This window comes from Humulus lupulus, chromosome 3 (assembly GCF_963169125.1).
Source record: "Humulus lupulus chromosome 3, drHumLupu1.1, whole genome shotgun sequence".
NCBI lineage: Eukaryota > Viridiplantae > Streptophyta > Magnoliopsida > Rosales > Cannabaceae > Humulus > Humulus lupulus.
The window spans coordinates 259908470-259980558 of NC_084795.1; the positions used below are offsets into that span (position 1 = coordinate 259908470).

General features: G+C 34.6%; 5 protein-coding genes across 9 annotated transcripts; 2 read left to right on the forward strand and 3 right to left on the reverse strand.

Moving 5' to 3' along the window:
- Positions 1–21429: 21429 nt before the first annotated feature.
- LOC133825609 (uncharacterized) lies at positions 21430–22458 on the forward strand. The gene is made up of 3 exons (XM_062258525.1): positions 21430–21597; positions 21824–21958; positions 22435–22458. Exons 1-3 carry the CDS (start codon positions 21430–21432, stop codon positions 22456–22458), a joined length of 327 nt encoding a protein of 108 aa, XP_062114509.1.
- Positions 22459–22546: 88 nt separating this feature from the next.
- LOC133825610 (uncharacterized) lies at positions 22547–23563 on the reverse strand. The gene is made up of 2 exons (XM_062258526.1): positions 22898–23563; positions 22547–22702 (listed from the first exon to the last, which is right to left on the reverse strand). The coding sequence occupies exons 1-2, from the start codon at positions 23561–23563 to the stop codon at positions 22547–22549; spliced, it is 822 nt and encodes a 273-aa protein (XP_062114510.1).
- A 3301-nt stretch (positions 23564–26864) lies between these two features.
- LOC133825611 (uncharacterized) lies at positions 26865–28571 on the reverse strand. The gene is made up of 2 exons (XM_062258527.1): positions 28244–28571; positions 26865–28129 (listed from the first exon to the last, which is right to left on the reverse strand). Exons 1-2 carry the CDS (start codon positions 28569–28571, stop codon positions 26865–26867), a joined length of 1593 nt encoding a protein of 530 aa, XP_062114511.1.
- Positions 28572–43500: 14929 nt separating this feature from the next.
- Positions 43501–46036, forward strand: LOC133823842 (protein trichome birefringence-like 9). The gene is made up of 4 exons (XM_062256693.1): positions 43501–43922; positions 44458–44847; positions 44944–45102; positions 45602–46036. The coding sequence occupies exons 1-4, from the start codon at positions 43516–43518 to the stop codon at positions 45927–45929; spliced, it is 1284 nt and encodes a 427-aa protein (XP_062112677.1). The 5' UTR covers positions 43501–43515; the 3' UTR covers positions 45930–46036.
- LOC133823841 (uncharacterized) lies at positions 45360–64785 on the reverse strand. 5 transcript variants are annotated; one of them, XM_062256688.1, is made up of 19 exons: positions 64626–64785; positions 63678–64164; positions 62806–62897; positions 52972–53136; positions 52499–52892; positions 51889–52007; positions 51730–51802; positions 51431–51651; positions 51293–51337; positions 50960–51056; positions 50008–50199; positions 48453–48556; positions 48275–48362; positions 47959–48102; positions 47116–47244; positions 46836–47006; positions 46228–46287; positions 45961–46133; positions 45360–45858 (listed from the first exon to the last, which is right to left on the reverse strand). In XM_062256688.1, exons 1-18 carry the CDS (start codon positions 64664–64666, stop codon positions 46020–46022), a joined length of 2736 nt encoding a protein of 911 aa, XP_062112672.1. In that variant the 5' UTR covers positions 64667–64785; the 3' UTR covers positions 45360–45858; positions 45961–46019. The 5 variants fall into 5 exon arrangements, with proteins under 5 accessions (XP_062112672.1, XP_062112673.1, XP_062112674.1 ...); XM_062256689.1 differs by having other exon boundaries at positions 47116–47241; positions 64626–64782; XM_062256690.1 differs by lacking the exon at positions 64626–64785 and adding an exon at positions 64450–64615.
- Between the last annotated feature and the right edge of the window lie 7304 nt (positions 64786–72089).

Consider the following 72089-nt stretch of genomic DNA (forward strand, 5'->3'; position numbering starts at 1 on the left):
CCTTCCCAATCTCATTTCCTATGCTCTCAACAACAAGAGCCTTCCCTACCACTAGAACATAGGTAGAGATTTCATGTACTGGGTCGACTCTAACGCCCTGAGCTATTCTGGGATTCAATCCCTGGATAAATCGTTCTTTCCGAGCCACATTCGTGGGTATCATATCAAAAGAATACTTGGCCAACCCATCGAATCTGTTAACATACTATGTTATTGCTACATTTCCTTGAACTAGGCTCATAAAATCATTTGTCTTAGTAGTCTTAACTGAATCACAGTAATATCTTTCATTAAACAACTGCCTAAATCCTTTCCAGTTCATCGCAGCTGTATCTCGTGTCTGGGATACCACTTCCCACCACGTCTGGGCATCCTCCCGCAACACATATGTAGCACAGATCACCCTATCGTGACCTACCACCCCATACTGTGAAGGATGGAACTGATCATGCCCATCCATTACTCAGCTCTGAATAGATCTAGGCCTCCCTCAAAAACTAGAGGATAATATTCCTGGAATCTTCCACACAGAAATTCCCACCTATCCCAACTCTAGGTTGAGCCAATACTGGTGCCACTCATGGAATAGTAAAGGAAAAGGTGTTCCCTGACAGAACTTGTTGTTGTTTCAAACACCTGATCTCTTCCTCTTGCCTCTGCAATCTTAATTACATATCTGTAAACACTTGCTGCCAATTATGAGGGACAGGTGAAGGATTCAAGCCCTGGTTGTAATTCTCTGCCTCGGTATAACCACCACCGGGTCTCATTAACTGCCTTGGGTACATAACCTTTGATTAGTCTGCAGTCAATAACTTGATCCATTAAGCATGCTAAGTATATTCAAAATCCTTCCCCCACAGGAACAATCACACAACACCACATTCATATGCCACTGCGGTACCAAAATACATGTCCACAACATTCACACATCAATTCATAACCCCTACTCTTCCAACATACATACCATGCCCTCAACTCTAGCATGCAAATAACATGTTCATGTATTCAATGAACAGGTAATCATATAATCATATCAACAGTCAAGGGCTAAGCCCTAATAGATTCTCATGCTCCCTAATACAGTATGCAGGTAAAGCATTTACATTCTGTTTAAGTTGTTAAGCACATAACCACATAAATAGTTACCATACCCTAAGTGAAGCTTGTCTCTAGTGACGAGTATACATGCTCAACTTGTCCACATGAAATCTTAACCTTGGCTCCTTTGATACCAAGTTGTAACGCCCTACTAACCAGGGACCATTACACTGTGTATTTTAAATAGTGCTAAACTCATCAAGCGAGTCATTTGGCCATAATCGTGTAACTAAATGTGATTAACGATTTAGGGTTAAAATTTTTGGTCAAGGATACAAACGTTTTACTAAAATGTTTACTGTATACATTGGGATCCCAAAATACATTTAAGAGGTTAATTACAATAAAACATTTACAACCAGCCGACCTAAGCAGAAAAATAGGGTTTAACCATAGTTCCTCTTTAAACCCTTGGCCATGGTGGTCGAGCAGCCGCATATGTACACATCGTCCCCTAAGCTCTCCAACTCAAGGATGGTCCAGCTTTCTTTTACCTTTACCTGCACCACATAGCACTTGTGAGCCAAGGCTTAGCAATAAAACTCAAACATGCTCATAAGTAGACAATAACATATAACCAAATCATAATAAGCATGCCTAGCATCAATAACCATATTCATGCATGCAGACAAGTACAAATAAATGATTATGGGGTCTTGCACCCTGAGTAGATGATTGTTAAGTCAATCTGGGGTCTTGCGTTCTGAATATATGACTATTAAGTCTCTTTGGGGTTCTGCTCCCTGAATAAATGACTATTAAGTCTCTCTAAGGTCATGTGCCCCAAGCCATGTGACGTTTCAGACACCTGAGCCTTTTAACCCAGGCTTTGAGTACTAGCCTTAGACTAGCCAAGCGCTTTAGTTTTCTTCGACCAATAGGTCGGTCAAGCATTTAATGCTCTTGTTTATTAGATCTAATCGTTTTGGCCCGCGTTCAATATGTTATTTCCGCTCTTGACTCATAAGTCAATTCCATACGACTAGCGCTCAATACTATTGCCGATCATGACTGATAATTCAAAGCTTCACGATCAATACTAACCACCATTGTCGTTTCTTACTAATAAGTTAGTGATACTCATATGTAAGCAATGTTGCCAGACATTTACAATGCAACCAGTGTCCATATATAGAGCACTCAACATGCCTCATCAACAATCACCAACATAATTATGATCGTGCACATTTACAGAGACTCAAGCTCTGATCAATTCCATATTCAAATTTCATGACATGCCATAATCACATGTATCACATGCCTCACATGCATCACATACTGGGTGTAGTTTTCTTACCTTTGGTCCAAGCACAGGTTACCAATAAACAACCCTCAAGTACGATTCTGTTTCCAAGCTCCTAACGATCACCTTGTCACAACCATAAAATAGAATCCCATAAAAAAACGAGTAAATAAAGAATTCCGGACCAAGTCCTAGTCTCCGGGACATCAAATCCTACCAAACCGGGTAGTAGGATCGATCCTGAGCCCTTAGAGTTAAGTTCCCACGACTAAAAACCCAATCTAGCCAAAACTGCACAGGCGGGTTGCGACTTGCCTTGAGGGTCGCGGCGTGCCTCCCTGACAGGGAGCCCTCTGCCTGGGCTTCAGGGTGCGGGTCACGACTTGGGCCTCTAGAGTCGCGACGTGCCCCTGTTAGGAACGAGTTTCCTAATATGCAACGGAATTGTGTGATGGGTTGGCCCAGTGTACAACAAAAATTTTGTAACATATTTAAACTACTTTTAAATATGCGGATCTATTAATATACATACATTAATCATAAATAATAAAATAATAAAGAACATACCTCTTGATGCCTATCAAGTGTCATTGCTATATTTTCGTAAAATAAACGATCTTCTTATCCAAGCTGCTCCCAGGTACTCACACCAAGATCTTCCACAGCGTTCTCTACACCTCAAGAAGTGTGTGGGCACTTAGAGAATAAAGGATGATATATTTTCTGATTCAACTTGATATACTCAACACATGAGATGAAGAGAATAGGTCTGAGATTGGTTCTGTATCTTTTCAGGGAGAGATAGAAAGTATCGTTCTTTTCTTAGAGCGAATAATTGAGTATTGAGTATATTGTTATATTCTGATAAGTCTAACTTACATAGAAATTATTTAAATTTAAAAAATAAGTATGTAAATAATTACAATTTATCTTTTAATTAATTATATTATATTATTAATGAAAATATCAAAACTATCTTTTTGAAATTTTCATTAATTAATTAATTAAATAAATAAAAGTAAAAAATTCATTCCCTGATTTCTATAGCTGCACGCCACACACAGTCCAGGGACTGTGTGTGTCGTGCAACATCTTATAATATAGGGGAATGTGATTTTTCCACAATTATTTATTCAAACTACCTTATCAGATAAAATCCAACAACTTGATAATTAATTCAAATTTGAATCTATTATCTTTTTAACTAATTATCACATATAATTAATTATCTGAATAAATATTAATCTTTTTAAATTCAAATCCAATTTGAACTTGTCAAATTATTATCTCCCACTCAAATAAAGATATTTAATTAATTCTACTAACTAATTAAAACCAATTTTAATTAAATATTAATTTCGAAAATTTAATATTTATTTTATTATAATTTTGAAAATTATAATAAATTAATTATTTATAATTTCGAAAATTATACAATAATTAATTATTAATTAATGTTAATAATTACAACTAATTTGTAATTAATTAATTTATCACTATTATCACATAATTGCATATTTAGCCCGAAGAACAAAATTCTTCTTAAATATGTCTTTTTACCATTTTACCATTTATATCAACTATTGCCTTGAATAGTGTTGATAGAGCCGCTGTGAGGACCTATGGACCTATAACTCCAAGCTCCAATAAATTTGTGTTTATTAATTAAACTCTTTAATTAAATAATCTTAATTTATTAATCTCATGATTATTCCACTATAAATATTAGACTGCACTCTTGTAATTATAGACATTTCATTTACTGAGTACTTTATAACAATAAAGCGTCCATTGATATAATCATTACATACAAATTAACCATCTAATAATGGTTCATAATTAACTGGGAATAAAATTACCATTTTACCCTTTTAATTATATATTGTTTCCTTAAGTACCATTGACTTTACTAGTGAAGGTTAATTCATAACCAAATTATGAATTTGAGCTCAATAACCTTTCAGTCCCAAAAGTCAACCCTTAAGAGAACTATTATTCAATCTCTTACGAGAAGGTATAGATTCCTTATCTGTATACTATGTCCCCAGCCATTTACATTAATGAGTTCCTTAAACAAAAGTTTTTAGCCTGATCATTCTGGCAAACCCTAATGAGTGAATCAAAGAACTCATATAACATAAACAGGAGTTCATAGTAACTTCAGGATTAAGATCTATTTATATATGATCATCAGTTGGTATATTTAATTAATACTTCGAAACGGTATTTAACCAAGCATTAATAACCATATCTGGTCCACTTCTATATATTCTCTAATATATAAAGCACATCCACTAAAGTGTCCTACTACACTAGTAATCCGGATCTAGATCACATGTATTCATAATACTAGTGGACCGTACTTGCAGTAATTAATCTAAAGATTTCATAACTTTATTTTACTGCGAACTATTCAAGTTCATTTATCTCAATCACAATCCTCCCGTACCAATACATGGTTGAGATTACATATATGAACTTGGGAATTTTTCTGATATTTATTTAATATTATCACAAAATTATGGTCTTTAAAATATATGCATAACAAATTCAATTTATTTATTTATTTCTTAAGACAATGTCTACTACATATGCTTTCAGGGCACAATTCCCAACAGCCCCCCAGGCATAACCCTCCTTGTTCTGGGTTCACTCAGGTCGCGACCCAACCTCGAACTCAGCCGTTCTCTACATTTTCTCCCATTTAAAATCGTCCAAAAACCTATCCAAACATATCCAAATCTCAAAAAAAAAAAGTTCTCAAACATCCTAATGGCCCAAAACCATCAAAACCCAAATATCAAACCATCCAAAAACTCATCAAAACATAAAATCTAATCAAAGCTTAAAAACTCGAAAACTTAAAACTTAAACCTTGGATTACCTTTGATTGAGTCGTTTCCCAACTAAATCCTCCGGCTAAAGAGCTTCTAATCTTCCCTAGAATCGCTATGCCTCGATCCTTGCCTGAATCTGAGTCTTAAGACTCTAGTTTCCTTCGAAAAAATGAACGGTGTCGAAAAGGGAACGGGAGAGAGAGAGAGAATGCTTTGAACGTTCTTTTTATTTCTGACAGGTTACTTCAAGCTTAAGTAACCTCAAGCAAATCCTAATGCTGGGGTCCCAAAAACTCTCCCGGGGTAAAATAGTCAAAATTTCCAGAATTCCCTCCTGATCTCACTAACTCCCAATATATCATCAAATAATCATTCCCATTATCCAATATCCCGGTAATGTGTTAAATACCCAATATACCCCTTGACTCACTCTGAGTCAAGTATGGGTCCCGTTATGACTTTCCCACTAGCTTGCTCCCTAGGATCGTCTTGTGTCAAGTAACCCAAACATAACCATATAATAATGAAATACCACACACATACCACATATATGCCAAATATACCCATAAAGGGCCAAATTACAAAAATTACCCAATTAATCATATATAAGCTCACATGCATATTTAATACACCAAAACATGCATATCAAGTCGTATTATAATATAACTCACATAATCACATAATAATACACATAAATATCACATAATCATATAATTCCATAATTTTCCAGCCTAGCCCCCTAACCAAGGCCCTAAGCCTTATTAGGAAATTTGGGACGTTACACGAATGGTAGAAGCTTTGACAACAGGACTAAACGTATCAAAGAAATCAACCCCAGCCATCTGCTGAAACCCCTTAGCCACCAAACGATCTTTGAACTTGTCTAAGATGCCATAAACTTTAAACTTAGTTTTAAAAATCCATTTGTTCTGAACAATAGGCATGCCCTCAACATATGGCACCAATGAGCATGTACCGTTGCGTTGAAGATCCAGAAACTCTTGCTCCATAGCATGTCGCCACCGAGGATCCAAAAGAGTCTGATTAACAATGTTAGGTTCAATAAAATAAACAAGTTCATGTGCTACTAAAGACTTATGCTTGAAAATACCATCTTTGGCACGAGTGACCATAGGATGAGTGGACAGAGGAGCAAGACAAGAACCAGTAACTTCAGGAATAACATGTGGGATAGACTCGGGTTCAGGAACAAAAGAAGAAGAAGAAGTAGCAGAGCTAGCAGGGACATGAGGACTAGAGCACACTGGTGGTACAGAAACAGAAGGAGACTGCATAGAGGACAACAAGGGGGAGGAAAAGGCAGAGGATACAAGATGAGAAGGAGAAGACGCCACACAAGGAAGAGGATAAGTCGACACATTACGAAAAGAAGGCAAAGACAAGTCAGTAGAACAAGTAAACGACAAAAACATGGAAGAATAGGGAAAAATGGACTCATCAAAAGACACACTCTTAGCAATAAAGATGCGACCAGTGGAACTCAAACACCGATACCCTTTGTGAGAAGGACTATGCCCAAGAAAGACACAAAAAGAGGTTTTAAAACCAAACTTATGTCTGTTGTAGGGACGTAATAAGGGGAAACAAGCACACCCAAATACTGTCAGGAACTTATAATCAGGAACTTGACAAAACAAAGACTCAAAAGGAGACATATGAGGACTAGATTGAGTAGGCAACCTATTAATGATAAAAACAGCAGAAACACATGCATCCCACCAATACTTAAGCAGAAGTTGATCTTGAGCAAGGAGAGTAAGACACATTTCGTTAATATGTCAATGTTTACGCTCAGGAAGACCTTGTTGCTGATGCGTATAAGGGTAGGGATGACGAAACACAATCCCAAGCTTTTAAAACAAGGATTTGAGTGGTCGATACTCACCACCCCAGTTTGGTCTCAAGTTCAACATATGTATTGAACTCAACAAATGTACAAAACACCTCAGATTTAGTACGTAAAGGAAAAATCCATGTTTACTTAGTAAAATCATCAACAAAATGTACATAAAAACGAAAACCATCACAAGATAAAAGGGGAGTAGGTCCCCATACATCCGAGTGAACCAACTCAAACGACTTTGTAGTCTTCAAAGTAGAAGAAGGAAAGTGAGATTGATGAAGCTTGTTGAATTGACAAGCATGGCAAAAATGAATATCAGTGGGAGAAGAAGCAACTATTATTGACGTAAGCACTTTATTAAGTACAAAAAGAGATGGATGACCAAGGCATTTGTGCCATAGGTCTACAATCGGGAGATGTTTATTACAAACTCCATTAGTGTGTCTACCAGTTGAGGACACATATACACTGGAAAAGACAAACTAGACTTAGACTGAACACTAGTAGACTGGATAGCTGGAACAACAAGTTGATAGAGACCTCCTCTAATGGTGCCCTGAGCTATACTTCTGATTAGTGGTGAAAATGCATATTTATTGATTTTAATGGTTAAAATAAATTAAGTTTAATTAATATTTTCATGGAATTAATATCATTTATTTTATAAATGAAAATATTTGATTATGATTTAATTTATTGTTATTTTGTAGGAATTAAATTTGCATTTTGGCATAAAGAAAAAGAAAGAAGAAATAAATAAATAAAGTTGAAGAAAGGAGGAAAAGTTGGAATATTTGTAACTTGAAGCCTAGAAATTCGGCCCAAAGCAACCCCAGACCTGCTAATTCTCCCTTCCCCCAGCGCGCCACCTGGCGCAACCTCTGTTCAACACGCGTCCAGCCACCCCATCTTGACCCGCGAGCGACCCGAGCCCCAACCCGCTGATCCGCGCCCCGACCCGCCTGCTGCTTGCCCTTTCCTCATCTGTTGAGCGTCCACATGGCGCATTTCTATTGGCCATGACTGGGTCAAACCTTCTGCCTGTCACCAGCCACCTTTAGCCCAATTTTTTGTGCACTTTGGGCCTTGGACCTTCCACTTTGAGCTTTAAAGCTCACATTTTGTGGTGTTTTAAAAAAGGGACAAAATGACCATTCACTAAAATAATTAGGTTAATATTAATAATAAGATTTGATTTTCCAAAATCATATTTTATTATTAATATTTCAGATTTATTTTGTAAACCCCATTTGTAATTTAATTTCTTTTTAATCATTTTCTTCTTCTTCTATAAATACAGACTCTTCTTTCACATTTAGTATTTAATAATTAGGTAGCAAAACTCTACCAAATTTTAGTCTCATTTCTCATATTTTCTCTCTAGAATTTTATGAGAATGTCTAGCATAATAGGTTCATCTTCTTAGGAAGGTTAGGATGATCCTATATGCACTATGACTTTATTTGGTATTTTTGATTCACCATGTGCTTAAAGCTTATATATTTGAGTGATTTATTTTCTTTCATCTTGTTATCTTTATTTATGTTTACTAATATTATATAGATTTTGTCAAGCACTTTCTATGTATTATCAAATTAGTGAAAATAATATAGATAATATCTTTATCATTTTCTCCATCTCATTCATATACATTTACTTTTGCTAAATCTATATAGAATTAGTCATGCTCTTTCTATGTATTTTATATATAGTAAAAGTAATATTTGTATTAGATTTTATGTCTGATCTTTTATTGCATTATTGCCAATGGTATAATGTCATTTTTAGATTTCTCATAAGATTTATCTCATCATTCCTTGGTAAAGAATACTAATTACTTGAATGCATTTTTGTGAAATGTATTTATGCTTCAATGTTAAATCTTCCAAATGAATAGTTGGGATGTGAACTATTCATTTGTGTAATTTTTTTGAATCCAAGATCCAAATAAATAAGAATGCATATTGGTGACTCTTTATCCTTCCTACTTATTACCTATTGTTACATCACACTTTAGTATATCTTTATTTCTAATATTTAAATCTCAAAAACAACAAAAATATTACTTTTTCTATTATCCTTATATTATTTATCTCTAAATTTTATTTATTTGCCTCCTTGTGGAATCGATCGCTCGATCTATACTGCAACCCCTGCTTAGTGTATGCACGTTTTGGGCGTTAAACAAATTTTGGAACCGTTGCCGGGGAGGTAATAGTAAAAAAAAAGTTTTCCAATTAATTTTATCATTTTCTTTTTGTGTATATTTCTCTAGGATTTTTTTTAGATTTATCTTATATTTACTCTTAAAAAAAGTAAAAAAAAAATCACTATCATTATATTTTTTATTGTTTCTTTTTAGTCAGTTTTTCATTTTTTTGTCATTGTTGTGCTAAAATAAAAAAAGAAAAAAATTGTTATCTTTTCTTTTCTAGGATTTGTTAGTTTTATTCTTAGTTTATTTCGTTATTATTTTTCTTTTGTTAGTTTTCTTTTGCTCTCTTTTTATTTTTTTTATTGTTGTAAATTTTTTTTTAAAAAAAGCTTGTTGTGTGTGTATTTTTTTTCTCTTGTTAATGTATTTTTGGTAGCTTTTTTTTTTTTTTTTTGTCTCTCTATTTTCTTTTATTGTAGTAGTAAAAAAAACAAAAACAAAAAAAAACTTTAAAAGAAAATTGGTTGCTTATCTTTTGTTAGGTTAGTTTTAATTTAGTTCTTTTGGTATTCCCCATCTAGATTAATTTTTTTTTACTATTGTTAGATTTTTCTCTTTATTTATTTATTATTATTTTTTGTTGTTATTAATTTTTTTAATTTTTTAAATCTTAAAAAAAAACATAAAATAATAATAATAACAACAACAACAACAAAGCTTGTTTTGTCAACATAAGCAATTTTTGCTTAAAGACCAATTTGAGTAAAGTTTCATTCATGCTTACTTAGTAACCTTGAAGAGTTCTAGTAAGTGTTGGTTGTAAGATGACAATTTTTGTGAATTGTGACCCCTCCACAATTATCTATGAACCTCGGGGAGTTCTAGATAAAGTGTGGGTCTTAAGTGAGACCGTTCTAAAAACCTCAAATCGACCTGGAAATAAGTAAAACAAAAAAAAAATCACAAAAGCAAAATAATAAAAATAAATAAATGAAAAAGAGAAGAAACATTGCGAGCTGTATTTTCCGCTGTATTATCCTTAAGTTGGAAACAATCATAATTCTAGTGTGTATTTTCCAATGTATTATCCTTCAGTTGGAAACAATCATAATTCTAATGCTACTGGGGGTAATATCCATTTTAGAGGTGCATGCAAACTTAGTGTAAGTGAGTACCGAGAACTTGAGGTCTTAAAAACTAAGTTTGATGGAGAAAGTTACGAGGTTCCCGAGGTAGATTATGATGGACGTTATTGTGACTTTTCAAGAGTCGACCATAGGAATCATAATTCTAGTTGGACCAATCCCGTAGATTTAGTTGGAAGCCTGAGTACAACTACCATGCACCGCCTCACATGAATTTTGAGCACAATTTTTCTAACTTCCCCCATGAACCTCAATATAATGTTTGGACTAATAGGAATTCCTTAGAGGATACTTTACACACATTTATAGAGGAGCAAAGAGAGTTCAATAAACAATTTGTGGAAGATTTTAGGGAAACTAGTACTTAACTTTCAGAATTGACCAACTCTATTAATGCACATACTCTAAGTCAATTACCATCTCAGCCTGAGACCATAGTGCCATCATTTACTCCCATTCCTAAACCTTATGAGGATGATGCTATTACCATTTGGAGTGAAACTATTTCCCATACAGAAATTCTTCCAACCACTCCAAACAAAAATGATAGCTATCATACGGATGTGATAGACTTAATCGTTGAGGAAATCATAAACATATTTGCAATGAAACATTCACCCAATTTCCTCCAAGATTTTGAAACCAAACATTTTCTTTATCCTGAAAATGTTACTAACACTTTGATTTTTGAGACGCAGGATTAAAGAAAATTCATTTTGATACATGATAGTACGCAAACATGCAGTTGGTAGACTTACCTGAGAGCGATGCTTTTGTCTACTAAAGATTGATCAGGTTTTATCTTTCTTTTTAGTGTGCTTTATTTTAATTTTTGTCTTTATTTTATGTTGCGAATTTTACTTTTTGGGGTTTTGTTGTTTTTTTTTGTTGGTTATCATATTCCCTTTTGCTCCCACAATAGGCTTAACGTTAGACATTGAGGACAATGTCTCATTTAAAGTTGGAGGTAGTGAGCATATTCATGCGTTGAAAATATATTTTGATTATCATTTTGAAATTATGAGTTAAATTTTTGCAAAATTCATGACAACAAAATTTTTGTGAGATATTTTTTGCTATTTTTACTATTAGGAAGTAATTTTTTAGAGTAATTTCATGCACAACCAACCATGTGAAAAAAAAAAAGTTTTTAACACATTCAGTTAAGAAAAATCCTAAAGTTTAAAGCTTTTAATTTTTTATGAGTTGTGAGAATGAGAAAACAACTTTGAAATTTTTTATTGATCATTTGAGTTGGTAAAATGACATTTACTAGAGGGATAATTTTTGTTTTAAAGAGCCTTTGTTGTATTTTATTGTAATTTTCCTTTTAGTTTCTTGTAATATTTTTTCTTTATTCTTATGTTGTCTCTTGTAAAAAAAAATTATATATATATATTTATATATATATAAAATGAATGAAAAAAAGGAAGAAAAAAAAAAGAACAAGAGCAACATTTTTCATCTTCATCTTTTGTAGTTTCGTTGAAGGAAAACAATTGTCAAATAAAAAAAATCAACATTACTACATTTGTTTTCCATTTATGTCATCAAAAACAAAAACAAAATTTGTGTATTTTATTTATCTAATTTTGTTTTATTCTTTATTTTGGCTCTTAATATCATTTTGTAAAATCTTGAAGGTTCTTATGTCATTTAGATTCCAATTAATTGATTAGCCTATCTTTTGATCAATATTCGTTAACATTGTTTGTCCTACTACGATAACATCAATTTTTTAGCATTAATTGATAAATTTTAAACTCTAAGAGTGTCAATCATCTCTTGTAAAAATATTTTCAATACCTTTGTGAGGATTTGGAGTTGAGACTTTATTCTTTGGTGATTATTCAATATTGTTTGTGTTATGAATTTTGGGAAGAAAAACATGGTTCGGTGCATACACACACAAAACTCTTGAATTACAACTTTGATAGTTTTAAATAGCATTTTCTAGATCCTCACTAAACATTTTGTTAAATGATTTTACATGATTTGATTCACAATTTCAATTTGGTAACATTTTTATTCGCTTGAATTGCTAGGGACTAGCAATAAGCAAGTTGGGGGTTGTGATTAGTGGTGAAAAATGCATATTTATTGATTTTAATGGTCAAAATAAATTAAGTTTAATTAACATTTTCATGAAATTAATATCATTTATTTTATAAATAAAAATATTTTATTATGATTTAATTTATTGTTATTTTGTAGGAATTAAAATTCTATTTTGGCATAAAAAAAAAGAAAGAAGAAATAAATTAATAAAATTGAAGAAATGAGAAAAAGTTGCCATTTTTGCAACTTGAAGCCCATAAATTTTGCCCAAAGCAGCCCCAGGCCCATTAATTCTCCCTTCCCCTAGCGTGCCACTTAGCGCAACCTCCGTGGGACACGCGTCCAGCCACCCCATCCTACCCGCGAGCGACCTAAGCCCCAGCCCACTAACTCGCGCCCCGACCCGCCTGCTGCCTGCCCTCTCCTCAGCTGTTGAGCATCCACGTGGTGCTTTTCTATTGGCCACGGCTGGGTCAAACCTTATGCCTGCCACCAGCCACCTTTAGCCCAATTTTTTGTGCACTTTGGGCCTTGGACCTTCCACTTTGAGCTTTAAAGCCACATTTTGTGGTGTTTTAGAAAATTGAAAAATGACCATTCGCTAAAATAATTAGGTTAATATTAATAATAAGATTTGATTTTTCAAAATCATATTTTATTATTAATATTTCAGATTTATTTTGTAAACCCCACTTGTAATTTAATTTCTTTTTAGTGATTTTCTTCTTCTATAAATATGGACTATTCTTTCATATTTGGTATGTAATAATTAGGTAGCAAAACTCTACCAAATTTTAGTCTCATTTCTCATATTTTCTCTCTAGAATTTTATGAGAATTTCTAGCATAAAGGCTAATCTTCTTAGAAGGGTTAGGATGATCCTATATGCACTATGACTTTGTTTGGTATTTTTGATTCACCATGTGCTTAAAGTTTATATATTTGAGTGATTTATTTTCTTTCATCTCTATTTCTTTACCTTGTTATCTGTATTTATGTTTACTAATAGTATATAGATTTTGTCAAGCAGTTTCTATGTATTATCAAATTAGTGAAAATAATATATATAATATCTTTATCATTTTGTCCATCTCATACATATATATATATTTACTTTTGCTAAATCTATATAGAATTAGTCATGCTCCTTCTATGTATTTTATAAATAGTAAAAGTAATATTTGTGTAATGACCCAAATTTACTAATAAGGCTTAAGGGCCTTGATTAGTGTGCCGGGAGGGCATAATTGGAATATATGTGATTTAATGATTAAAAGTATGCTATATGACTATTTGAATATCTGAGATGCATGACTATGTGTATTAGTGTGCATGTAGGCCCTGATTAGGTTAGAAATGACATAATTGTAATTTTGGCCCGTTGAGGGCATAACTGTATATATATATGTGTGTGATAACTGTTGCGACCACATTATTATGTGGCTATATTTGTGATCTCTGATTCGAGACTGTTGTCCCAAAAAAATGGAGATCGATGACGTGGCAATAGAGGTGACAAGTGGCAGTACATGGTCCATAAAAGACACATTAAATAGTCAATAAATACATTGACTCCTCAGAGTTGTGATAAAATTTTGACTGGCTTGAGAAGTGTCATGACCGACCAGGCATGACCTTGTCCGACCAGTCACGACATTACTGCCCAGGAGTGACATTGCTGCCCAAGAGTGGCATGCTAGACCGGAGTGCCATGTTAGAGGAGAGACATGGCATGCTAGACCAGAGTGCCATGTTAGAGGAGAGACATGGCATGCTAGACCAGAGTGCCATGTTAGACGATAGACATGGCATGCTAGACCATAGTGCCATGTTAGACCAGCATGCACATGTCCGACCAGCAAGTGTATATCCTACCAGCTAAGTGCGTGACTATCCAGTAGAGGTGTGTTCGACCAGCTTGAAAGAGATATGGGTCGACCAGATTTAGGAGACTAAGTCAAGATTCCCAGAAACGGCTTCAACAAGAACCGGTCTTGGCACACGCGGGAATCTCTCATTCTTCCCACAAATTTGGTGTTTTGTTAAATTTTGAATATTTTTGTAATTTATATATAATAAATATAATGAAATATCCTGATTCTAGGGGATATCAGATGTATGATCCTAAGCCTATAAATATATGGCTTATGGGATCAGAAAGGGTCTTGGACTTCTTTTTGGACTTTTGGAAAATTTTGGGTCTGAATTTTCTAGAGAGAGAAAGTGCTTGTATCTGAAAGAATTCTTGTATTCTTATAATCTGTACTGAAGAAACTCAGTTGGCTCAGTTCATCTGATCTTGAGTACAGATCTATAATCACAACTCTAAGTGGAATAGGCTATTACCAACATATTGGGGCTGAACCACTATAAAAATTGCGTGTGTTATTTACTTTCTGCTAAAATCGTCTGTGTCGTTTTATTTCTCTTGAAGGTTTCATCGTTTTTTACGTTCTCACGTCGTTGGCCAAAAACGCGGCCAACAGAGACGATCCTAGTAAGCGGATTAGCGAAAAAGTCACGGCGGTGATTTATACCCGGCTCGGGGCGAGCCTGGGGGTATAAATGGGAATTTAGAGAATATATTGGAGTCCATTTTGACATTTAAGAATATAATTGGTGATTGTTTAGGTGTCGGGAAGTAAGCGGTAAATATTAGAGACATTCGAGGAATTAGCGGGAATTGGGTGAAATGACCAAAATGCCCCTAGGTGCATTTAAAGGCTTAGAATTAAAAGGAGGGCAGATTGGTCATTTGGCTTCTATAGGATAAGTGTTATCAGGTTTTATGCCTTAGTGGGAAAAGTCTAGAGTCTGAAAGAAAGGAAAAGAAGGGAAAGAAAAGGGAGAGAAGAGCAGGCCATTTCCAAGGTCGGTTTAGGCATATCTCCATCAGTTCTTGAGGTATTTTGGGGCAGAAGCTTAGGGAGAATCATAGCAGAAGCTTGAGTTCAAGGTCCTTGATTAGGCTGGAAAAATTAGCAGGGATTTAGCAAGAATAAACCATCCACTTGAGGTAAGATTTTGAGGTTAACACTCAGTTTTTAGTATTGGTTTTGAGTTGATTTTTCTAAGCAAAGTTATGTGGGAATCCTCGGGGAGTTTGGGATGAGGATTTGAGGAGGAGAAAGTCAAGCTTGTGAGGAGGACAACCTAGGCTAAACTCATCCAGCAAAGGTAAGGGATTCTACTTTGAACTTTGTTGTTTCAGTGGCTGTTTTGCTGAGTTTTTGAATTCTAGGTTCAGCCATGGTGAAATCTTTGATTATGGGTGCATGTGGTTGAGTTGTGTATGGTTGGGACACTTGGGATGAGTTAGACATGTTATTAAGCTTGTTTTTAAGTTTGGGTGAAGTTTGGAAGAGTTTTGGTCAAGTTTGGCTCGGGGAAAATCGAAGGAGAAAATGGCAAGTTTTGCTGTTTTGTGACTAGCATTACAGCGCTAGCCTTTGGGCGCTGTAACGCTAGGCCAAGTGTTTTGGGCGAGTTTGGGCTCTGTTTGTAGTGTTGTAGTGCCCTCCTTAGAGTGTTGTAGCGCTACCCTGTTCCCAGAAAGGGGTTTTTGAGTTATTTTCAAGGGTTTTTGCTCGGGGGTTCGGGGTTCGATTCCACTACCCCGTTTGGTGGAATTGGGGCTTCCCGAGGGCTCGGGATTGGTCCCGAGGTTAGGTTTTGGACTTGAGGTTTGGTGATGATTCTGACCTACGGTTGTGACTAGGTGTGCGCTAGGGCTCAAGAGGGATCGTGCTCAAAGATAAAAGTGAACGAAGCTAGCGAATTAAAAGGTAAGAAAACTGCACCCGGTTATATGTTTGTGATGGGACTAAGTGCTCCTGATATCTGTAGAATTTCAAAGATGGTATTATGCCATGGGACATGTAATAAATGGCCTAAGAGTGTCGTATACAATATTTGCACACAGGGCGCGGCTCGGCCACTGGTAGCCGAGGACAGCTTTATATTCACTGAGCTCAGTTTAAGCGGGCCGGAGTCGGTGGGATATACAGAGGGTGTGGCCTAAGGGCGCTAACCCTAGTTATCATCTGTGAATTGATTGTTGATATGTTTGATATGTTGAATACTTGGTTATCATGGATGTTTAGACTATTAAGAACATGTTTATGTGACATGAGATTTTGGATTGTCTGTTGAATGTTTATGCTCTGCTATTTTGTTTTCTTGCAAGGTCTTGGCTCATGGGTGCTACGTGGTGCAGGTAAAGTCAAGGGCAAGTTGGACCAATCCTGAGATGGAGAGCTGCGGGGCTGAATGTACATAGTCAGCTGTTTGGCCGCCTTGGCCGAGGAGTGGATCAGGACAAGGAATGCCTAACAGTCTGTTTTGCCTTAGAATGGCTAATTACTGTATTTAAATCTTGAATCTTTGTAAATGGTTTAATTTTATCACTTTTGGGATCCCGTGGAATCAGGAAATGTTTATTTATAAGAAATGCGACTTTTAAGACCAAAATCTTTTAACCCTAGTTCCACTATAGTTTTAGTAACACGTTTTCAATTACATGACTTGATTAGCAAGTCTAACACTTTTATAAACACATAGTGTAATGGTCTTGGCTATCCAGGGCGTTACAATTTGTGTTAGGTTTTATGTCCAATCTTTTATTGCATTATTGCCAATGGTATAATGTCATTTTTAGATTTCTCATAAGATTTATCTCATCCTTCCATGGTAAAGAATACTAATCACTTGAATGCATTTTTGTGAAATATATTTATGCTTCAATATTAAATCTTACAAATGAATAGTTGGGATGTGAACTATTTATTTGTGTAATTTTTGTGATTCAAATATCCAAATAAATAAGTAGGCATATTGGCAACTCTTGATCTTTCCTAATTGTTACCTATTGTTACATCACACTTTAGTCTATGTTTATTTCTAATATTTAAATCTCAAAAAAAAAAAATATCACTTGTTCTATTTGCCTCATATTTTTTCTCTCTAAACTTTATTTATTGATTAACTTTATTTCTTTGCCTCCTTGTGGAATCGACCGCCCGATCTATACTACAACCATTGCTTAGTGGATGCACATTTTTGACGTTAAACACCTTCCTCGAAATCTTGTCCTTAACAAAATAAGAGAAGGCATCAAATTCAACAATCACAGAATTATCACGAGTGAATTTGGAAATACTAACCAAATTTTTCGTAAGAAGATAAACATGTAAAACATTTTTCAAGCATAAAGGCATAGAATCAGTAGCAAAGACAATCGAACCAATGTGTAAAATAGGTAAACAAGCACCATTACCTACAACCACATTTTCCTTGCCTTTATAATTAGATTTGAGACTGAGAGCAGCCAAATCCACAGCCACTACATTCGGAGTAGCCACAAGAGCTTGAGTATTGCCATGAGAACCATTAGACTAAGTACCAAACTTCATTCGAGCCATTGCAGCTAAGATCAAAATGATGAAAACACTTCAAAGCAGTGTGACCAGGGCAACCACACACTTGACAGATAGGACGATTTCCACCAGTAGAATTGCCACGACCACCATTAAAACCAGTAAAACTTCCTCGTCCACTACGACCACCATTGTTGCGAAAACCTTGCGCACCACCACGAGAAAAATGGAAAGAACCAGATCCTTTCTTCACTTAAGTGAAATTAGCAGAGACGGGATTCAAATCAAGATGAGCAGTGGAATTAAGAAGCTCAAGTCGCATTTCATGCTTGACAGAAACTGAACTTCCTGTAGTGTAACAGACTCTCTGCCAGTGAGACTAACCACAACAGCTTCATACTCAAGTCCAAGACCAACAAGAATGTGAAGAACAAGCTCATCATCAAAAAGTGATTGACCAGCAACAATCAAACAATCAGCAAGGTTCCACATCTGTAAGATGTACTCATAAATAGAGAAAGATCCTTTCTTCGTGGTCTGAAGCATCTGACGAAGATGGAGAATATGAGCCTTCGACTTCATAGTGAATAATCGCTCCAGAGTCTGCCAAATTTCAGCCGCATTGGTAAAACACACCACATGACCAAGCTTCGAGTTAGACATGGAGGACATAAGCTAGCTCATCACTAATTGATCCAAACGAATCCAGGCAAGGTAAGCGGGGTTAGGAACATGAAGAGTGGGATCAGTAGCAGCAAGAATCAATTGTTCAGGGCGAACACGAGTGCCAAGGAGAAACTCATCAAGATCGTAAGCACGAAGCGTTGGAAGAACTTGAGATCTCCAATAAGTGAAATTAGTCTGATCAAGACGCAGAGAAGGCAGAGGCAAGTTCGCCAGAACCACCGTAGACACCTAAGGATTTGAGGTCGAAGACACACCAGAGCTTGAGGAAGACGAAGCTGAATTAGAGGAAGAAAATGCCATTGGCTCTTGATACCAAGTTAAACTCTGTAAAACTCTATAAAACTAAAAGAGAGAAAATGGTGTTTCAGAAAACTTAATGCCTTAACTTAATGAGAATAAGCCACTGAGTATCATATATAAATTGAATCTCATTACACGAGTAATACAAAGCTAACATTCTAAGAATATGTCAGCTGGCTAACAATCATATAACTAACCAATGCCTATTGTGCTACCTATCATAACAACATTACAACTACCTGAACTAACACTAGCAGACCCTTGATACTCAATACGGGCTATTCAGATTGAGGGATTGTAACATTCTCTTGCTTCTGCCCCTCGGATGCTTGCAATCCCTCCTAGGTTAGGGAGTTTTATTGTGAGATGGTACATAGAGGTATCCATTTTCAGCTCTTGTAACGATAGTCTCCCAAGAATTGCATTGAAAGATGACAAACAATCAACTATAACAAGGTTGCTCATTATAGTGGCTTGGTGAGGCAACTCGTCCATGGTTAGAGCAAGCGCAATGACTCCAAGGGGTTGTATGGCATCTTCTGCGAAGTTGTACAAGACAAGGTTTCAAATGCCTTAAGCCAGGTCCCATGTACTTTCTCCAAGGCTAATTTGTACAAAATGTCCACTAAGCTTCCACTGTCAATGAGTACTTGATGTACTCGCATATTGGAGAGCTGTACAATGAGGACAAATGGGTCACTATGGAGAAAGTGCACTCGATGAGTGTCCTTTTTTTTAAGGTGATTGAGTCATTTTCTCCTTTCAAACTATTTAGAGGCCTCTGTTTGAGACTAAGTGTACTCAAAGGAAGGTCTTGTCGTTCTTCTTAAGCATACCTTTCTTGGCTCTTTCTCGAGTCACCCCTAGTAGTCTCAAGCCTTTGTATATGGTGTTATCCCCCTACATCTTTGGAGCTCACTAAGGGAGTTTTCGTTCCTCTTATTATTCTTTAGTTCTAGCATATCAACTATGGGTTTAAGAGCTTGGACTCATCTCCTTCTTGCTAGAGCATTGCCTTCTCCTCGCGAGAGGTGTTAACCCCTTCTCGTCAGTGTCTTGTGGCCACATTCATTGTAGTTCGACAAGCTCAAGAAGATTTGGGGGCTCGAGGATGTCCATATTCCTAGGTCACATGCTAGGTGACGATTTACCCATAACAGGCATGATGCAAAATTTAATCCTACATCGTATTTGTATTTACCAAATATTTGTTGGGATATTTGCGACATAAGTACCTAATGTTTGGGTTTTGTACGCGGCATAGACCCAATGTTTATTTTTAGTGGCATTAATACCCAAAGTCAGTAAAAGTGTAATTTCGTCAGCCTCCTCCGTTAGGTCTCCATTTTGTGATAACTGGACCAACACGTGTCACTCCGTGATTGGTCCAGCTCAATAATATTTTAAAAATAATTATGATTTGGACCAATAAAAACGTGACACGTGTCTGCCTAATCAGCTCATCAACAGAGCTAACGGAGGAGACTGACGGAATTACACTTTTACTGACTTTGGGTACTATTGCCACTAAAAATAAATATTGGGTCTATGCCGCGTACAAACCCAAACATTAGGTACTTATGCCACAATTATCCCATATTTTTTATATACATATCTTGACAAGGTCATACACAATTACACCACAATAGCATAAATTGTTATCCCTATTATACATATATCTATCAGAGGACACAGATTCTCTGTCCAATTTCCTTGTCCTAAACCATGTCTAGCCAATTACATTTAGCATCTCAATTAATAAATTAACAGTTTTTCACTCTCTGGTATCTCCCTTAGCTATCTGTTATCCTTAATAAACAAAATACTATTAATATACTTTTTCTACATGTGGTACAAGCACTCTGCAGTCTGCACCACCGATATAAATTTTTTTTATTACTTTTGTTTTTTTTTTCTGCATATAGCACAAATGACTTTTTCTTTACATCTACTTTTTTTTCTTCCACAAATTAGTACTAAACAATGTCAATTTTCTTTAACTTTCTATTTCTTTCTCCGTAGCTATTAATAATATTCCAAAATTCTCCATTAGTGTTATTTTATTATCATATATAAATATTTATATACTAAGTGTTTTTTTTAAATATATATTAAGTTCCACTAAAAAGAAAAGGATAGAAGGAAATAAAAAAGTTTTAGAAAGTAATTGTAGAAATATATGGGTTTGTTCGGTAAAACTTTAAAAAGTAGTTTTTTCAATTTTTAACTAAAAATCTGAAAATATAATTAAGAAAAGCGTTCGGTAAGTAACTTTTTCTTTTTATTTTTTTAATTTAAAAAGGGATAATTGTGACAAAAGTACCCAAAGTTTGGGTTTTGTACGCGATATAGACCCAAAGTTTATTTTTAGTGGCAAAAGTACCCATAGTACCAAAAAGTGTTATTCCGTTTGGTTTTCTCCGTTTGTGGCTTCTGGGTGTACACGTGTACGCACCAGATAATTCAGAACATTTCCTAAAACAAATGAAATTAAATAAATGGGAGCTTTTGTTTTAAACCTTCTACTTCACATCAGATGAAGCCATTGCCGTAAAAAACCATTCGAACGTGGCTTAGGAAGCCATTGCCGTCGACTTAACGTGGCTTAGGAAGCCATTGCCGTCGACTTAATAATCCATCGGTCGAGGGTCTGTGGCATTTTAAATGGCAGCAAAAGGTTCATTTTCATCTTCTTCGGGTGTGCACAATCGAGGAAGGAATAGGGATGAGTTTGATTGTGTGAGCTGTGATTGTGGATTGCAATCAGTCGTGAGGACTTCATGGACCAAGCAGAATCCTGGGAGAAGGTTCAGAACTTGCTCCAGAGTGAAAGTAAGTTTCAATTTTTTGTTTTTGATTGCGCGTTGCATTAGATTGGTGCTCCAGAGTGAAAGTAAGTTTCAATATGAAGCAAAATAGCATACTGAAATGTAAAACTAGATTGCAGCATTAAGACCAAAACCAAATTTAGATTAAAAGTCATATGTCTAAACCTATTTTTCGGAGATTGTTGTTATAGTTATCTTTCATTTTTTTTTTGTTCTTAACAATCTTACAGTCTGATGGGGGTTGTGATTTCTTTCGGTGGGTCGATTCAGAGTCTTCATCATCTCAAAGAGGTATGGTTCCAGGATGGGTGAGAAGCTTCGAGGCAGAGGATGGAAAACATGTTAAAAATGATGTTGCTTGTAATGTTTGTGCTCACTGTAATAATGGGATAACAATTATTATTAGTTGGGGAAAATTAATTTGTATTGTAATTGTTTTAGTTATATTATGGATCCTAAAGTAGTGTTGGTGTTTGGTTTGGAAAATGTAAACATTTGAGGCCTCCTTATTGGCCTCTGTATTGTAATTATGTTAGTTTTGAATGAATGCAATTTGGTGAATCTTGTTAGTCTTTATATTTGGTGCACTAGATAAAAACTCAAGTGTTATTTATTTTACAAATTGGTTTTCTTATTTCTCAATGGAATTGACAGAGAAAAGAAGTGCATCAATATTATTTCTTAATGATGTTCAACAACCTCCTGTAATGTTAAGCACATATTTTTTGCAAGAAAGATAATGCAATATATATTAGCTTCCTCTTGAACAAAACATGATGTTTTTGGTTACAAACCAAAAATTATAGAGGAGTGGCCTAATAACATATGTCATATGTTATAGATCAGTAAAAAGGCTATTGCCTAAACCAGATTACATAAAACTAAACAGATACAAAAAATTAGGCTATTGCATAAAACAGAGGTTGATGACAAAAAAAATTGGCCATCTGGTTTTACTGTTGCTGAGATTGTTGTGGTTGGGTTTGTGAGGTTGAACCACCTTGTGCATCCTCCCTTGCCTGTTGCTTAGCTCTTCTAGTGTTTCTTCTTACAGTTGATGGTGTTGGATTTTTCTTTGGTGGCCTTCCCATTCTTTTTCCTTTAACATTCTGCATGAGTATGAAAGGTAATAACATTAGTAGCCCCTCTATTTTGCTGCAATAGATTGCTACAACTATAGCAGTAAGATACCATATATCAAATTGCATACCTGATTACTATACCAAATTACAAGTAATAATTTCATACCAACTTAACATACAAACCAGATTTCACCATATTTTAACATATTTAAACATTTATACCTGATCCTTTGCTGGATTCTTACAAGAACGCTTTGAGTGCCCTACTGACCCACAATTGCTACAATGGTTAGGCTGGCCTACCCGACTTGCTTTAGTTGCAGTGGCTGGTGGAGGCTCATCTGTTTCCCTCCTGCGAGCTTTTTTTGGCCTCCCAGGAAACACAGACTCTGATGGTGGGTGTATGGGATTTTGGCATACATTTGGCCATTTATCAGGTGAGGGCATTGGTTCTATGATGCCAATGTATTGAGCCAAAAGGGTGTCCTTCTTATAAGCAACATCAACGAAGTCCATGATATTGAGATTACCACTCCATATGGCAGATAAGGCATGCCCACATGGTATCCCAGAGAGTTGGAAAAGTCTGCAAGTGCAGACCTTCTCAACCAAATTCACAGAAAAACACTCGAAGTCTTTATACTGCATCTGGAACCTATGAGTATCAGCCCTGGTGCATTGACAATGCCTGGCAACTGATTTATTCTTCTCTATCACTTTCATGATCATTTTCCCCACAGGCTGCACCCATTTGCTTACACTCTCTCGTTTCACATAGTACCTACTCATCAACCAATACCTAATTTTCTCAAGCAAAGTGATAATGGGCTTCTGTCTTGCATCCAATATTGCAGCGTTGAAGCTTTCACAGAGGTTTTTCAATAGCATGTCGCATTTAACATCGGTCTTGAAATGTAATATCCAACATTTTCATTATACATTTTTATTATAAATCAGAGTTTTAATACATAAAATGTACAAGTTTACAAATTTAAGAAATAGTAATGGAAAAATAGTGTTTAAAATATCATTTTATGTTTTTAATGAGATTAAAGAGAGAGAAACTTGAGTAGTCAAGTATTGGACCCAAATTGAGGATTTTTATAAAATTAAGAAAGTTTTGCTAAAGGGCTTATTTGAAAAGAATTTTAGTATTTTGGGTCCAAGTGTAATTTTAAAAAATAAAAAAATAAAAAAAAAAGAAAAGAAAAGGCTTCAGCCTTTCTTTTTACCCGAGCCCCTCTCTCTCTCTCCTCAGAAACTCTCTCTCTCTCTCTCTCTCTCTCTCTCTCTCTCTCTCTCTCTCTCTCTCTCTCTCTCTCTCTCTCTCTTTCTCTCTCTCTGCGTGCTACTGTTGCCGACGACGCAGGAGTACTTTTCGGCCACCACTTTTAGCCACGCGCCGGACCGTTGGATTCAGAGGCCTCCGAACTATTGTCCCACGCGGGAATCTAGAGCTCACTCGCCGATTAAACGCCTCAACCACTCGATTTAAGTTCGGCCACCCCGCGACTTCAAAGTTGCGATTCGGCCACCTCGGGCATCCGTTTTCCGATCCGTCACCACCATCGTGCTCCTCGTGTTGTGGGCTTCAAAACCCAATAACTTGTTCCTACATCTACCATAGTTGGGTGGTGGGCCCACCACAAGCCACCGCGATCCACCGTAGACCGACAGTCGAAACTTAGTGTTCGAGGTTCCGAAGTACGTTTTGAGTTTCAGAAAATCATCGTTTGACTTGTTGTGGAACCCGATCATTGTGGTATAATTTCTTTGACCAATATATTGTGATTTAATTGTGATTGATTAGAGTAATTGTTATTATGTGTATTTATAGTATATAATTATATATTATTGATATATGGAATATTTTTCTGTAATTATACTGGCTGTCTGGGATTATATATATTTCTGATACAGGTTTTGATTTTGGGTTTGTCCATTTTATAGCCGTTGTACTGTCCAATTTTCTAGAAAATATTAGATATTAAATAAATTATAAAAATACATATTTAATTGATTTTCTATTAATATGGAAATTATTATGATTAAGTAATTTTAATTATTATTGTTATTATTTTGTTAAGTAAATCAAGAATATAGTTTCACATATATATATATATATATATGAAAAGTGTGATTTATAGTAAACCTATTATTTAACAATTATTCTTATATATTAATATTTTGTTAATATTTGAATATTTAAAATAATATCAAATATTAGTTTCTTACAGTTATTGATATTTGTAAGACCAGCGAATTTTGGAAAAAGTATATTTATTATATCACTGAATTGATGTTATGACTAATTAATAATAATATAAATATTTATAATTATATTATTATCACAATATCGATTATTACAATTTTATGTTAAATATATAATTTCTTTTATAAAATGACTATTTGAATATATATACATTCCTGTACGTATTGCTATTGAAGTATTTTGTTATTAATATTGAAATAAGTTTATTTATAAACGATAATTATTATTGTTGTTGTGATTATTATTATTATTATTATCATAAGAGTACATTATCTTATGAGCAAGGTTTAAAGCATGGTTTTATATGAAGAGTTATTTGTATTACGTTGATAATAATTATTATTATCATTCATATAGTTTATGGTATTGTTAATATACACTATCAATAGTGTATATTTACGATTTTGATAGAATTTAATAAATGATGTGCCTTGAATAGGATTTGTATGGATTTGATTGATTGACTCTTGCTGAGCAATTTTAAATTAAGCTAAGGACCTAAGGTAAGTAAATCTCACCTTTTGTGCTTAAGTGTAAGATGCATGACTACATTGATTGTGTACATCTGATGAGTTAAGTATGGTATGATGCATATGATAAGTATGTGAAGAATGGTTATATGAATATCATGATAGTGTTGTGTGATATGAATTTGATGAATTTCGTGATATGTGAAAGACGTCTTACTTGGTTAAGATTGATATGAATTATGTGCAAGTATGTGTTCTTATGTTGATGAATATGTGGATTACTGTTATGTTCATGATTTTGTTGTATGTTATGATATATGAAGCGTTTAAGTTTTTAGGCTGGAAACCTTAGACCTGAGCCATAGCTCTACGTTAAGGTATAACAACGCCACCAACCCAAAGCTTCATGTATTATGACTAAAGATGTTTTGAGTTATATGAGATGTGATACAATGCCTTGATTGAATACCATCAACATGAATCATGAACATGAACATTGGCATTTCAGCATCAGCATGTATGCATGGCATGTACAGTTATGTGATACATTATTATGTGATATAAGACCATGCATATGAATATGAGAAAAGTTATGAAATTCCTTGAAAAGTCTTATGTAAAAGTGAACATTTTAATGACACAAGGCTTAAGCAAAGTGATAATAAGATGTTAAAAAAGGGTGCCACTGTTTTGATGAAGCAATCAAGTAAGTTCAGTAAAGAAGACGGAAGTCTATAAGACTTATAGTGGCTGCCCACTAGTGTGGGCTAGGTCAGAGTTGACCATTCAGATATGTTTGCCATGTTTCCGTCTTTCTCCTTCATATGTGTAATAAGTATGGCAGCTATGGCAACGATGAAATGAGTGTTATGATAAGCCTAGCTGTGATGATGGCTAGCCGGAGGAGAACCCATGGGATTCTATATGATATGTGTAACAAGCCCTGCAGGCATTGGCCGAATCAAACAGTGTGCACAAGTGATATTGGGCCCATAAAAATGTGAAACTAAAAGAAAGAGCATAAAAGTAAAGTTTGAAAGTGCATGAGCAATAAATGAAATGCATAAGTATATAAGTCAGCATATTAGTATGTGTGCACTAAAAACTCACGACATTCATGTGTATGTGTATGCATGAGATTTGCTTACTGAGCGTTAGCTCATTATGTTATTTTCCAACTTTTTTCCAGGTGTGGCTTTAGCTGTTGAGCAACTTGTGGAACACGGACTCAGTAGCAATGCAATAATGGTTTAGAGTTTTCATATGGCTACCTTAAATTTAAAGTATTCATACGTGCAATAATTTCTACTAATAAGTTTATATAAAAGTTTTAAATTTTTCTGTATTTCTTCGTATCATTTTATTTAATTCTTTTGGTCAAGTGCCTTACATACTCGTGAACCCTAGAATTACGAGTATGTGGCAGACGTATCCTACCTTAGGGACGTTACATGAAATGACTTTTGGACCATTCAGAGGGACTTTTCTTCATTAGCCAATCAAAGGCCTTCTCATTAACACCCTTCAGTTCAGCCATCTTTCTCTTGAATTCTTCAGGTGTTGATGCTCGCGCACATGCCCATAATTTTTGTTTTAGCAATAGACTGGGGAACTCCTTCTTGAAGTTAGAATGTAAATGCCTCATGCAGAATCTAATCTCTGCACCTTCAAAGAGGGTGGACAAGGCATTTGATAAGCCTTTCTGCCTATCACTGATCATTGTAAAATTTCTATGATCTACCTCACTCAAATCCTCCTTCAATAGAGTTAGAAACCATGTCCATGTTTCAGTGTTTTCCTTTTCACATATTGCATAAGCAATTGGGAACATAGAGTTCTCAGCATCAATACCAATAGCTGCAAGTAGTATCCCTTTGCAATACCCCTTTAAAAAACATCCATCCAAGCCAACCAAAGGCCTACAAGACTTAAAGCCATCTTTACATGCTTTTAAGCATATGTAGACCCTCTCAAACACCCTCTTATCAGCCACCATATTTCTTTTAATAATGGTAGTACTGCCTGGCATCAGTTTCATTAGTTGTTTGCAATAATCATCAAGCACTGCATATTGCTCAACCACAGAACCCTTAAGCATTAGCCGAGCCTTATTCTTTGCAGCATAAAATATGTGTCTACTAGTGTGAGAAAACTTACTGTTCGAAGTGAGTTCCTTGAAGTTTTCATAGTGCATGTTTGAGTTCATTCTGAATTGGGGTAAGAAGTGTTTTGCCAACCAAGGTGCATCCACCAGCTTGCTATTTAACCTAATCCCACAGTTGTGTTCATCCACCAAGGTGTTAATCCGAAATGTCAAATTATCCCTCTTTAGGACCCGAGCATACAAAGACCACCCACAGCCAGTGGCCTTACAAATAGCCTTTAACTTTGTATGATTATTGAAGAGGTAATTGAATTCTCTGTCTTTGCTTATGAAGTGTTCCTTTAGAGCTTCTCTAAGTTGTTCAACACTTGCAAATTCCAACCCAACACTAAACTTGAAATCAGCCCATTCATCAATAGGTACAAATTGCCTTCTACTTCTCCTAGGAATAGGCTCATCATCATCACTGTTTAGGCTGTTTAGATCTTCCTCATCTTCGAATCCATCTGAAATTTCCCCATCCACTTGAGTGTATACTTCATTCACAGTGCTCCACCATTGACTTGGTGGTGTTATGTTGTTCTCTTGCTGCCTAACTTCCTCTTCATCTAGGGCATATTATGGTTCCACAAAGTCACTTTCATTGGGCTGAGGTATATTAGGCCTCGATGACTGGCCCAAATCACCAACTTCTTGAGCTTCTGATTGGGCCCCATGCTGACCTTGGCCTAGTTTTTCCACTTGTGTAACCACTGGTTCTTCCATATCATCACCATCATCCTCACCATGGTCATCACCATCATCCTCACCATAATCCTCATTAGCAACATCCTCATAAACAGCCTCCCTAGTTTCATGCTTATTAGGGATATAAGGACCACTAACATACACATCCACATAACTATAACCCCATAACCGCATATCATCAAACATCTCCAGTACATCTTTATCAGTAACAATACTCTTACCATCCTTGATTGCTTGATTTTTTGATACAAACCAGAAATCAAATGGAAGTTGGTATCCAAGCTCTTTCACCAATCTTTCCATGTCCAATAGACCAAAACAGTCATACTCACAACCATAAAAAAAGGACACACTTCCACCCTCATATTTTCTATCCCCATCAATATTTGAACATGTACCCCCATGATGCACCACTAAAGTAAACATTTCAGAATTTTTTCCTATCCATTTAATACAAAAACCAATGTCAAAATTTATGACTATTACACATAAAACAAAACCAATTAAAAACCCCAAAACAGATAATAAAACCACACAAATTCAAAACACCCAAAACAGACATGTGGGACATAACAACATCTACTTTTGTTCAGTTTTGGGATAGCACACCAAAGCATTCGATGCTACAACACAAGAAAATAACAAAAAAATATGTGTCTGCTAGTGTGGGGCAGCACACCAAAGCACCCCATCAAATGGAGCTTCGAACTCTATGAAATAGAACATAAAAAATTACCATAACTGGGACCAGGCTCTGAAGCAAGCCTCCACGGCATCGTCAGGCGAAGTCACTGTCGAAATGGGTCAGGTGGTGGTCGGAACAGCTCCGGTTTCAAACTCAGGTGGTGGTCGGTCGGTTTCAGACACAACTTTGTGTATTTTGGGTTCATATCGTGTTTTAAAACAAAAGCTCCCATTTATTTATTTTCATTTGTTTTAGGAAATATTTTGAATTATCTGGTGCGTACAGGTGTACACCCAGAAGCCACAAACGGAACCAAACGGAATAACACTTTTTGGTATTATAGGTACTTTTGCCACTAAAAATAAACTTTTGATTTATGCCGCGTACAAAACCCAAACTTTGGGTACTTTTGCCACAATTATCCCATTTAAAAATAACATTAAGTAAATTTTGAAAACAGAATTTTGTTTCTTTTAAATTTTTTTTAAAACTCATTTTTCACTTCACTATCTCTTCTCTCGTCTTCTTCAAGCAGCACTACAACGACGATTTCTTTTTCTCTCATCCATGGCTTCCACTCTCCTCTCAGATTTCTTTAGGTAAGATTATCGTCTCATTCTCTAATGTCTTTATGATCTATTTCACTCTCTTTCAATTTCAATCTGTAAAATTTAGCAAAAATTTAGACTCTTGTATTACGTCCCCTCTTCTTCTCTTCTTCATTCTTTTATGGATTCTTGTATTACTTCCAATTGTTACTTATTTGAGATTTTTTTTTAGTTGGGATTGTTTTGTGTGCATGCTGCTCAAAAACCCTTCTCGCTTCTTGCAAAAAATTTGAGCTTTTGTGCTCTGGGATTACTGCATTGTTTGGTTTTCATGGTCACTAGTGAATTCTTTTTCTTCACAGCCTTTGTTTTTTGATCATAAGGGAACGATAGGTAAAAAGTTGGGAATGAAAAATAATGAATTTTGATTCTGATAGATGTTTCTGTCTTTTTAATTAAAATTTAACCTCGTTTTTTCTTAACAAATTGTTGATTTTTGGATTATATTTGTTTGTTTGTCTGTTTATCCTTTACAGCCATTTTGTATATTTGTTTTGAAGGGTTTGTTGCCCGAGGATGTTGAGATTGTGGGTCTTATTCTCTGGTTTGTCAAACTTTTTTACTTGTATACAATGTTGTCGTAGTCCTTTTACAAGTGATGTCCAATAACTATTGTAGTGAAGTAATAATGCATATGCAAAGTTTAGAATAGAAGTGTAATTGATTGTCTTTCATTGTCATTCTATAGATTAACTCAATTTAGCTTGTGTGACTATGTTTACAGTTTCATATTTTCAAAATATTTTTTGAAATCAAAGGTAGAATTTAAAAAAGGGTAATACATGTAGGAAAAACATAACTTATATAATACTTGAATAAACGCAATATGATAAATACAATATTTATATCTACTAAATTAAAGATACATAAATATTATAATTATAAATAATACAATATAAATAACTTATAATATATATAACAATATTATAATTATAAATAACTTATAATATATATATAACAATATAATATTATAATTATAAATAACTTATAATATATATAACAATATAATACTATAATTATAAATAACAATATTATAATTATAAATAACTTATAATATATATAACAATATAATATTATAATTATAAATAACTTATAATATATATAACAATATAATATTATAATTATAAATAACAATATATAAATAACTATAATATAAATAGCAATTATAATTAATTTACACAATAATTATAAAGAACAAAATTAAAAGCCGAGGCCTGTGTAACACACAGTTTCCTTAAAACAGATTCGCCGCCTCTACGAGGTTTCGACGTCTTTCTCCCAGGATACAACGGTGAACGACAAGTAACTCAATTACTTCGCCGAACCAAATATGCCCGAACTCTATCACACTAGAACAAATCTAAGAACTCTAAAGAGTAGAAAAGAAAAAACAATACTGAAAATATATATATCTTAATCTCCAATGGAAGACAAATATATATAACAACATATGTTTTGGTGTAAAAATAAACTAAGACCACTATGGTCTATATATAGTTTCTAACTATGGAGATTTTTCATTCACAAACATTGTGGGACAAATAAAAATTACTATTCACTATTGATTTTTTCTAACAATCCCCCACATGAATGAAAAAACTGACTCAAGAAAAACCAACAGATGGTTTAGACCTAGGTGTAGAGTTCAACGTTAGAAGCCTGCATAGGATAGGTAGGTGTTACCCTTTGAACCTTCCCTTGTGTAAGTATATTTACTTTACTGGCTGATCAGTAGACGCGATGTCTTTGAACTGTTCTGCCGTTCGTGTAAACGATGATATACCACACACAGGAATCTTCCTGACATATATTGGTTCTCAAGATTATGTTCGTTTTGGCCCTGAACATTTCCCTGGTTCTGCAAGAGATATTCTAGGAATTGAGCCCTTATTCAATCCCTATAGAAGCGACCCATCTTCTCTCTCACATAGGTGATTTTTCTTAATTAAGAGTAACCCGTATTACTCTGCTCGACATTTCGATGCATAAGAAATCATTAAAAGCATAGCTTAACCTTTTCCTTACGGTTATCACTGTTTCATCATAGGAATGGACAATGAGGATAACCCCCACAGTGATCCAACATAGTCTTTACAGTTTTAGTTGTCCCTTTGAACCTAGATCTTGGGATCTCCAGTCAACTAGGTGGGGTGTCTACTGTATTGACTTTATTCATTCATGGGCTTTAGACCCATTCCCCTCGATGATTTTTCAACCAACTCTCTATTTAACCCTTTGGTTAGCGGATCCGCAATATTATCCTTTGACTTCACATAGTCAATAGAGATAACTCCAGTTGAGAGTAGTTGTCTAATGGTATTGTGTCTACGACGTATATGTCTAGACTTACCATTATACATATTATTATGCGCCCTACCAATTGCAGATTGACTATCGCAATGTAAGCCAATAGCTGGCATTGGTTTAGGCCATTTTGGAATATCTTCTAAAAATTGACGAAGCCATTCAGCTTCTTCGCCACACTTGTCTAAGGCAATAAACTCAGATTCCATCGTGGATCTAGCTATTACCGTTTGTTTAGAAGATTTCCATGATACAACTGCACCACCGAGTGTGAACACATATCCACTCATAGATTTTAAATCTTTCATGTCAAATTTCTAGTTCAACATACTCTTGATAGATTTGATCATCTTATCACTGCTTCCAACAATGATCATGCCATTTACATAAAGACAAAAATTGACATAGTCATTATCTGTTTCTTTAACATAAATTTAAGTTGATTCTCAACTTCGGTCTTATGGAGAACAAATTTCTCTATAGCCTCGGTTTTGCTTTTTAGCAAATACACATAGCAATATTTAATGCTATTATCGACAAAAGTAATAAGATACTTATTGTCTCCCATTGTTTGAACAAACTTTAAATCACATACATCGCTATGGATTAAATTTAGGGGTTCATTATTCCTTTCAATCGTTTTGAAGGAAGACCTTGTTAGTTTTGCCTCAACACAGGTTTCACACTTATGATTTGAATCAATGTGGAATTTTGGTATGTGATTCAAGTTAATTAATCTCCGTAGAGTATCATAATTAACATGTCCTAGTCTACCATGCCAAACATTGGAAGACTCAAGCAAGTAAGTAGAAGAGTTATTAACTTTATTGATAATTGGTTTAACAACCATTACACTGAGTTTAAACAACCCATCAGTTACATAACCACTTCCCACAAACATTCCACTTTTGGACAGAACAACTTTGTCTGACTCAAACACAATTCGGAATCCATGTTTGTTCAACAGTGAACCAGACACTAGGTTTTTCCGGATCTCTGGTACGTACAGTACGTTGTTCAGAGTCAGCTCCTTTCCAGAAGTCATTTTTAGGATCACACTTCCTTGACCCGCAATTTTAGATGTGGCAGAATTTCCCATGAAAATCTTCTCGCCATTATCTACCTGTTCAAAAGATTTGAACAGACTCTTGTTTGAGCATACATGCCGAGTGGCACCAGTATCAATCCACCACTCCATTGGGTTGGAATTGACTAGATTTATCTCAGACACCATGGTTGATAGATTTATTAGATCAAACTTAAAGAAAATTCTTAGGTTAGCCTCGAAGGGTAAAAAACCCAACCATTCGTGGTCTAACCTCTCGTAGAATATTTCTATTAAGTATTTATCCAGCCTCAAATATCTCTACTAGATAATTTCCAAAGAACACTAGAAGAAGGGTCTAGCCCCTGCCTCAGCAGTCTAGTTTCTTTGAAAATATTCAGTTCCCAGAACTTCTCTAGTGAGATTTAAGTTCAAACGAACTTTTCACAATAACAATATCTTTCAATATATAGATATAGGAATATCACTAATAGATATATTCAAATATTATATTTAAACAATAATCTGTTTTAAGATTGTAAGAAAAACATAACTTATATAATACTTGAATAAACGCAATATGATAAATACAATATTTATATCTACTAAATTAAAGATACATAAATATTATAATTATAAATAATACAATATAAATAACTTATAATATATATAACAATATTATAATTATAAATAACTTATAATATATATATAACAATATAATATTATAATTATAAATAACTTATAATATATATAACAATATAATACTATAATTATAAATAACAATATTATAATTATAAATAACTTATAATATATATAACAATATAATATTATAATTATAAATAACTTATAATATATATAACAATATAATATTATAATTATAAATAACAATATATAAATAACTATAATATAAATAGCAATTATAATTAATTTACACAATAATTATAAAGAACAAAATTAAAAGCCGAGGCCTGTGTAACACTAAAACAAATCTAAGAACTCTAAAGAGTAGAAAAGAAAAAACAATACTAAAAATATATATATCTTAATCTCCAATGGAAGACAAATATATATAACAACATATGTTTTGGTGTAAAAATAAACTAAGACCACTATGGTCTATATATAGTTTCTAACTATGGAGATTTTTCATTCACAAACATTGTGGGACTAATAAAAATTACTATTCACTATTGATTTTTTCTAACAATACATTGTTGGGAAATGAATTATGGTTGTTATTCTGTACTTATAGTGGTGATTTATAACTATGAATAGCAAGATTAGTGTTCAAATTTGTGTACTCAGCAAGGTTATTTCTTGTACAATTCATGAAATCAGATTCCTAGAGGTTAGCTATGGAAATTGGAGAATCCACAGATGTTGATGTGCGAAAGAATGCGCTCACGCCTAATAAGGCTATTATATATCAGAAGTTTGGTAATGAGGCATGCTTTAAAGTTGAGGAAGTACAGGAATCTAACCAAAATGAATGCCCGGTATTGGCTATTATACAGAGAGGTCCTTGCCTGTACCGTTGCTCATTGCAGCTTCCTGGAATTTTTGTTAGCTCTGGAACTTTTAAAAAGAAGAAGGAAGCTAAGCAATCGGCCTCAGAATTCAAACACTAACTATTATAATTGAATGCAGTATTTATGGTTATAGTATCAACTTACAAGTGTTGTTTTCAGTTGCAAATAAGGAAACAATTACACCATCCAAGCGAAAGACAAACCCTTGTGTAAAAGTTGAGTCTTCTTTAAATTAAATTTCACAGAACCTGATTGCAAAGATAGAACAAGAGAAAATTAAAGTTGAACCTTCAGGTGTGTCTATGATTCAAGAATAATGTAAAACATTCTTAAGAAAAGTTAGCTTACATTTTGTTTATAAATTAAGGTACTAATAAGAGGCCTTCAACTTCAGGACTTAGCAGAGCTTTTGAATCAGGTAGCCAGTTCTTCTAAAAAAAATCCTTACTTCCAAGTGGTGTTGCGATCGAATCACGTGCATGGATGTGAATTGATATGTTTAAATTGGTGCTCTTATAAATATATGGTTTAGTTATAAATCCATACTAATTTGTATAGAAATTGTTTTTGAGTACTTGTAATGAGAGTTACATATTAATTCTTCTTTGTGCAGCATATTCCATTTACTTTTGGAATGCATTATTTTGAGGAAAAGACACAAACTGTGATGCTTTGGGTTGGTCAGAAATATTTGGTAAGTTATTGGCTTATAAATCAGAATATAAGTTTTCTGCTGGGTAGACAACTCTCTTCAGCCAAGAGATGTATGCATCTTTGAGCTGATTAAGAGAAATCAATCTAAGATGAAAGTTTACATATTTAGACAATCTGGTTTGGCTCAAGAGTAGTAATTGTTGTAAACTTGTGATTATGCAAATCTTAAGAATCATTTTGGGATAAACGAATTTTCCACTTATATACAGATTAGTTTAGCTAGTATTTATAAGTTGTCATCGTGTTAAATACTAATACTACAAGTCGTTTTAAGGAGTCTTATTGAAAATGACACTAGCTGCTGAAATGTCATATAACATAATTAACAACATCCTCCTCAAACTCTATATATCCTTTAGCTAGTATTTATCTGTGCGAAAAAGAAAGTAAACAAACTTCTTTAAAAAACATGAAAACATAAAGAGTAAAAAGAAATAGCCATGTAGCAATAGTCATGCAATTTATTGCATATTATCCCGACAAAAGAAATGCATATATCCAATTTTTCAATAGGTGTTTCATTCTAAGCTCTACCAGTAGGGCTCTTAGTGTTATCGATTCGTGAACAGTTTTTGACGCGATTTTTTTTAATGAGCGTGTATATTGTAGCTATTTAGAGCATTCTACAAATTTTCAGAAAATTCTGAATAGTTTATAGTACCGAAAACTAGGTTCAAACATGTTGCTTTCCACACACATAAAAAAAAATTAGTCACTCGTGCAACATGTTTGAACTTAGTTTTCGGTACTGTAAACTATTCGAAATTTTCTAAAAATTTGCAAAATGCTCTAAATAACTACAATATACATGGTCATAAAAAAGACAGCACCGAAAACTGTTAACGGGTCGAGAATACTGAGAGCCCCACCAGTAGGGCTTAAAGTGAAGCCCCTATAGGAGAATTCCTCAATATATTTATATAGTTTTATTGAAGGAAAAAGAGAAACAAAAAAAAAAAAATTTGACAAAACAAACTAAAATAAAAAGTTAAGAAAATATAATTTTTATAGAGGATGGCTACGGAGACCCTCAAACACACCATCTTTTGCACTCTCTTCTTAGCATAATGACATGTGCCATCTTTTAAGCCTTGTTTTTAAAAATAATAATTAGTCATAATATTTTAACTTTATTACAATTATGTCATTATAATTGAATTCGCTCGTCATTTTTTTTATTTATGAGGAATTAAAATTAGAAGAAAAAAAATCATGTTTTTTCTAAAGAACTTTTTATAATTATGCAACTATTAAAATAATCATACTTGGGAATTCTTTTGGAACCTATGTGTGAGGTGTATCTTGCTGGTGGCACCTCCTCCAAAATGGGATAGGGCCTCTTCAGCAAGGTACATGCCTCAAGGGGTTCGTGGGGACTTGACAAGGTGGTCCTTAGAATTGGCCAAGAGAGAGGTCCCTGAGGCATGCAATGCCTCAAGGCTACGCGCGAGGCATGCAAGTCTCGTGGAGGCGCAACATGGTGGCAGCGCGCGAGGCCCTCTTGGTCGAGACACCAACGCGTGCGCGAGGCACTCCTGGCAGCGCGTGAGGCCCTCCTGGCCAAGACGCCAGCGCGCGAGGCTCCTTGGCTGAATATGAGGTGGGATGATCCCGTTGGGCACGCGGGTCTCGCGGAGGTGCAACATGGTGGCAGCGCGTGAGACCCTTCTGGCCGAAACGCTAGGCGCGAGGCGCAAGGGTGCGTGGCGCCTGGGCATAAGGTGACTTAGTCTCCAGTAAGGCAGAGACCTACGAGGCTTTGAGAGTTTTGGCCAGAACGTGGTCTCGTGAGATCTATTGGCACGAGCCCGATAACATGACTAAGTGACCCTTACCATATAAAAAAATGGGTTGAGGGTTTATTTACTAAATATTTTTACATAAATATAAGATAAATAACAAAAGGAAAAACAGCTTTATTAACATAAATCTATAAATATAAGAAATATAAAGATAAATAAAAAAAATAGTACATGCCTAATTAAAAAAAAATGGCACAGTAGTGTCTATAAGTAATATATTTTTTAAGATATATATTTAATATATAGCAAAATGAGAGAAAAATGTATTATATATAATTATAATAAAGTTAAAATATTATAACTATTTATTTTATAAAAATAGACATTATTTAAAAAATGATAGATGTAATTGTAATTTTATTAGATTAGATTAGATTTAATAAAATAAAATAGAGAGTTGAGTAAAGGGACCATTCTCTTTTTTATATTATATGCACTTATAGTTAATATAATATTTATTATAAATAAGGATTGGTTTGTTGAGTCTTTCAGACTTCTTGGTACACGTGTAAAAGAAAAAGAACGCATAGTGTATTAAGGGTAATACATAAGTAAAAAAGGCATTTTCAAAAAAAAAAAAACAAGGTAAAAGGGGAGATAACGTTAAGTGGAAGCTGTTAACTCATTAATTGAGATGGCTAAATGTGATTCATTAGACCGGATTTACGACAGGAAAATTGTACATAGGAACTGAGTCCATCTATGAGCAGCAACACTAGTATGTTTAAAAAAAGTTTGAAATATACCATGAATACAAATAATTACAAATATATGATGCTCTCAAAACAATACACAAAGATTAGGAAAAGTAAATAAAACAATAATACAATTTATTAATGTATTAATTCGGTCTCTAATAAGTAATGAAGAACATTTTTTATGTCAGAAGTATGATAAAATTTTATTTTATCGCTTACTCATAAAAAAAGAAACATCAATAATTGATATAATTTAATTATATTGATGTGATATAATAATATTCAATTATTTTCTTTTCAATTTTTGTATTTTTATTTATTTAAAATAAATGTATTATTAATATTAAATAAATATTTATACTTGCATAAATTATAATATTTTTAATAAATATAATCTATTTCTATACTAGTAGTTATATATTTTTTCTAATATTTGTTACCAATCTAACATTTTTGTATATATTAGTTACAAAATAAAATAGTATCTTTTAATAAGAAACTTAGTTTTATAAATTTTTTTACAAACATGTACTAAATTCACAAGTTAATTTTATAAATTTTTGTAACAATCATGTTAAATAAATTTTATAAATATTTATGTAAATGTTAGTTACAAAAATAAACTTTTTGGTTGTGAAATTAGTTTTGTAAATTGTTGTTACAAAATGTAAAACTTGTTTAAAAAAAATATTGTATTTCCCCACTATATATATTCAATAAAGTGTTTTTATAAATAATGAATATCTTAAATTTATATTCTTAAGTTGTATAACATAAATATAAAGGTTCCTATAATTTTTTGGTACAATATTTCAACAATATGGAAAAAATATAATATTTTTATGTATATTTTGGTTATGATTTCTTAACTATAAAATATTTTCGTAAATGTTAATTACAAAAATATATTTCTTAGTTGTAAAACTAGATTTGTAAACTATTGTTACAAAAATAAAAAATTTAGTTACGAATTTGTTTGTAAGTTTTATCTAAAAAAAAAAAATCTACACTTCTTTAAATGATTTTTGTAAATATTATTTACAAATATGTAACAGATATTTACAATTTTGTAACAGATATTTACAAGTTTGTAAACGTTAATCACAAAAAATTGTATTTTACTGCTTTTATTGGTAATTTTGTCACTCCTTATTTACACTTTTGTCACTTTGTGTTTTTATCAAAAAATTCCGTATTTTTGTAATACACCGTATTTTTCATATTTTTTTGAACTTTTAGTACATTTTTGTAGATTTCCCTTTTTTGTTTCTACATTTGGGATGTCTAAAAATTACAAATTAGTTTATGAAGAACAAGTGTAACTAATGTTAAATCTACTATTTCGTTCACTACAAAAAACAAAGCCTATACCGAGAACAAATGTCCTCGGTATAAGCCTAAATGTTCTCGGTATAGCCTATACCGAGACCATGTCGTCGGCATAACGTCCTCGGTAAATCCGCGTTGGTAGAACAAAACTTCTACCGACGGCAATCAAGATGTTGTCGGTATATGTTGTACCGAGGACATTGTCCTCGGTATAGAGTGAAAAATGTCCTCGGCACAACCAACCCCAATTTGTCATCTTAATGATATATACCGAGGACAATGTCCTCGGTATAGACTAAACCAGATTTTTTTTTTATTTGTAATATTTATTCCCTTATTTATTTATTTATTTAATTTGAATTAAATATAAAAAAATAGAATAAAATTAAAACACTTATATTAAACATATAAATAAAAAAACATAAGAGTATGTTTGCTGAATCAAAATAAAGAGTTGTCTTAAACATGATAATGTAATAGTCCATTGTAATAAAATTCATACATAACTCCTACTAAGTCGGTGCTCCAACATCGGGATCATCGAGTGGTGGTGGGGCACATTGAGATCCCGGGGTGATACAATGAGTTCGGACATGCTCTTCTAACTGTCGAAGATGCTCTCTCATCTCAGACATCTCTTCATCTCTAGTTTGTGAATGACGAAAATCAAATGGAGTTCGGTCCCTTATGTTAAGGATACGTCCATATCCTTTCTGGTGGCCCCGTCGTTTTCCGAAGAGAGTTTGTACCAAAGATATGTCTTCATCTTCAAGCGCACTCGAAACTGGTGTGGAACTCTCAGTATCAGTTGTCTGTGTCTGCTGTGTGTCGCGATATGCACGCAATTCCTCTTATGATACAATGTATAATGTAATTATGTTTTGTAAACAAACAATTAAAATTTTGAAAAATGTTTTAAAAAACTTAACGTATACAAGTATTTTTGGCTGTCTCTGTCACCCACCCTGTGCCTGATTTATGGTGAATATCCATCTAGCTATCCGGGATGGACTCAAGTTCCCCAGTCTCTAAATTGCGCTGTCACGTACATATATTTTTATAAAATTAATAATTAAACGTAAATAAGAAAAACAAACTAAAAAATAATTAATTAACTAACTTTTTTATAGCACAGGGCTGGGATTGACTGAGAACCTCCATAGCTAAGCTCTTTCAGTTTCTTCCTATTTTCCTTGTTGACCACAGAACGTTTCTGCAAAAAGTTATCGTTAGTAATATATTTAATTAAGATAGTTAAGTTTAGCAAGAAATTAATACCGTAATTTCTGGGCGTCGGAAAAATTCAATGGCTTTTTGCCACTGCGTATCCGTGTAACCACCATAACGATTTTGTGGCCCATTAATCGTCAAATGCTCTTTAATATCGTACTTCCAGTCAGAATACTTTTTAGCACACGAAGTATCAATGTCTCTCAAGATCCCAGGCATATGTCCTGCTCCATATCTAGTACGCCCAATATCAAACAAATCATCATAATTTACAAACATTTATTAGTAAATATGATATATAACATAAAATGAGAATTAACATAAAAATACATAAACTACTTACTTCCAAATGTGCAAGTATTCTTTCTTTCGAGGCATTTGGTACTTTTGACCATTGAGGACAGTCCGGATCTGTATACAAATTAATTGATCTGTCAAATTAATCCAGCTCTTGTCGATCGACATTGTATGAATGTAGCACTGCACGGAATACTAATCATCAAACTTACAATCAATTTGTGTGTGTGTCCTAATTCAGAGAGAGGCAAATGTAAAAGTCTTCAATGACTCACCCTCTCTGAACGGGTCTAAGGCTTCTTGTGATGAACACTAAAAAAATATAATATTATCACTAGGTGATAATAATACTATCATATCTTTGGTAATAATTTCTTATTACCAAAGAAAAAAGCAAATAAAATTAAATATGTTTTTTTTAATGTCTTATGCTCTTTGAAGTTAATTATGTTGTTTTATGATATCTAACTATAATATATTTCAGTGTAAATATTATTAAAATTATTTAAATTTGACTTATTTTTTTCTAACTTCAAATATTAATTTTAATTTTAATAATGATTAACATTGTGTTTAAAATTGGTTTCATAATAATATAATTGTTAATTTTATTGTTACATATTAATTCAGTATTTATTAAATAACATATTTTACTTATGCTTTATTGAATAGTTTTATAAATTTACACAAATTTTTTAAGATTTGTTTAAATCGTTAGAATTACTTTAAGATTTATTACTTATTTAAATAAAATTTCAAGATTAATGTTTATTTTTATTAAAATTTGGTTGCATAATATTATTGTTAATTTTATTTGATCATAATTAAAAATATATTATACAACTTATCAATTCACTATTTCTTAAATTAGAAATTTTATTGAGTACTTTTAATTCTATAAAAAATTGGGCAGCATAACGACTGTATTTTCATATATCCCAAAATTTAAAAACCTGCAAATAACACATAAAAAAATATCTAGTCGCAGGACATACACAAAGGAATACAAATATATTGTAAATGACTATATAATTTATAATTATTACTCTAAATTTTATTAATTATTCAATTTTCTATTTGAAGTATCATAATTCTACTAAAAATTAACAACAAAAACAAAGCATCAATATTCATCAAACTAAGAATAAAAAAATTAATAACAACAACAAAATTCAAATTAAATAAACAAAACTCACTCTAATAATCAAAATTTATTAACCAAATCTAATAATCTAACACTAAAATTATTTAACCCAATCTAAAAAACAAACACTCAAATATTATATTTTCATACAAACATATTTTTATAACTAAAAGTCAAATTATATACCTAAAAAATAAACTATTAAATTAATAAATTTTCATACTAATAAATTAATTATTTATCCATATGATTACACTAACTAAATCCTAAAACTATATATGTATTTTACTAAAATACTACACAACATTATTTCCTCTAAATTGGATATCACTAAACTTTTAACTAATTTTCATTACTAATTATTATTCTTACCTATTTTAAATACATAATCAGAAATTATATATATAATATCACAAATAACAATATATTAACAATATTAAACAAATTATACATAAAACCCCAAATACATTTATGCAAAAAATATAAAAAAAAAACCAAAAAATTACAAAGAAAATGCGAAATACCTATAAAATCGCTTGTAAACAATGCAAAACCTGAAAATAAACAAACAAAAATCCCATTATAGAAGACCAAAACAGAAAAAAAAAATTTGATAAATTTATACAAAAAAAAACTGAAATATATGTAAATGCATACCTTAATAGACCTTATAGCTACCTAAATCTTCTTTGGAATGGAAGATTTGACCAAAACCAAAGCTTTTGGGGGCCGAGACACCGAAAAAATGAAAAAGGGGGCGGAGAAAACGGAGGGTTTTTTTTTCCGTTTCAGAGAGAATGAGCTCTCTGTTTGGGGAAGATGAAGATTATAAAGACCCTATACCGAGAACATGTTCTCGGTATAGGGTCCTCGGTACAGAAACTAAAATGAAAAAAACCGCGTAAATATAGGGCGGTTCTAAATTATTTATACCGAGAACGTGTTCTCGGTATAGTGTTAGCGGTATTTTTTTTTTTTTTTTTTTTGTAGTGGTTAGGAATGCACATTTGTTATCTAAAATTTTGTAAAAACAATTTTTTTATTAATTATTTAAAAATGTAGAGAGGCTTGGCCTACCTGACCTGGGATCTGTCCCAGAAGAGTAGTAACTACCCATAATCATAACCAACCTAAGTAATTATTTATTAGTCTCCTCCAAAGTTTTGACAAAGTCATGATTTTATCTTTGTTTTTCACATTTCCTGGATTGGAACAAAAACAAATATTATATTTGAAATTTCACTAGCTGAAGCTGTTATATTTACAACTCATATCCTATAAATAGTATCCGATTACGTCATGTAATTTGTAAAATGCATTTAATTTTTTTTAGGGGAGAAATGTATTTTTAATTTACATTAACTTCGTACGTTATTAATTATACACACACGAAAATGACTGTATATTACCTAATTTATATCAAAACATACGCATTTATACTCTAGCTCTACACATTGCTCATAATAGAATTCTTTTAAAACAAATTCGGTTTTTGTTAATTTTTTATCCTTTTTTTAAGTGAAAAATACAGTTTGTATTTTTCTAAATGTTTCATAAAAAAAAAGGGTTAGTGATGAGGACGTGCGAAACTAACATGGAAGAGATAAAGTTGACTTATATATAAATATTAAGAATAACAATATGAAGTCATGCAAAAAAAAAAGATTAAATAAGTTGATATAGAAATAGAGAAAAAGTCACTGCCATATGACACTAAATCCATAAATATCATTGTAATTAAATTAATTAATTAATACACCTCTTAATAACATTTGTTATTAGTATTATTATTTATATATGTATATATATCAAATAAAACAGAGTCTTCTATTTCTAACAACGATCAAGAAAGACCCTTTCTAATGGATCTCAAAAGCTCCCAAGATCAACGTCAACCCAAGTCCCAAAAACTCCAAATATTCTTTGTTCCCAAACGAGATGTTCGTTATGCGTTAGCTTTATTCATCATAATAATCTCTTCCTTCATTATTTCAAGACTTGTTGGCCCTTTCGATCGCGGGTTGTTCAGGTTTCGCTTCGGCTTCTTGTCCCCGCCGATTCTTTCCAATAATTCTAAAACGTCGTCGTTGGATGGCCACTGCTGTGATTATTCGTATGGGAGATGGGTTTGGGATGAGACTCGTCTTCTCGAGTCCTACAACGAGAGCTGCCAATTTCTCGACCCCGGATTCCGTTGCCGCCAAAATGGACGGACCAACGAAGATTTCCGCCAGTGGCGGTGGCAACCCGACGGCTGTGATCTTCCCAGGTAATAATAAGATTTTCTCGGAGCTTCCAAGATTTTTTTTTGTTGCATGTGCATGGCTGTCTTTTGTTTATGTACTTTTATTCTACTGGCAGCTAGCTTGCCCTAAACAGTTTTTTTTTTTTTGGGTAGAGGTGAACTTAGGTTAATATTGAAAGTTTGCCACGTGTCAGTTTATTTAACAATACTTTCCGGGTGAGGAGGAAGATGAACATGGATCCAACTTAAGTTCATGTTCATAGTATTTTAACTATATAAAATTTCTTATATGACTTTGTATGTACGGAAAAAAGAAGAAGTCACTACTCACTAACTAGGGCACTTAACACACCTATTAAACAAAATATGAAGTGGTACTTATACGTAGATTTGTATGGTAAATATGTTGATATTGTTTTCTGTATGTACTGTATTGATTCTTTTCAAAAGTAATAATAATATATACATGAACATACGACATTGTATTACAAGTTACAACGATAGTTTCAAAGCATAAAACGACAAACTACCTGTTTTTTAACATTTTTTTAAATATTAGATTTAACGCCAGCGATTTCCTAGAGAGAAGTCGAAATGGACGAATAGTGTTCGCAGGAGACTCCATTGGAAGGAACCAGTGGGAATCTTTATTGTGCATGCTAGCTCAGGGAGTGTCCAATAAGTCGGCAATCTATGAAGTCAATGGCAAACCCATAACCAAACACAAGGGCTTTCTCTCTATGAGGTTTACCGAGTATAATCTTACTGTTTCGTATTACAGAGCTCCTTTCCTTGTCATCAATGGCCGCCCACCCAAGAATTCGTCCAAACAAGTGTTCAGCTCTGTTAAAGTTGACCAGTTGCACTGGTATTCCAAGTACTGGATGGGAGCTGATGTTTTGGTCTTCAACGATGGGCATTGGTGGAACAAGGACAAGACAACTAACATGTATGGCTGTGTGTGTATGTATATATATATATCAAACACATGCACACAAAATTGATTGCAATTAGTGATAAGAATCTGCTCGTATTAATGTTTCAGGGGCTGCTATTTCGAAGAAGATAAAAAGATTAATATGACGATGGATGTTATGGAAGCTTTTCGAAGATCCTTGCAAACATTGAAATCTTGGGCAATAAACAGTCTTGATCCTGAAAAGAGCCATATATTCTTTCGTAGCTACTCCCCAGTACATTACAGGCAAGTATCGTAAGGTAATTTCGAATAATAATAATAATGATGAAGTGAATAGCTCAAGAAGATTATCGAAATAGAATGAAACATGTTCTATTTTTAAGGACTAAAACTTTGGTTAAGTCGGGAAATAATAAAAGTTAGTCACATCTAGGTAGTTGTGGTTCGAACCTCACTACCCCACTTTAGTTGAGATACTTGTTGAACATAATATTATATTGAAAACGATAGTAGTATTTATAAGCGGAGAGCTCTTGGGAAAGTAAAAAAAAAGGTTTTCTTTCCATTGACATGTGCAAATCCCGAACATAAACTTTGTATTCTTGGGAATTTAACCTAAAAAATTTCTTCTTTTTCTTAAAGAAAAAGGAAAGGAAATTGGATTGGTACAGAATAAATATGAACTGTTTACATGTATATATATGTTTTCAAGGTTGTCCTGAGCCCCAGTGGACTAATTACATACAGGAGAAAGAATAAATGTATGGCTTTGTAAAATTTGCAGGAACGGCACATGGAATGAAGGAGGCAACTGTGATATCCATGTAGAACCAGAAACAGATTACCAGAAACTTGAATCCGATCCACCCTATAATCAGATCATGTATAACGTGATCAAACAGATGGATTATGGAAATTGGAAGGTCAAGTTCTTGAACGTCACATATCTAACAGAGATCAGGAAGGACGGTCACCCTTCCAAGTATCGCGAACCTCGAACCCCACAATTTTCTCCACAAGATTGTAGCCATTGGTGCCTACCTGGAGTACCAGACACATGGAATGAACTTCTTTACGCTCATCTACTATCGAAAGGATTCAAAACCAAGTGAAATAGTAATGTAGAGAGTAGAAGAAAAATACCTTTATAATTTGGAAAAGATTTTCAGCTTCAACTGTACATAGTCAAGGATTAATTATACTCAGGCCAGTTCCTCTACACTTCCATCAGAGCTCTCTTCACTAGTTTCCATTTCCTTTACCTTCTCAAGTTGCCTCAAGAGGTCCAACCTTTCAGATCCATACGTAGAGGGTATCTGTCAAAGAACATAACAGTGAAAGCTCATATGCGTTTCAACTCCAAGAAAGTATTACAAAACTACAAGTCTTCAGATTTGATAAGTCACTCACCAGAGATGGTACATATCTCTGAATAGCAGCCAACATAGCTGCATGCCCGACTGCAGTAACCTGTTGGAACATTTGATTCTCCCCAGTCAGTTTCAGTAGGTCAAACAGCTAGTAGATTTAGTCTGAAATTGTAATGCGTAAATACAAAAGATTGTTGATACTTTAATGTGTGATGATGGAGCAAATATGAATGATCTATTCTTCTACCAAGCGAACCCTTCAAAACTTAAGGAATTCCCAACCAATCCTTGAACCTACTGTGCCTTCACCAAATCATTAATAAAAACCTTTTAAAAACGTCACTATTGGCACATGGTACTCTTACCGAAACAACATAACTACTAATCCTTGAGATTCATTACGTTAAGATATACATGATTCAGAAGACATAGTAATCTTTAAGAACGAGGTTAAGAAACTCCCTAACTAGATTAATATTGCTTTCTAAGGGAACTTTTATCTCGATTAATACTGGAGAACTACTTATATGTACGGTGATTGCACTAATTTCAGACTAGGGAAAAAGATGTATTTTATAGAACAAAATAAATAGTCAATAAGGATTCATGCGTTATATGATAATAAAAAGATTTGAGAAAGTATCTCACAGGAAGAAGCATTAAAACACCAATAGGAACAACTGATGCTAAGTCAGTCCCAGTTCTTCGTAGTGCTTTCTTCTCTTTCTCTGTTAGTTCATCTCCTATCAGGGCCCTTCTAAGCAATCCCATTGAAGCACCTACGTCGATAGCTAGAAGTTGTGTTCCTTGCCAGACATCCTGTCAAAGATCATATGTTTTCTACTAATTTAATTGAACAACAATTTTCAACTATTTCTTGCCAGGGAGAAAAAGGGAGGGAAGGAGGAGGGGGGAGAGAGAGTCATACTGTGCTAGCTTCTTTTAGCTTGTCAAATGATTTTTCAATAATATTTTCTTTCTTCTGAACCTGGACCAATTGAGTGGATCCAGCATCTTCACGATATTTATAACCATCGTTTGCAATCTCAATATCCTGCTAGAGAAATGTAGGATAACAATTAATTAAAAGTATCCAAGTGATAAACTCAATGTCTAGTAGAAACAAGTTTTCACATTACTTCAGTTCATAAATTCAAAAAACCGTGTAATTGTAAAGTAAAATACAACGGCCAGATTCATATAATTGCTCAACTCCAATGTTGAGGTCTAATATTCAAATCTTCATACCAAATAATTAATAATATAACGAAAAAATTACAAAGTCTCTCTCCGTCTCCCGCTTGCTACTTCTTTTAAAAAATTATTGTCTTTATTACAAAAATCTCACTACATAAGCACATAGTTGAAGTTGATTTGGCAAAAAAAAATCATCATATTCCTAAACGGAAACTTATGGAAGGATCTGGTCAGCAGCTCCTTTTTATTTATCTTTTCTTGTACTTAATTTCATAGTAAGGATGCCGAAGATGCTTCATCAAAGTAATAAAGAAGTATACAAGACAGTAACAACTAAGAAGCACGTAATGTTAACCAAAAAAAAAAACACGCTACAACTGTATGGAAGAACAAGTCTGATTATGCCTACCTAGTTAACGCTAGTCCCTTACAATCATAAGTAACAATTAGCTCATAAACTTTCTAGATCCAATTTTCAACAGTATTAGTTCAGAAAAACCTGAGGGAACAGTACGTAAAGTAACACCATTAGAAATATACTATACAAGTACGACTACAAAAGCACAAAATATACCTCCTCATTATCTGACTGATCAGCAGTTCTTTGAACCCGATTTTCAAGTTCTATAAGCTCATTTCTTAGGAGCTCAAAACGGTGGATTTCATTTAGTTCTGATTCTGCAGAACTTGAAGCAGTCTGCTCATAAAATTCATTTTCCTGCATATAATAAACAAGCATTAGAAAAAATTTGGATTAAACAATTTCACCAATTTGCAGCAGCAAAATATATCATCAAATATAATCCACTTAGTAATGATGCAACAAAAAGGCAAATGATAAGTTCGCTATGCATTTATGTCATAGATCATGTCAGAGATAGATGACGTACTGATTCGTCCGAAGTTAACACAAGACTGGGTTTCCTAGTTGAAGGCCGCTTAAAGATGCTCCACTTACCACGATTTTTACCACCAACTCTGAAGAATATTAACTTACTTTAATGAAAGAGTCGTGATTTAATAACCTTTAATTATTATAGAAACTAAATGTAGCTCCACTAATCGCACCTGTCATTTCTATCTGCCTTGACATTACCACTCTTTCTTTTTTTCCCTTTTAAAATTTGTTGTTGCTCACTAACAGGCAGTTGGGAATGACTGTCGTCAATCCCCTAGACAGAGAAGGAAACCAGTGGAATCCAAATAAATAAAAAGTCATGGAAAACAAACAAAAGTTGTGTAATTACACATAGAGTGCCAATGAAGGATTTAACGTTTAGAGTGAATGGAATTTAAAAGTGATTCCTGTGCATTTTGTTAGTCAAAGAACATAGCGTCTGTTTTATTCATTTTGCATATAGGTTCCCAACCTATTTGTTTTTGGCATTTAGTTACCTAAAATATTGTTTCCTTGGTGTCCCTTCGTTATTTTACATTTTGCATCCAAAAATCCATTAGGATATGAAAATTTACTAAATATGATATGTATATATATTGTGCGATTGATCCCTCATATTTCACCTGTTACGATTTAGTTCTAGATATTTTTATAGGAAAATTCACTAACACTTCTTGATTGTTGTTAATAGAAAACCATATATAAAGGCATCACAGGGGGTTAAAGAAAAGATTAAAAAATCAGTAAAATATACCACTTAGATACATTATTATTTTAATCATTGTCGTACTATTTTAGTATAATCAAATCTCTCCATGATTAAATGAAAATTTAATGAAAAATATATTTTTAGTCAAGTTTTACTTAAGTGCATGTTTGTGTAATATTTTTAATTTTAGGTGTTTTAACACAATTATTTTTGGTCCCAGAGTATGAAAGTTATTTCGACATAAATTAATGACAGTAGAGAAGTCCTTTATATTTTGGCAATAGATTTTCCAATAAAACAGTGATTTTGCACTAGCTAATCCTTTGGAAGTTTCATTCATGGTAGTTGTTTGGAATGTTGACAGATAATAAGAAATCACATCCTATGATTTGATTATAGCTATTATTTCTTAGTTTACTTATTTATAGGATTTGTATTTAATTGTGTTTGTTATATTTTATTATGTAATTTATGGTATGAGTTGTATAAACCCTATAAATATACCTACTGTATAGATGAAAAATATACTGAAATAATAAAGATTATTTCTTCCATATCGTATTCTTTATGGAAGAAAATAATTTAAAAACCTAAATAAATGTCGGGGATCCTTGGCTAGAGAATTGTCTACCTAAATGCCAAAAAATAAAAATAAAGGTTGGGGAATAAAATGCAAAAGTAGTAAAACATAAGAGATTAAAAATGTTATTATCTAAGCAAAGATACACATTATTAAAGTGAATTCAGGCATTAGATGCAACAAGAACAAGTGGTTTTTTTCTCTCCCCACATTTTCAATATATACTTCAGCAAAAAAAAATGAATAGAATATGCTAGTAAAGCTACTTAGAAAGTAGTTTGTTGCTCCTCTACATTGACAAGATAATGCATACAACAAAAATCAGCACCAATTCACTGAGCAATGCCCATCTTTTTTTTTTCAAGTCATGAAATAATCGAATGGCCAACTATTCAACAAAACTTTCAGCAAACTATTTCATTTAACAGGAAAATACCTGCTGAAGAGAAGCTGCTTTTGCTCTGAAAGATGCCTCCAGAAATTCAGCCTCTTTTTTAAGTTTTCTTATTTTCTCAAGATCGGAACAAGCAGCTTTTAAATGCTCTCTTCCAGAATTAGAACTTGAAACATGCAAATCTTGAAGCAACTTTTCAAGTCTTGTTAAAGCTTCTTCAACACTTGCCAATGCCTGAGACCACATGCAAATAACACTGCATCATCAGAACCACTAAATAATTTCAAATGAAATGGCTCAGCAAGAATTTTGATGAGCATCAGAAGATAAGTAAATGTTTCCAAATCTTGTCCACTAGAACATCCATGTTTAAGTTCTCATTACAAAATTAGATGAGAAGAAGAACAAAAGTCCAGGAAAAAAAAACTAAATACACCCAAGGAGTTAGATAGTTACACAAACTACAAGCATATAGTATCAGGCACATTCTTGTTTTTAAAAATTTACAACAAAATTCCAATAATGTTGAATGACAAACATGGTAGACAGAGTGAACATTGTGATACTGTATGGAGAGTCATACTGTTTTTATTTTCTAAATCAATGCCTTTTGAATCCAATATTCATGACTTGTTATAGTATATAAAGTACTCAGGACATTAGTGGAGAACAAAAGATGTTGGGTCACCGAAATCATGGACCTAGGTAATAAAAATTCTTCATGCTAGGGTATCAGAGCTTTTCAAGTCAAACTACACCACTGGTATTTGAATACTATTAGTACAAACATTAAATAGATGAAGAATTAAAAGGTAACACTAAATACATTTAACTAAAACACAATACACATCAATAAGTAATATGAACCCTTTATTTATAAGTCCAATTAAGTTAAAAAAGAAAATCACACGAGGAAATTTGGATCAAATTATCACAAATTTCATCAAAATATATTGAAATTTGAATAAACTCAATTGAAGAATAACAAATCTACCTTGTCAAATGAATCCAAGTCTTTCTCAATTGACGAATACTCTTCACCTCCAATCCTCCCATCATAATTATTTATCTTGCTGTCCATATTTTTATCCCTGCATTGTATGTTAAAAGCAACTTTTCAAGATGAACCAATATAATTTATATAAATATCATGGTCAGACCAAAGAGTGCATAAAAAGTTAACCCCTCTTTTCTGTCCTCCAAAATTTCCAAGCTAAATGTCTAATGTACAAAAATTGCACTGTTGGTGTATTTCTATATGTCACAGTGTTGAATCTGAGAAACATGGAAGGGGGAAGGGGTAGATTAACATTTTTCAGTAGCTTACTTTGATATCTCCAGTTCTTCCACGCACTCCATCAACTTGTTGTGCCTAAACATTAAAGAAAGAAAATATTTTGTTGAAATAATTAAATTAGAACCAGCTCTTAGTGTTCAATGACAATCAAAACATCAATTTGATTACCCTTTAGACAAGAACTTTGCTGCCTTAACATTAGAAGGGTTCTCCAGCCATTTGCTATACTTGATAAAACTTTGCATCCAATGAGAGCATACATCTAATACTTGCAGTATCGCCTCAGTGTTTGGAGGACCTTCCCATTTACTTTTGTGGCCATGGGACTCTTTAGGAGTACCAACAATGCCTGGATAAAATGGAAGCCAGTCCAACTCTTCACAGACTACCTATGTAATTGAAAAACATTTTTAGATACTATAATTTATACCATGAAGCACATTGGACAGTTAGTGGTAAATGCTGACCTCTACATACAACTGATAAGAACTTATTGATGACAGCTGAGGATAGTACAAAACGCTTCCCCCAATGAGAAATCTGTACAAAGAAAAAAAGTACAAATAAATAATTAAAATACTAAAAATTAAAAACCAAAGTTGAAAAGTAAACTGCATTATCTGCACCTTACGAATCCTTCAAGTGGACCATTTATAACATCAAAACCATTAGCAGATAGATAGGATTGTGTACTTCTGCCCAAGGCAATAAAGAATCCAAATATAGCTAGATCTCTTTCTAAAACCTGCATTAAAATGGTACTGATTTTTAAATAGGTATCAATTGTATTAAAACATTCAACTGCATCAAAAAAAATTTAGGCCTCTACACACAACCCAGCATATAGACGTACACGATTTACATACATATGCTCCCTAGATCTCTATGCTCAAATTAATTGTAGTCGCAAATCACAATTTACAACATCCAAATTCTTTCCTACTAATCCCACACCATAACCAGGATTTCAATTTCTTTATCTGTATCCATATTACTTGCATATTATAACAATTGATCACAGTTTTTGTTCATGCTTCCATGCCTACACTTAAAATTCTGAAAACCAATGATACATATTTATAGTAGTTTTATTCATGAATCGGGATATTCTTTGCAGTGCAGATTAATAAATGTATCAACGATGATGGATTCCAGATTGTTCTAATACTAAGTTTGAACTTCTGAATAATATGCACCATCTTCAAAGTAACTCATTTAGAAGTTTAAATAACTAACCTCAATACTTTCAGATGTTGTTAGTCTTGACCAAATTTTCTCCCTATCAATAGCACGCTGCAATTGTGTCTGAACAAGATCCACCCAGAAAACAACCTCCTCTGAATCCCGGTCATTTTTAATCCTACATGCTACAGCCCGAGGACCAAAGTGAACAAGAAACTCTCTGAGCAGACCGATTTCCTTTACAGAATGATAAGCCTCGGATATAGGTATAAAATCAACCAGCATGTCCATCAATCTACCAGTTATATCTGGAATTGTACTAAAAAATTGTGCGCAAGAAACTTTTGCAGGACCAAGTTTTGTAATTGCAGCATTGCATGTCAGTGCAAGCATGATCATTGATACATCGGTTGAATAAATAGCACTCGTAGACAGACCCTTCCCAGATCTGACAGTAATTTAAAATAACATTAGTTCTGCATTCAGTTTGTAAGCCAAAATACACAGCAACTGGTTTGATAGCATACACAGAAGTTGCAGCAGTAAAGCGTGAGTCCCCTTCAATATAGTTTACAAAGGATGTAACTGCCTTTGTAACTTGGTCAGACCAAAACCACTCATATGCTTCTGGTTGCTTGGTTGATAATTTTTCCCTGATGGAGCTCTCTAGGCAAGCCAATTGCCGCAGTAGACTGTGTCAGTGAAAAAGTTAAACGTTCTGAATAGGCCACATGGAAAACAAAAACAGTGTATAAAACGTAAATAACTAAAGTAAACAGGAACCCTAATTACAGATAACTATAACTGTTTCGAACAATAACCTGCATTCATATACTTTTTTGTTGTATTCCAACAATAGTAAACCAAAATGCCACCTTCACGTTCATAAAATGTATTATTTAACTGTTAGTAATGTTTGTCTTTAAAATTGTGAGTATCCAAACTTGAAATTGCACATATAACACCACAAATCTGGTGAGTAAAAGAAGTCAAATCCTTAAAGTCTAGCCAGATACTCTCTGACAACTGAAAATAAAATAAACCTTTGATGGATAAGTCGTTACTATATTGATGAATAAAGCATTGATAATTTGGTATACCATTGTCAATTAAGTTGATGGTAGATATTCTAATTGATTTAGTTTCCTATAGTTTCCAAGAATATCTTCTCTAATTTGAGTATAAATATGGATTATATTTTCAATGAAATACACGTGAATAAAATATCACTTCTTATAACATGGTATCAGAGCTTTCTTAGATTGGTATTCGAAATTTAAAATTAGGGTTTATCACAAAATTAGGGTTTGGTATTTATCTTTCTTAGGGTTCCTCTTTCAGAAATCATACTTGGAGTGCACTTGGGTTCTCATCGCTAGCACAGGAGGATTGCCCAGCAGGTGACCATCCAAACCTCGAATTCCGGAGTCTAGATTCGTCATGAGTGGGCCCCACATGACACCAACAGCTGCTCCGTCCCCCATGCGCCAGCATGTGTGGGTGTGTCTGACTAGTTTTTTGACTCCAGTCAGTCTCCACAACTTTCTTAGCCCTTCTTTGTCTTGTTCTCCGGTGATTCTCCTCTATTTGTGGTTTGGTATTTCTCCCTACCTTATGTTTGGGTGTTTTCTTTTTTGTGTTGTTTTCTTTCTGCCTCGTCTTTCTCCATATTTGCTTTTTAAGGTTATGGCTAAGACAAAATGAGTGGTCATGTCTGATGTGGTTCCTGTGATGTCTAAAATTATGGACCATAAATTGTTTGGTTTGAATTATTTGGACTGGAGTAAGACTGTTTGACTTTATTTAAGAAGTATCGACAAAGATGACCATTTGACAAATGATCCTCCTAAAGAAAAAGATGATTCGAGGCAGACATGGTTCAGGAAAGATGCTTGCTTGTTCCTTCAAATCCAAAATTCTATTGACAGTGAGGTAATTGGCTTGATCAATCATTGTGAGTTTGTTAAAGAACTAATGAATTATTTGGAATTTTTGTACTCTGGAAAAGAGAATCTCTACCGTATGTATGAGGTTTGCAAAGCATTTTACTGTGTGGAAAAACAAGATCAGTTCCTTATAATCTACTTTATGACATTTAAAAAGACGTATGAGGAGCTTAATATGTTGCTGCATTTAGTCTTGATGTGAAGCTTCAACAACGCCAGTGGGAGCAGATGACTATTATGAGCTTTCGAGCAAAGCTCTCACCTAAATTTGATTATGCTAAGGCACAAGTTCTTTATGGGTCTAATATCTCTTTACAAGATGTCTTTAGTCGTCTTCTCCGCGTGAAAATTATTCCATTTGTTCCTCTTAATGGTGCTTTAGTAAGTCGCAATAATAATTATGCACCTGGGAAATCTCCTCCAAGTGGACACAAAGGAGGCAGTTCACAAGGATTTGAAACTCGAACGCCGGATTCTAGAGGCACTATTAGCAACTACTGTAAAAAAAAAAAAAAAAACTTGGCCACTTTGAGTGTAGAAAGCTACAGATTAAAAATTAGCAAAAACACTCTAACGTTGCTGTACGCCCTGGATTTCCCACGGGCTGTTTAGCAGGACGATCCTCGGACTAAACATGATTTAGCCCGAGGCTCCCACAGGCCAGAGGCTTTATCTTCAGGACGGGCCCTTTCTAGCTCGAGGGGATGGAGTTTCCTGCTCCTTCTTGTTGTTCCAGGAGCTGGGAACAACATCCGACGACCACTGAAGGATAAGCTCGGGTTATGGATTGCTCCGGTAGCGAGCTTCTCAGGAAGCTCTGACCCTATGGGAGGTCAACACGCAAGATAAACGTGCATAATCCTGCCATCACGTGTCCGATATCCCCCTGACTTCTCGGACACGCCGCAAGAACGTGCGTATTCAGACACCCACAGATGGGTTGGGCCGTGCGGCCCATTATCTCCTTCCATACTGATTAGACCACACTTGTGTGTCAGGTTTAGGAAGTAATCATGAATATCACAGACTTGATATGAAAAATGGTAAGGTCACGGGATGACCTCCCTACCAATTTCCAGGTGCCTTCTCCTATAAATATGGAGACCCTGGGAATTGATAGGGGTTGGAAAAAATAGTCTTGTAAGAACTATATATTTTGTAAACCAATTACCCAGAAAAGATCAATAATATTGACTAGTGGAGTAGAAGGATTTTAACCTTCGAACCACTTAAAAAACGTGTTTAGGGTCACCTAGTTCTTCTCACAAAGATTTCATATCTGCGGCGGTTCTACTTTTAAGTACTAATCTCTTTCTCTTCTTCTCTTAATTACCTGTTGCCGAAGAACCGCGTCAACAGTTGCATTTACTAATGATGCCTCTGACAGATCGGTCATTATCTCTGCTGATGAATTTGCCAAGTTCTCACATTATATTATCAAGAATCACTTGAGTCTTCATCCCCTTCAGTCACTTCTATTGCTGATTTAGGTAAACATAATGCATGTGTTCATTCCTCATCCTCTAAATGGGTCATTGATTCTGGTGTCACAGAACATATGACAGGTATTTCTAGTCTCTTTTCTTCTTTTCAGTCTTCTGCTACTACTTCTACAGTTACTTTAGCCGATGGGTCACCATCGTGTGTTCGTGGGTCTGGCAGAATCACTCCTACTATAATGCCCCAAAATCCCTAATGCGGTTTAACGATTGGATTAGTAGGCCGGGAGGACCATAATTGATTCAATATGCCATTAAACTATTATATGCATGTTTATGTGAATTATATTATAATATAATGTTAAATACATGCATGTGGGTCCACATTTCATCATAGAGGCATTTTGGTAATCATTGAGGACATAATTGTGTATTTTCATGCATGTTGATGAACTATTGTTGAGGCCACATCATAATGTGAATTTGTTCGAGCCATTCAGCATGAGACGATCTTTGATTGCAGATTAGCGGTTAAGTCATAACGGGATTAAGTTCGAGACTCGGGATGAGTCCCGGGGTGATTTAATGATTAGAGCATTGCTGGGAATGGTAACGGAATATGAATTATTGGTATTTGAGATTTTCGAAAATAACGAAAATTGAAGAGTGTTAATTATGATTAACGAAATAGGTGGGAAATGACAGTTTTACCCTTGGGAGCCTTTAGAAATTTTAAATGACCTAGGAGCAAAATAGTCTTTTCACCCCTAAGATATATATTAGCCATTTGGGTTGTAGAAACTTACCAAAGCAGAGCACCTCTTCTCCCTCATCCGATCATCATTCCTCCTCTTTTTCTTTTTCAATTTTTGAACCCCAATTTGAAGAACCAAGCTAGGATATCAAAGTTTGGAGCTTAGAACTTTAGTTCATCCATTGAAGAAGACTCCATTCAAGCTTGAGGTAAGAATTCAGTCATAAAACTTTGGTTATACTCTGTTTTTCTAATGGTTTTCAGTTAAGAAATTTGAAGTGATTAGTTGTGAATCAATAAAAGTTTTTGAGTAAGTTCACTAGGGTTTTGATGAGGTGGTGGTATGGATGAAGTTTTGGGGTTAAATGGCATGTTTGAATGATGTTTGGGGTTAGTTTGGAAGCTTGGTTTTCAAGGGAAGTCGCAGGGGAGAAGACCAGAAAAATCTGGTCCTGTAGGTGGCGCCCCAACGCTAGGCAGAGCAGGGAGGTGGGTCTCTTTGACTTGGGGCAGCGCCCCAGTGCTACCTAGCAGCACCCTAGTGCTAGGTCAGCTTCAGCAAGTCCTATTTTTAGGGCTCCGAATGACTTTGGGGGCTCGGAGATTGGTTCCTTTGCCCCATTTAGGTGGATTGGGAGTCTCGAGAGCGCGGGATTGATCTCGGGAGTGAGGTTTTAGACTGTGAACCTTTTATTGATTTACTTTATTAATGGATTCCAATTGGTTATGACTAGGTGACCGCTAAGGAACTAAAAGACAAATCGTTCTCAAGGGTTGTTCTTTAACTATTTTTCGCTCGAACCAGAGGTAAGAAAACTGCACCCCATATGTGACATGCATGTTTATTCTTGAAGCATGTTGAATGTTTAAATGTGAACATTGATTGCATATCGAATGCTTAGCAAATCTTGCTCACTTGTGCATAGCACTGACTAAATAGTCAGAAATGACAATGGTGTCGGTATTAACTGTGAAGTTGTGACTCATTAGTCAAGTTCGGCCGTAGTACTGAGCACTGGTCACATGGTATTGACTCATAAGTCAAGAACGGTCTTAGCGTGTTTAACACAAGCCAGCAAAGATTAGATCTAATCGACATCTGCATTGAATGACTCAAATGAGTATAACTGCCGGACCGACCTCAAGTTCGATGAAAACTAAAAGCGTTTGTCTAGTCTAAGGCTAGTCACTTAGAGCCAGGGCTAGAGAGCCCCAACGACGGTTTAGTCACATGGCTATGGGTGTTGAGCTCGAAGTGACTTACTTAGCAGTCACTCATTTGATTGGAGCCAGGGCCAGAAGGTTCAAGTGACTGAATTGTCACATGGCTATGGGTGCCGAGCCCTGTAGTGACTTGCTCGTCAATCACTCAGTATGGTTTACCAGAACCTCAAGTGTTAAATCACTCATCTGATTAGAGCTATACGCTCCTTCATGGTTAACGTAACCACAAAATGATATTTACTCATCTGTTCAGAGTTATAATGATCATCATTTGATAATATTTATATGCAATATTGAGTTTTCTTGCTGGGCTTTGGCTCATAGGTGCTATGTGGTGCAGGTAAAAGGAAAGAAAAACTCACCCAGCCTTGAGTGGAGAGCTTAGGTAGTGATGTGTAAATATGCGGCCGCTTGACTACCACGGCCAAGGAATTTCTCTTAAGAACTAGGGGGTTTACCCTATTTTTCCCGCTTAGGTCGGTGGATTGTAAATTTTAAAATGTAATGACCATTTTGGATTGTAAATAACTTGTAAACGTTTTTATGGACTCATGAACAGTTTTATGTTTTAAATAAAATATATCTTTTCCTATTTGATTGGTTTTTCACATTAACCTGTTAATAACACCTAGATGCACGTTTATAACTAAAGAACTCGATTAGCGAGTTAAGCACGGTTCAAAGTTCACAGTAACAGTCTTGGAGTATCCAGGGCGTTACACCTACCCCTCTACTTTCTCATTCCTTTGTCTAACATTTACCGAATTTATCCTTTAATTTGCTTTTGATAAGTCAGCTCACTTATAATCTTAACTGTCGTGTCTCATTCTTTCCGGGTCATGGTCATTATTTATTTCAAGATCTTATGACGAAGAAGAATATTGGTAAAGGACACAAGACTGGAGGCCTCTACATTCTTAATACATCGCCACCAAGTTCTATTACCTGCTCAAGTGTCACTTCTCCTTTTGAGGCTCATTGTAGGTTGGGTTATCCATCTCTCTCTCTACTCAAGAAGCTTTGTCCTCGGTGTCTTCATTTAATAGTGAGTCATGTCAGATTGCAAAACTTCACCGTTTTAGTTCGAATCCTAGAGTTAATAAACGTGCTAGTGTTCCTTTTGAATTTGCTCATTATGATGTTCTGGGTCCTATTTTGTCTAAACTCGAATTTAGGTATTTTGTTACATTTGTAGATGATTATTCTCATGTAACTTTGTTATATTTAATGAAAAGTCATACTCAGTTGTTTTATTTGTTTTGTGCTGAAATTAAAACTCAATTTAATGTTCCCCTTCGTACTTTGCAAAGTAATAACACCAAGAAGTATACGTCCGCTTTATTTCAGCCTTATATGACTCAAAATGGCATCCTTCATGAAACTTCTTATGTTGATACCCCTCCCAAAATGGTATAGCAGAACGTAAAAATAGACATCTTCTTGAAACTGCATGTGCTCTCTTATTTCAAATGCATGTTCCTAAACCTTTTTGGGCCGATGCAATTTCCACAACATTTTTCTCATTAATTGCATGCATCATCTATTCTTCATGGTGAGATACCTAACAAAATCATTTTTCCCAAAAAGTCATTGATTCTTATTGACCCTAAGATATTTGGTAGCACTTGTTTTGTTCAGGATGTTCGTTTGCATGTTACTAAATTAGATCCCAAGTCTTTGAAGTGTATCTTCCTTGGTTATCTCGTCTTCAGAAAGGTTATTGGTGTTATTGTCCCACTCTTAACAAATATTTGGTCTCAATTGATGTTAATTTCATGGAAAATACAGCTTATTTTCAGTCTTCACCCATTCTCACTCGTCAAGGGGAGGAAGATGATTTGTTGCCCTATTCTTCACATCCTCTACCCTTGTCTCGGAACCAATTCCTATCAAGCCACTTATTCTTCAAGTTTACTCTAGGCGTCAACCTCTTGATTCATGTCCTGCACCTACTCCTTCATTGTCAGATCCGATCCCAAGCGACGATCTTCCTATTGCGTTACACAAAGGTAACGTCAATGCACTTATCACATTTCTTCTTTTGTTTCTATTAACCACTTGTTGTCTTCCTCTTGATCTTTTATTGCTTCTCTTGATTCTATCTCTATTCCTAAAACTCATGAAGTCATATCTCGTCCTGGTTGTCATAATGCGATGATACAGGAGATGAATGCTTCAGATGACAATAGTACTTGAGACTTGGCCGATTTACTTTTAGGAAAATGGGTTATAGGGTGCAAATGGGTCTTCACCGTAAAGGTCAATCCGGATGGATCGCTCAATTGAAAGCTCGTCTTGTCGCTAAGGGCTATGCTCAAACTTATGTGGTATATTACTCTAACACTTTCTCTCTTGTTGCAAAGTTGACATCTGTTCGGTTGTTTATTTCAATGGCAGCTGCTCATCATTGGTCTTTACATTAGTTGGATATCAAGATTCTTCATGGTGATCTTCAGGAGGTGTATATGGAGCAACCTCTTGGTTTTGTTGCTCTAGGGGAGTTAGTTCGAGTTTTTCGTCTTCGAAAATTTTTATATGATTTGAAACAAAGTCTCCGTCATTGGAAAATGAAAAATTTAGTGTGTTGAAAAGCAAGTCTAGCCATTATGTGTTCTATAAATAATCAACTGCTGGTATCATTCTTTCAGTTGTATATGTGGATGACATTGTTACTACTGAAAATGATATTAGATGAAAGTCATCTCTTAAATCTTTCATTCATACTCTATTTCACACGAAAGATTTGGGAGTGCTCAATTATTTCTTGGGAGTTGAGATTACTCGGAGTAAACAAGGTATCTTTCTATCTCAAAAAATATGCCCTTGACTTATTGACTGAGATATGAAAATTGGGAGCAAAGCCTTGTAGTGCTCCAATGTCTCCTAATGTGCACCTTACAAGAAATAGGTAACCATTTGAAGATCCTGAAAAATATCAAAGGTTGGTTGGGAAGTTGAATTACCTTACCGTGACTTGTCCAGATATTGCATACTCAGTAAGTGTTGTCAATCAATTTATGTTATCCCCTAACAATTCATCAATCGGTAGCATTAGAACAAATTTTGTGTTACTTGAAAGGAGCACCAAGACGAGGTATCGTGCATGCAAATCAATGCAGAATGGGCAGGTTCTAAAATGGATAAAAGATCCACTTCAGGTTATTGTATTTTTGTTGGAGGGAATTTGGTCTCATGGAAGAGTAAAAAACAAAATGTTGGTCAGAATATAGGGTTATGTAACAATTTGTGTGTGAGATAATGTAGATATGAGTTGTTGACTAAAGTAGGACTTAAAACTTCAGTACCAACAAAATTGTGTTGTGATAACCAAGCTGTTTTTCATGTTGCATCTAATTTTCACGAGCAGACTAAGCACATCAAAATTGATTGTCATTTTGTTCGTGAGAAAATTCAAGAAGGCTTGATTTCTACAGGATATGTGAAGATTAGAGAACAACTAGAGGACATCTTCACAAAATTTTTAAATGGGGTTCAGGTTGACTATCTTTGTAACAAGTTGTGCATAATTAACATTTATGTTCTAGCTTGAGGGAGAGTGTTACAATGTAAATGTATAGTATCTATTAGCTGTCAACATGGTTTTAAAAAACGGTCGAGGCATATGCCTCGAGGCGCGCCTGGAGGCGAGGTAGTAAAAAAACGCCTCTGAGGCGCCACCTCATAGAGTGGCAGTGAGGCGGACGATTCTGAGGCGAGGCGGGCTGAGGCGGACTGAGGCGTATGCCTCATGTTTCTGCACTTTTTGGCTGTTTTATTGCCTCACACGTGGGACTTTCTTAAAATAGTGTTTTGGGCTTTTCTTTTAACTAAATGGGCTTAAAGTTTGAGCTTATTTTATCAGATTTTAAGTTAAAAAAAAACCCTAATTTCTTCCTAACCTTCTCACGACAATCCCCTCTTTTCTTCTCTACCATCATCTCACCGCAGCATCTCCCCTAATTTCTCCCCTCTCTCCATCATCTCACAGCAGCATCTCTCCATCATCTCATCTCAACTCTCCCTCACACTCTTCATTTCTCTCATTTTCACGCAAGAAACTCTCTCCTCACTCATTTCATGCATTTTATGCTCTCCCTCACACTTTTCTTCTCTACCATCATCTCACAGCAGCATCTACCGATTAGTGCATTTTATCTATATGATTTTAAGACTTATATAACTAGTACTTTTATGACTTTGATATGGACTTATGTGTTCTTTGTTATGAATTCTATGAAATTTCATGAATTTTAGGATATTTTATGAATTTTATTATATTTTATTTGTTCTTATAGTTGAGGCGTACGCCTCGTTGCGCCTCGAGGCTTACGCCTCGCGGTACTAAGAGAAAACGCCTCGCCTCGCGATTTCGCCTTTTAAAACCTTGGCTGTCAATTAGGTTTATTGTAGATATTCTAATAGATTTAGTTTCCTAGAATAGCTTCTCTAATTTGTGTATAAATACATAGTTATATTTTCAAGAGTAAATTCTTATTTGGTACTATGTGTTTTATCGAAATACAAATTTAGTACCCTCTGTTTATGATAATTATCAATCGATACCCTCTGTTTACAAAAACTACATAGTTTGGTACCCTCCGTGTGTTTTAATTTTTAATATTCCCAAATTACCCCTTATTTTAGTGATTTATATGATTTTCAATTGTTTTATTATTTTTAAATGATTTAAATATATTTTCAGAATTCATAAAATAAAATAGATGTTTAATTAAAATTACCCCTTATCGTAATTATCGTTGTAATAATTGTATCGATTGATAATTATCGTAAACAGAGGATACCAAGTTTGTATTTCAATAAAACACAAAATCTCAAATAAGTATTTACCCTATTTTTAATAAAATACAAGTGAATAAAATTCAATTCACTTCTTATAACCCCATTAAACACATAAAACATAATTTGACAGGTTTCTTGGCAATACTTAAAAAGGTAAAGAATGCAGAAACTATTTTTCAACATGAAGTTATTCAGTACCTTCTTTGAACAAAAATGTTTACATCTCTGTCCCTGCCATCACCTCGAGAAGCAATCTCAGTGGCAGCTTGCAGTAAAGAGTATGTAGAAGCCTGAGAAAATCACAAACCTTCAGAATGCCTCAGTAATGTTAGGTTAGTAGTTAGAAGCTTAGTACATCAAGTAAGTTGGTCAAAAAATAATGCAAGTAAAGTTAGCCTTCATGCATAATTATCTGTATGTTGCAAGTGGGAGATGAAGGCTTTGACAGCAATAAAATTATTATGATAATTACTGACAAGATTAATGGTGAGAGTGATCCTTGATGGCAATTGTTGGATACATTTCAAGATAGGTAGCAACATCAATCTTTTGGGCATAGGCCTTTAGTGGCATCACAAGTGATTCTAATCATGATGGCAGAAACAGCAATAATAGTAATATAGAGAAAACAGTAACAGAGGTAGTGTGCGTACATAAAAGGCTTTGAGGAAGGTTGTGGCAAGTTGAAAAGGGAAAATTACTCAGGTAAAGAGTCATATATGCAATTTGATTGGCCTTTATGAACATCAAAACAGGTGCCTTAATTAAGAAAAAGCATTGATGAAGGAAAGAGGTAGCTACTCACTACAGCGAATACTGTATTTTATGGCCAAACCAGCTACAATAGCATTAGTCTCCAAGATTAGTCGAAACACATACACTCATACAAAGTTAATATAACAGTGAATTTTGTAAGCTAATTAAATGAAACAACATTCATGGTATCAAAGTCCACTTTATTATATAGGAAACCCCGTGTGAAGTATAACTCAGCAAGTTAATCCACTTAAGAGCATGAGATAGCAAACAGATGGCATGTGTGATAAACTTCCCCTAGTTTATGATAATACCTGATACGATAGTGATTTCACCCACGCATTTCTGTCAACACCAATCCAAGCAGTTGAAAACCAGGACAATTTTGAAAATGAATTTTGCTCTTTAATTGCTAGTTCAAAAACCCTTGCCGTGTCATGTAAAAACTGAACAAGACTGTCGCTGTCGTCACTACCACCCTGCAGTGACCGATTCAGTTTGACCCTCATTTCCTCAACATCACTCCTGGTGCTTGCTTGGGGAGTTCCATTGACAGTAACACCATCATCAGCAGAAGCATCTGGAACCATTCTTCTTGACCTTCGAAATGTCAAATACTGCTTCCTGCATCCCACTGGTTCAAAATTAAGACTATGATTGTTGTTCTCCAACAAAGCAAATCTTATAAGGCATCTCTTCCTTGAATTGCCCCAACAACTCAATAGGTGATCCAAGTCAGAAACTTTTTTGCAGGAATAATGCATTTTAGTTGGCTTTGGTGGAAGCCATCGATTTGTAGAGCTGGAGATACAAAGCAAAATTATCATCAGAGAAAATAGACCAAAAAAAAAAACACTACAACAGCCAAGATTGAAAGCTATAGTGCATACCAAAGCCATCCTGAAAGCTATATCCCAGGACTTACCCAAACCAAAATTCTAAATTCTCACATGTTCTGAAAATATTGAATATGAAAGTCCCCATTTTTTCACAAAATTCACTCAAACCCACAATAACTTTACCATTTTCACGACGCTTTAACAAAGTAAATATCACGTTACATTGAGCTATAGAAAATTACTATACCAGTTAATAATTATCGATTCTAATACAATTCCTCTTTTCTCAGCAACCAAACAGAAAATTTTCACAGCATATAGATTGAGAAAGTACTTCAACAACACAAACGCAAGCAACAAAATTGAATAATAGAGTTGCGAACAAAGGAAAATAAATAAATAAAAGTGGGAGAAAATAGAGACCTTGACGATAGAAAACTGTGTTGGGTAAATTTGGCTGCCATAAATGAGAAAGAGAAAAACGAAGGGAAAGTCTGGTTGGATTCTCACGAAAATTCATAAAATGGTAGAAACTGCTTAAAGAAGAGTCGGCTCTTGGCGAACGAAGTTTGTGAGAGAGGGAAATGTGGTGACGTGGCGAAAGTGGTCTATCCGTAGACGTGGAGAAGCGAATAATCACAGAACTAAAAACGACAATAATCAAACTCTTACCCTTTTGATTTATTTCCTTTAGCCAAAACATTTTTTTGTTTTTTAAATTGCAAAAATCTCTCGTCAGATTTTGATATGATTGAGATAATCGACATTAAAATAAACAAGAATATGCATGCTCTCCGCAAAGTTAAATATAAATATAACAACATGATTTAAAAAAGTTAATACCACTTTTATTTTCTCTAATTATCTATTTCACCTATATATTTTAACAAATTATTTTTTACACCATGCATTTTGTAAAATAATTCAAATAATTCTTAAATCTAATTTTGATCAAAGTTTTTTTTGAAGTATCACAAATAATTAATTAAACTAACAACTCAGAGCATAAGTACAATCATTAAGTCTAATAATTGTGTTGTTACATTCTGAAATTCTGTATCTAGTAATTACCAAATTAATTAAACCATGTAAATTAATTAAGGTGCAGAATGGTAATTAAATGTTGAAACAGATTTCAAATTTGTCGGAATAGAATTCAAACTTATCACAACAGAAACTGAACACAATAAAAAGACAGTGCAAAAACAATGAAGAATACAACGAATTTTTACAAGATTTAGAAACTCTTTCGGATAACTTACTCATTGGGGTCACGCCCAGAGAATAAAACTAATTAGTAAAGAATCACAAGTACAAAATATTGACTTAAACAATACAAGACTCCCTCTTGAGATTTGCCACAACTTTGTTGTACTTCTCTTCACTAATCTGATCTTGATTGAAACGCTCAACCACTTGAACTCCCTTCAATGGCTAGCGAGTACTTGCATCCTCCCGACACAAGACTTATAAAAATCATCTCCCGAAGACTATAAGAATTGTGTTTAAATTACAACATATATTCACTCATGAAAGTAGTATAAACTCACCATAAAACTAAACACTCATTTTACTATAAAATCGCGTGAATACAATGATCTTGAATACAAATAAGGAACTCTCACGAATATTACAATTCACTCACAAATTATGCATCCAAGAGTTCACATTTTCTCAATGCCTTAGAAGCCTATTAATAAAGTCTATTTCATGCTTAGAAAGACTGATAAAGAATCTCCTAATAAAAGTAAGAATATTTGAAGATATTCTAGATTAATGAATATTTGTCATTTTTAGATGATTCTGATCCGACAGATACAGATTTGGTGGGGACAGCTAATATATGTGTTAGATCAAATTGCTCAAGATATAAATAACATTAATTACTTCAAAGATTTAGTTTCCTGAAGTTTATTACCTTGAGTAGCACGAAAAATAAAAGACAAATATTCCAGAAATGATTTTAAATAAGCACAGAATATTTGCTTTATATAACGAAGATAGAACTTCCCTTTATAAACATAATGTAATAAAATCAAGCTAAATAAGTAATTATATAAAAATCTTATAAACTAATTCAAGCATTTAATTTCAAAAATCACAATAATTGGAATTTAAAATTATTTTTTAAATAAAAAGATATTTCTATAAAATTTGACAATTTTAGAATTTACACATTCAATTTTTTGTTTATCAAAATCATATGATCTATTTGAGTTAGGGGTGTTCATAAAACCGCCCACACCGCACAAACCGCCTACACCGCACCACACCGCACCGCAATTTGCGGTTTAGAACCCTTCGCGGTGCGGTTGCGGTTTGTATTTTTGCCAAACCGCGCGGTGCGGTTTGCGGTTTTAAATTTTATAAATGCGGTTCAAACCACACCACACCGCATCATTATATATATTAACTTATTTATATTATTTTTTTCAATTTTACTACATTTAAAGTTAATGCATAAATATTTATATAGTATAATATAATATACACAATATCTAGAAAAAAATATAATGTTTCACAGGATGCTAACACATATTCTACTTCAATCTAAAGATATTCCTCCTTAATTAAAATAATATTTACTATTAAATTACATTTTTTATATGTTATTAGTTTGTTATATTTTTATTGTTTTACTTAAAGTTTATTAACTTGTTGTACATTTAATTATTTTGTTAAACACTCTATGTTATGAGATTTATTTTGAATATTTCTTAATTATAATATTTAAATGTTAAATTATTTGGCGATAGGTATAAACCGTCCACACCGCACCGCACCACACCACATTTTTGCGGTGCGGTTTGAGGTCTATGCGGTGTGGGTTACGGTTTGGAAAATTGTTCAAACTGCATATGAGGTGCGGTCCAAAAAATTAGAGAAAAACCGCACCACCCGCACCACGAACACCCCTAATTTGAGTCATTCGCCAAAACACATGATTCAAAAAGTAATTTATCAAAACACATAGTACAAACAAATAATGAGACAAAAGAAATTGTATATATTATTTATTTAATGACATTTTAGTTTTTATTTTTCATCATGGACATAGTAGTATTTTAAATTTGCATTTAAACTTTATATATTGAATAAAATCTAATTTCTAAATTTGAAACCATATTAAATTTTCTCAATAAAAAGCTGTGGTAGTTTTGTAAAAAAAAAAACTGGTTTTAAGGTGAGTTATGTAATTTAAGAGAAACATTTTCATAACTTATGTAATTTAGTCAAAATAAATTTTAAAAAGACTTTAGTAGATAAATAACAAGAATAACTACATCCTACAACATATTATACGTAATAATTTTAGTTTTGTTAATCAAATTTTAATATAGACATATGCTAACATTATTACCAAAAATAACTTTATATGATGTTATATTTACAACTTAATGTTACTAATTTTAAAATAATTGATAGTATGAAATCATCTTCCCTAAAAAAAATCATCTTGGAAACTTCCTTATTTAAAATTTTTTATTATTCCACTTTTTTTCCACATTACATGAATCCCTAAATTGATGTTGGATGATTTGATTCAAATATTTCGATATCGACTGCAATATTGCAACTATTACGGCACCGACAAAGAAAACTAAGGTAGTCATTCAAAAGAAAAATGGTTGGAGATTGAATTGTTCGCATGGGAAGAGGCTTTCTAACGCCCATCCAGGAAGTAGAAGAAAGGCGTGGTGACAAAGGTGATTACGGAGGGAAGCTTGTCACCAGAGACGTACATGCAGATAAATCCTGATAGTGATCAACTCTGGAAAAAAAAAAATGAAGGTTTGATTAATGGGTTACTACTTTTTTTATTTGCTGTAAGAGTGCCCCATCAAACACAGGGAGGGGCCTTGGAAATATATTATTACTATTACATAAAACACATACAGTGAAATAAAATGACATAGAAGGACCTTGTAGGTCATTGTACCTCCAAACCTTGGACAACGTCAGTGAGGAGGGATGGACACCCAACATATAAAACAAAGAAACATAACATTACGAATAGAGCAATAACAGATAATGACCAGTTAACAAACTACTAACTAACTAGTTCCAACACTAATGGCCAGTTAACAAAGCCTAGACTAATAATCACTTCATGGTAGATACACAGGCTTGTAGTAATTGAGAACTTGGCTATCTGTGGATCGCTAGTCTAACTCCCTTGACAGTCCATGTTTCTCTGCATATCCAGCCAAATTGTACACCATGTAATTAGCTACGATGAATTTTTTGTGATGTCATGATTTATAAAATTATGACAATAATCCTACATTCTCCACATTTCTTCTTCTAGTTGGATAGGAATATCTTCTTTGGAAGCGTTGCCCCAAAATGCCTTAATCACTGCCAGGCAATCACTTTGGAAGACAATATCTGTGCACTTCATTTCCCATGTCGTCTGTCGATTTAGCTTCAACTAACATCGGATATGTTTCGGGAATATTCCTGGTCACCATTTTTATGATCTCCCGATGATGGTATTGATAAACCACCAAGAAGATCCCAACGCATCACTCGGCCAAGTCAGAAGTATATGGACTAAGTCCTAAGCACATGATCTTTGAATGAAGTTCTAGTCTTATCTTTAGTGGAGTCCTAGTCTTCAGCAAGTAGTTATCCATGCAATGTTATTTAATTATGAAATAATATTTATTTTTCTTAGTGGTCTTAAGAGTAGGAAGAGTTGTTAGATAGTTGGTTTATTTAAACTCATTTGATGAATAAAGAAGGCCAGCTTTTGAATCCAAACAATTGTGGTCTGTTTTCACCCGATGATAACAACAATATATACTTATATATTTATATATAGCTTTGATTGGGACCTATCAGTGGTATCAAAGCAGGTTTCAATGACAACCAATAAAGAGAGAATTGAAGCATTAGAGGTTGGGCTCGCGCAGAGTCCTCACGGGAATGCAGAGACTTGAGGAATCGATCGGCCAATTATCGGACTTCATTCACAACAATGCGGAAAGTGCGAACAACAACACCGGCGGACGTGGACCAACTAGGACACAACGGGAACAGAGTGATGGCTCCCAGCAAGCGTTCTCTTCAAAAATGGCAAAGCTAGAATTTCCAAAATACTCTGGTGACGATCCCACTGAATGGTTCAATCGGGTTGCACAATTTTTTGAATTTCAGGGCATAGCAGAAAATCAAAAAGTTTCTCTAGCTTCTTTTCATCTTGAAGGAGAAGCAAATCAATGGTGGAAATGGCTACGGCGTGCTTATGAAGAGGAAGGTCGCATGGTGATTTGGGACACATTTAGGGAAGAGTTGTGGGCTCGTTTTGGACCAACTGATTGTGAAGATTTTGATGAAGCTCTTGTTGTGGTTTTATGCCCTAATTAAAACTCAAATTCTTTGTAATCTCATTTTATTATCAATAAAAGAATAGAAATCATTTTTTGACTTGGTCAATCACTTTGCTCACATGTTTTATTTTCATGATTATTTGTTTAATATAAACTTCTATTAAATCTCGAGCATATAGCTAATCTTATTTATAGTGACATAATCACAGTGGAATATAAATATGATTATATGTTCAAAATAAGTTAGTCCTAAGATTAGTCAGTGCACATGATTTACACTGACTTGCCAATCTACGATATGATCTACTTACACATTATAGTGTTATGTTCTTTCCAGAACATTAGCAAAGTAGATAAGATCAGATGTATTTGTTACATTGGACTGGACCGATATTGACAGTTGATAAGATAAGTAAACATACTGTTATTATCTATTCTAATCATATCATATAGTTGACCATAGGTCAATTCAATCTCAATTTTGAGTGGTTAGTGTTCTCCAATAAATTAGCATTGGTGACGTGGCAAATAATCTCTTGACACGTGGCTGATACCTGGAAGCGTCTGCTAGAGTATCGACCAAGAGACACAGTAGAAGCAGGGCAAGCCTGTCTTACCCGCGACCAGTCTGGTCGGTAGTTCCGCACACAAGGCAACATTTATGGGAAGATCTTTATGAATCCCGAAATTATCTCATACAATCTTCTAGATACCCGATTATTCAGGGAAGAATATCTGTAACAATCTCTTGTAACCCTCCTTGAGCCTATAAATAAGAAGAGATAGCTCAAGGGAGGGGGGGCTTTTTTCTTGGACTTTGGAATCATAGGAAGCAATAGTAATTCTCCAAGTAAACCTGTATTGTTCTTGAGAAGAGTGTGAAACTCATTGAACCCTGGTTCTTTGATCACCCTTCTGATTTTATATCAATATTATTCTAAGTGGACGTAGGTCATTACCAGATCCTGGGGCCGAACCACTATAAATTATTGTGTTTTCTTTACTTTTGTCATTGCGTTCTTCTCTATACATTCGTCCATATCAATCACGTTTTGACTCTGTGTCAGTTGGCCAAATCGTGGGTCAACATTATGGTGCTTTCATTGAGAGATTGATTTGTTGCTATTAAAAAAACCAATGGCGAAAGCAGAAAGGAAAACTGGGCAGGCAACCGCCGCTGCACCGTCGAATCCACCACCTCCTCCCCCCCCTGCAAGCATGGCGGAAGATGAGCCACAACTAGATTTTGAAGAGGAGGAAATGGACGATGCGACGCTGAAGAGCACCCTGGGCGCGTTGCAGGAAGAATTGGCTAGTCTGAGGGCCAATCAAGAGACTGCCGCAGAAGTTATGGCGCGGCAGCAGCAGGAGATTGATCGGCAGCGTGCGGAATTGAGCGAGAGACAGGCGGAGGTGGATCGCCGCCAGACCAAAGCCATGGCTGCCCTCGAAGCAGCCTTGCTGTTGGCTAGAAATCAGGCCACACCTGCCTCGCAGCCTGACCAACCCGCGAATGGTCCACCCCAGAAGGGTCCCAATCCTAGCCCACCAATTCAGCCTTCAAGTCCGCAAAGGCCCGAGCAGCCTCAGACGCCCCATGACGATGTCCCGTTGGACCCTGAGGCAAATCCACCATCCCAAGCTGCTCGGGGTAATCCCCCCCAACAAAGGCAGAATAGGACCGAGCGTCAGCCTCGTAGTCCTAGGCGCCATGAGAATGATGGGCCAAACCAAGCGAACAAAGGTCACTACCCACCTGGTAACAGGAGGGACTCGGAGCTAGGCTCTGCGGTCCGTGGACCCCCACGGCATGATAATGCACGGGGACACCACGACCAGCGCAGGCCACCCTCTAACGCTCGGGGCGTTTCTGCCAGAGACGGGAATAGAGGGAACAGTCAGTCTCACCACAGCCAGTCAAGGTTCAGAGATGGCCACGGGTACAATGAGGCCGACTCAGGCAAGGGAAATGCTGGTGGGAGGAATGGAGAAGGAGGTAAAGGCAGGAGCCAAGTACCTCAAGGTGACCAGCCAAATAGACAAGATGCTGGAGGTCAGCCCAGACAAAATAATGTCTTCAACCGGCTCGGAGGTAGCGAGCAGCGAAGAAGAGAAGAGGACCTGAGAGATGTACTCAACGATCGTCGCGAGAGGCACGGCGAGAACATCCCCCCAGCCACAGAGGCCACTGCGATTCCTGCCGCAGTGCAAGCTCAGATAGACGCACTCAATCAAGCTGTGCAGCAGCTGGTCGTAGGAAGAACTTCCTATATAGACCACGACAGGAGAAAAGGTACTCCTTTCGTCCAGAGGATAGCTAACGCCGAAACACCCAGCAAGTTCAAAATGCCTACGCTCCCGAACTTTGATGGATATGGGGACCCAGTCTCGCATGTGAATAAATTTGAGATTCAGATGGACATTCAGAAAGTGTCCGAAGACGCTCGGTGCAGGATCTTCCCTGCAACACTTTCTGAAGCAGCGCAGGAGTGGTTTTTTAAGTTCCCGCCTGCAAGCATAGTATCCTGGGAAATGTTCATAAGGGAGTTCTACG

Excerpts from the sequence above, each read along its gene's own strand:
- LOC133825610 (XM_062258526.1), bottom strand. The coding sequence starts at position 23,563 with ATGCTATTGAAAAACCTCTGTGAAAGCTTCAACGCTGCAATATTGGAT. Across the intron at positions 22,703-22,897 it reads AGAATCCAGCAAAGGATCAG|AATGTTAAAGGAAAAAGAAT; the intron begins GTATAAATGTTT and ends ATACTCATGCAG.
- LOC133825609 (XM_062258525.1), top strand. The coding sequence starts at position 21,430 with ATGGCAGCAAAAGGTTCATTTTCATCTTCTTCGGGTGTGCACAATCGA. Across the intron at positions 21,598-21,823 it reads GAACTTGCTCCAGAGTGAAA|TCTGATGGGGGTTGTGATTT; the intron begins GTAAGTTTCAAT and ends ACAATCTTACAG. Across the intron at positions 21,959-22,434 it reads AAAATGATGTTGCTTGTAAT|ATCAGTAAAAAGGCTATTGC; the intron begins GTTTGTGCTCAC and ends CATATGTTATAG.
- LOC133825611 (XM_062258527.1), bottom strand. The coding sequence starts at position 28,571 with ATGGAAAGATTGGTGAAAGAGCTTGGATACCAACTTCCATTTGATTTC. Across the intron at positions 28,130-28,243 it reads AGTGGAAAAACTAGGCCAAG|ATGAAGAGGAAGTTAGGCAG; the intron begins GTCAGCATGGGG and ends AATATGCCCTAG.
- LOC133823841 (XM_062256688.1), bottom strand. The coding sequence starts at position 64,666 with ATGGCAGCCAAATTTACCCAACACAGTTTTCTATCGTCAAG. Across the intron at positions 48,103-48,274 it reads TGTTAACTTCGGACGAATCA|GAAAATGAATTTTATGAGCA; the intron begins GTACGTCATCTA and ends TATTATATGCAG. Across the intron at positions 47,245-47,958 it reads ATCAGTCAGATAATGAGGAG|CAGGATATTGAGATTGCAAA; the intron begins GTATATTTTGTG and ends ACATTTCTCTAG.
- LOC133823842 (XM_062256693.1), top strand. The coding sequence starts at position 43,516 with ATGGATCTCAAAAGCTCCCAAGATCAACGTCAACCCAAGTCCCAAAAA. Across the intron at positions 43,923-44,457 it reads GACGGCTGTGATCTTCCCAG|ATTTAACGCCAGCGATTTCC; the intron begins GTAATAATAAGA and ends TTTAAATATTAG. Across the intron at positions 44,848-44,943 it reads AAGGACAAGACAACTAACAT|GGGCTGCTATTTCGAAGAAG; the intron begins GTATGGCTGTGT and ends TTAATGTTTCAG.